The sequence below is a fragment of the Rhagoletis zephyria genome, unplaced genomic scaffold (genome assembly GCF_001687245.7).
Source record: "Rhagoletis zephyria isolate East Lansing unplaced genomic scaffold, Rhagoletis_zephyria_1.1 Rzeph_scaffold_03208, whole genome shotgun sequence".
Classification (NCBI taxonomy): Eukaryota; Metazoa; Arthropoda; class Insecta; order Diptera; family Tephritidae; genus Rhagoletis; species Rhagoletis zephyria.
The window spans coordinates 1-66,941 of record NW_016160291.1 but is presented as its reverse complement, the minus strand read 5'-3'; the positions used below and the strand labels follow the sequence as shown (position 1 = coordinate 66,941).

Genomic DNA, 66,941 nt, shown 5'->3' with positions numbered 1-66,941 from the left:
AGCCTTCGGCATAGCCGAAGACAGCGCTGCTCTTACTTGTTTTTATTTACTTACTACACACACACAAGCACACCAATTGTTAATATTTCACCACACATATGTATAACAATAATACTTCACCTTAGCCATATATGTCATAACATTGCTGAATATATCGCAAAAAACTTACATACCTATATATTTTATTTATCAAAATGTTAACACTGATTGCCGTCTTATAGTTCATTTCCACCAAGCCTTGAGTGCAGTTTATGCCCATTGAAACAGGGATATTACAACCTTAAGGGGATAATTGCTCATGTTAAGTACTAGCAAACAAAAGTAAAAAGGCAAAAAGTAAGAAATAAACCCTGCCGATCAACCGCTGTGAAAATTCTTGCAACTTACCTGACCTCTTAACTGCAGTTGAGCTTTTGGTGGAGGAAGGCTATTAAATACTCTATATAAAATAATATCTGTCGTATACAATAAGCAATAATGATAGTTTATGATTTTTTTTTACCTTAACGCCTTTATATTTTATCCCATTACTAACCATAGTAAGGGAAAGCAAAAAAAAAAACACTGACCTAAATTTTTCTTGAAAAATTTTAGTACACATGTATGTACATGTATATCTGTACCCAGTCGACAAAATCAGAAAATAAGAGGCCTTCTGGAAGTCCTTAATTCGGATCGTTTGAGGCGATAGGCCTTCTGTGCTCAATTCTTTACCCAGAGTTTCCAAACCTTCTGGTTCAGCTTCCGTTAGAAGGGAAAAATTTACATAAAATAATAATGAAACAGTTTGAATTTAACTTTGCAGTAGACTCACACCGATTCATCTACCGCCTTTTTTTCTTTATTTGGTTTTGGTTGCCTTGGAAAGCGCTACTGGAAGATCTTCTAATAAAACTTCCAAGGAGAAGAGCTTGTTGAAAAATCCCTTCGTCAAGGTCTTTATTTTGCCGACTGGGTATTTACGCAGCCTTGACGAATGTGTGGAAAAAAACAGCAGCAAGTGGCGTAATTAGCTCATTTGATGACAATTAGCTGCCACATTTTTTCTTATTTAGAAACCACTTTTTTATTTTTATTTTTTTCCTACTTTTTCTTTAGCAACCTTGCGGGCATTTATTGTATTTGTTCATAATTTATAATTATGCCGCGGACTAAGTACAAATACTCGAACAAGATTAATTGGGAAAAACATTTTTTTTTCACTTTTTCACTTTTTTCACTTAATCCTACTAAGAAATTTAAAAATAACAGCTGAAATAATGTAAAAGTGAACTAGGGATTAACAACAAGTGAACGCCTACGACAGCTGACAAAAGAAAACTTGAACTTTTCCATTGCACAAACAAAAGAAACGATAAAGTAAATACATATATACATATGTAGGAAAAAGTAGTGGGACAAAACTTTGCTTTAAAATTAAAAATAAAATTTATATTAGTTGGAAACTAACATAAATTCAGTTGGATTTCAAATCAAGCAGACGGAGCGGAAATTTGTGCTGATTTTTTAGTTTGAAAACACATCCAGGCTGTCGTGAGCGCTGCGTATATGTATACTAGGCACAATATTTATGCACAAATAGCTGTATAAGTAAATATATATATGTACATATGCAGAGCTATATCGGTAGTCATACGTATTTATATCAATGTGCATATATTTTCAATAACATTTGCTAGCGTTGTGCTTTCTTTTTTTGCAATAAGTGCGTTAAATTGAAATAAATCAACCACGAATGCAATGGAGCGCACTGGGAAAGAGAGGCACACACCAGCGTATACACGACAGACGCTACGTGGAGTGTGTAACTGTGTTGATTTATATTTCACATATTTTTCAGCGCTTTGTTGTTGTCGTGGGAGAACTTGTCGCGCAGCGGCTAACTTGCTAAACCGTTATAATCACGGCTGCCGCCTCTGCTGGAATATAAACGCAGCATTTTGGTCTTCCACATAAATTGGCGAATACATAACCATACATAGTAGGGTGATCCTTAAAATATGAAATCCTAAATTTTGCATGTGATACACCAAATTTCTGTCTGAGTTTTACGAAAATTTTAAAAGTTGAGGAAGCTCTCTTATGGATCGCGGCCAAGTTTTGAAAAGTATAACTCTGATGAAGTTTCTTTCAAAATTTTATTTTTGGTGCACAAATGCATCTAGATGCTCTAGGAACATTTCTGCGGCAAAAAGAAAATTTTGATACAAATTTCGCTTACATCTTGTTGGGCGGTTAGGACCCGATATCATTTAAACTGTTCATACGAGTACCAGTTCATAGTCATCGTCAAATGGATTCATTATTCAGCATTTACAACATTTAGCTCCAAATAGTATCAGTTGATTAACTTTTTAACTAACTAACATAAAACTAAATAACACCGATTTTGAAAAAATACCAAAAATCTTATGCATAGGTAGGGAAGAATTAGTATGGAATTTCTGAGCTCAAAATGCACTTTTTAATTTTTTTCTCTGGTAACAAAAATTGAGCCAATTTTAATATCTCAAACCTTTCGTGAATATCCATGGTGGAATAATAACAAGGTGTTGTCAGTAGCGACGTGTTTGTTGTGATTTTGACAAGATCGGCATGCTTATTTTCAGTGCTGCCGATCTTAATTTTTATACTACTATTCGTTGGAAAATAGTATCTAATATACTCCATTTTAGTAATTCGTTTTATCGCGATTTTTAAAGAACTTGGTGTTTTCAGAACAATATTAATATTTAAAATTGCTGGATTTGTATAATTTTTGTCCTAAAAAAGTAAAAAAATAAAAGATATCGTGGTTATCAATGGAAAAAAAACGTACACAAAAATCGTATGAAAAGGCGATTTTTTATATTAAATAACTTTTGCTGCATTGTCATAATATTGAGCCAAACGAACTACTGATACACTAGAATAGAGTGGCTGCATGGTTAAATTAGGAATTCGCTTATATTACCGATATTTATGTGTTTTAATCTAATTAAAAAATCATTTACAGTCTTATAGGAATTTGCCTTATTTGACGGCTTTTACTTTTTTAAAGTTACAATATATGTCCAAGCTGTGTGGAGCTGCCGATACAAACATATATTCAGGCTTATAAGCCTGTAATTGTACATTTTTCTACATTTAATTTGAAATAGTATGCACCAACGGATTAAAAGTAGTAAATAATTAGTACCTTTTCTGGTACTTTAAAATGCGTGACCGGAATAGACCTGCCGAAAAAGTGAGGTTAAGTTACTGACAACACCTTGTTATTATTACACCATGGTGAATATCTTTATTTTCTGCATAGAACAAAATAAGGGAGTGTCCCATTTCTAATTAAAGTACTGATATGTCTTTTTGGGGACCATCCTAGTCCATAGATACATAAATGCTGCTGAAATTGACAAACTGACACATGGCAGGGTATAAATCAAAATTTAGTATTCGTTCACAAATGTTCTACACACACACAAATATACGTGGCCAAATCGAATGGACGTGAGGCGAGTAAATTTAATGGTACAAATAAATTTATATTTAAAAATTTGTATTTTCAATGTGTCTAAATATACACGCTCACTTATATGTGTGCATTCATAAATACCCTGTGGGAAAATTCGGTATTAGAGTATTTAGAACCATGATTAGTGCGCGTTGATTCTTTTTTGCATGCTCGAAACTGACAAATTTAACAGTGTGATGCCATACGAAGTGTGCCCCCCGAATCATCCCTTTTTCGATAGTTCCGAATCAGTTCTAAAATCGACATGCGAAAAAAGCAACATGATTTCTTCAGTCTTTTTGATTTTTCCATGTGTGCGATTTTAAATTATTTTCAAAGTAAAGTGTTTTCAACTTGAAATCAAATTTGTTTGAATGAATTTTTCGTATTTCGTATTTCTTTATTAAGTCAATGACACAATACGTCAATGTACGTTCTTACTGACTAGCCATTAATAAATTAAATAAAAATAAAAATTTAAATTCAGAGGTGCTTACTATTATTGGCTAGCTTCCAGATGGCCCCTAAATTTTTGTTTTGTACTTCCAAACTATGAAAAAGCATCTGTGAAGTGCAGACTGAAAACGCATTTGAACAAAAAACCCCAAAAATAAGTATATATTTAAAGTAAACAAGCACTCCCCCCACTTAAATAATGAAATAAATAAAAAATGGGTTGGTGGGACTATCGGACTGATTTGTTTTTGGCCATGAAGATCTAGTAGGAAACTAAATATTTGGTTCACTAGTTCGGAGTTTTCCTGCAGGGTACTCACAATCATACATACATATGTAATATATTAGCATGTGCCTACTACTTGCATACAACTTGGTTCACTTAAATAGCCACTGGGATTTTCTTTTTTTCGAGTTTACATATTGTGCAACAACATCAAGACGCACCCGAAAAATTGTAGGAGAGGCTCGGCCAAATGCTTAACAACCGTATAGGCGCCAAAATATTGATTATTTTGAAAATTTCGTGAGTTTAAAGTTATTCATAAACTTTTTTCTAGAGCCACTAGCATTACTTTTTGACTTTAATTTCAATGCGTCCTACTTAAAATCAAAAGCTGACGTCGCAATGGCACTTCTTCACATCCATGTATCTGCTTTGGTTGAGTTTCATTTCACTTTTTTTTTTTTAATCCTGGGTAAGTGTGCCTACTTGGCTTGATTCAGTGTATGATAAAGTTAACTGTCTTTCAAAGCTATACAAATTGTTAACTGCAGCAAAGCATAAGATCAGCTATGTACCTACTCAACTGACGATTAGTGTTTATATATGTGTATTTATGCACGCCACTACATAGAATGCGCTAAAATTAAATTTGCGAATATTTCATTTTGGGTTTTTCGCTATTTTGTTTACATTTTATTTTATGATATACTATAAATTAATAACAGTTATCAATATTTCCGAAGCTGGCGTGTTAATATGAATAAAAATTATATTCAATATATGTTCATATATACATAGTTAAATACACATGACACTAAGGCATGTTAGAGGCTTCAGCTTTACATTGGACATTTTTAAGCCTAATTTATAGCAACGACAAGTGATAATATTTTTACCAAAAAATGGTGAGGAGAAAAACCGTATTTAGAAAGTGAAAAGTTTGGTTTAAATTTTGTACGAGGCGGATTGCAGGGATGTACTTGATAGTAACTAAATTTCTGAAGATAATAATAAAGAGATTAAAAGGGTTTAGGTTAGTTTACACCGAAGTGGAAAGAATTCTACGTTAGCAAAACTTTGGCCGTCTCTTTGAAGATTACCTTAACTTGCGGTCTATTGGCAGACAACTAGTGAGAGTTGAAAGAACCCCCGCGCAAGACTAGGCAACCGCTTCGGGAATCTGTAAATCTTTTGGAATATCGCTAATTACAATTTTCTGCCATAAGTGTACTACACTTGAACGCGTTTTTGCTTGTGTCTAAGACTTTTATTGCTGCCTGACTTTCCAACATTAAATTTATTCTGGCCACATCAGTTGGTCTATAAAAGCATTTGCAGATTTCAAAATTTCGGCCTCGAATATGGTTGAATATTTGCTCAATTTACACTCTTTACTGTAAGCCCCTTTGGGAAACTATAAACTTAAATTCATTGGATGAACTTTCTACCACAAATTCCACCTGATATTTATGTAAGCAAATTTGATTTAATATATCCTTATACAAACTTCTCGTTCATAAAAAATACATAATTCTTCCATTAATATTAAATTTTCATTCACTAGTCTTCAATGCCCCCTTCGATTTGCTGTAGTGAAGAGAGTTGCATGTATGCGTCAAAAAACTTTTGGAAATTAAATTACCAAATGACGCGCAGCATGGCGTAAATATTTATAAATTTACTAAAGCAATAAACTCATAAAATATAAGCCATCTGCCTCCGGTGATGAACAACAAATCTATAAAAATCTAAAGCTACACAAAACAAACGATTTTGTTCACGCTGTAGGCGAAAACTGCGAAAATACTTTGACTTGGAAAATTGTGTATGGAGTAGATACATCTATTCATTTTATAAAGAAAAAGTATAGCATCAAATGGAAAGAACTTATACTATATTCATAAAAATATAAAATATATATAAACAGCTTTATAAAGTAAAATGTCAATACAAATTTTCGATTTCTAAAGCAATTAGTTTTAAAATGAGATCATCGCAGCTACTTGGGGACTTTGTTATATCGGTCTTCTATATCCTTTATCATAATCAACTTAAACTTTCCCTTTGCAAAAAAAATAAAAATAAAAAAAAATACTGTGCAAAATGTTTACAAAATTTGTAAGTTTATATTACATATATATATGAAGAAATTTGAGTTAAATATAATTTTTAAGATGCCAACTCTCTTCAAACCCCTCAAAAGTAGTCTAAATATTCAAAATAATATTTCATATAGCTTTTGTATAACTTAATTAAATTCGACTTTTTGAAGAGGTGGCAACCCTTTATAAAGAAAAAATATTCTCAAACTACAAGTTTTTTAAACTTTGTCAAAAAAGAAAATTAAAAAAAAAATTGCTTACGTTATTTTGGCGGTTAGGGCTTGATATCGTCGTTTAAAGAACCAACCCGTATATTGTCGTTCTGCAAAATAGCGTAACTGACATTTTTTTGCCAAAAATTTGATTTGCTCACCGAAGCTCTTGGCTCAAGCTTTATCCCTTCGTCCTTAAAATATACTAGCCAGAAATGCGATTGCTTTATAAAAGAGAGAAAATTTTTTTAAATATGAGTGTGTTTACTCTCTACAAAATAATTTATGCAACCTCACTTATGCGGTTTTGCGTTAGCCATAACTTAGCCCTTAGCCCCTACTCCATTTTACATTCTTTAAAATATAATATCTCTCTTAGAATGTGCAATTCATTTCGTGCGTTTTACATCAAAACCACATATGTTTGCTTTCGTGTGGGGTAACATTGCAATCTCGCCACTCAGCTTAACCACACAACCATGCGCTAATAAACTTCGCAAAAAATTAAAAAAAAAGTGGAAAATGTAGCGCTGGATAAGCTAATATTTACAATTTTTTTGTGTCCTACTCACTAAATTTACATACGTATGAACGTATGTATGTGTGTTCACGCATAGCAGATTTTTTAAGCTGAGTCACTTGTTTGCATATCTTTCGAGTTTGGCAAAAGTTATTTGAATAAAAAATATGTGTATTTTCAAAAAAAAAGTGTAATGAAATAAATTTAAACGATAAAGAGCATAAAGAGGAACGAAAACATTTTTTACCTCACTCGCCGCCAGTTTGTAAATTTTCGAAAACCAAATGATAAAGTGATGGTAAGAACAACAAAGGAATAGACAACACTGAGCAAAATCATTGCTGTCTCCAAATGCAGTAACAATACCCCAGTAACAATGACGTCCCGAGTAATGCCTTGAAAACAGCAATCCAGGAAAATGCCATATTATTCGTCTAAGTAACGCAAAAGGGGTTAGAGCAAGGCGCATTAGCATATTTGTGGAAAGCTCAAAGAGTTGTGCTTTTAACGAAGGCGGGCAGGGTAATCCACCTGAATTACCTGGATATAACTGGCTAACATGCCTCCATGAAACCTTGAGAATGATCCTAGAGTGTGGGTACACTGATTTGATTTCTTCACTCCAGAAAAGTGATGCTAGGTTATCGCAAGAGCAGTTTCTTCAATAGTGGTAGTGAAAAACGGACTTAAAGTGGCGAAGGCTGTAATGCTGGAAAGTTGATAATAAAGAGGTATTACCTCAATGTTGAAAATGCCTTCTATACTTCGGAATGGAAAATATCCTCAACTCACTTATGAGATGGTCAGTTTAGTCATATATGTATATCTCTTGAATACTTTCGCAGCTACCTCAGCGAATGAACGCTGACAAAAAGGAAGCAGTTCTTAAAACCAGAAGGTCCAGAAGAAGCAAAATTCACATTAGAAAGTCATGAATGCTCGTCAATGAAATATTAAGAGACTAGCGTTGCGGAGGAAGCTTCGATGCTGCATGCGAATAATATAATTTCCGAAATACTAGTAGAGGTGCCGGCAAGAATATTAGAGCAAAATGAGTGTAACACAGGCGCGGTGGTCGACATCTGCTACGGAGAGAAAGTCGCCACCCTTTTCTGGCAGTGTATATCGCAGCTACACTGTCACGATTTCTCCACAAATATTCACCGCAGTCTGTGACCTTAGGGAAGACTCATTTACAGTATTTCTTAAGCATGGAATTTCCTGAGCGCAGTCGGTCCATGGTTGCCAACGCGCTCACTTGAAGAAATAAGCAGCTATGATAAGATGGTCATGAGAAGTAGCATTCTTTGATCAAGGTCAAAATCTGGGGTTTAGGGCAGCTAGGAATACCTTTTTTTCGGGCGACGAACGTTGAGTATTAGATGCTAACCATCAACCGACGAAACATTTACTAGCGGGAGGGGAGAGGTACAGCACGCGAATTAAAATACCTCTTCCCGCTAGTAAAAAAAAAACTCTTCGCCTCTAATAGACCAACCTTGCGACTTTTTTTTTTTAAACAACACAAAAAAGAGCATCAAGGACCGGCGAATTTTTCAAATACTGAATTTTCGCAACATTTCCACAAAATGCTGATAAAGTTAACATTGAAAAATTACACCTTGAATAAATGTGCAAAACATTTTTTTTTTTTAGCAAACAGATTTCCACGCATAAATTTGCAACCTACAAAAAAAAAATGTTGCTCACTGCAAATTCAAATTCAGTTACAAAATTATTTTGCATATCAGCAACAATTTCAAATGCGCAAACAACAAATTGAAGCTAAATTCTTGCAACAAAATACTTTCCAGTTATTTTTTGGTAATTTTTCTTATGGCTTTGTAGAAATTTTATAGTCTTGTAAAATAAGAAATATTACCGTAATATTCATGTGTGAAGATACGAGAAAATAAAAATGCATAACCACACATATGTATATGTATGTACATGCTCAAAAATACATATGTATGTATGTATACACTGATACTGATATGCAAATGATTTGAGATGCACTTTCAAGTGTTTGCGGGAGTTAAAGTGAAAAATTATTGCCGGCGAGATTTCATTTGCAAATTTGTTTGCTCCAACTGAATGCGAAAGAAATTTCAGATTAAGGTATTATTTACATTTGCGCCGAGAAGTGAGTTTGTACCATTTCAGTGTAGTAAAGCTCTCTTCCTAAGGGTATCTTGTGATAAAACTGTAATGCCGCTGGCGCTGTGTAAAATAGCTTAGATTGTAACAAAAAAGGTCTCATCTGGAGCTAAGGTGGCGGGCAAGTGAATTTCTAGCATTAGCTCTCTAATTTATTACAGCCAATTTTATTAGTTTGATAGCTACATACATAGTTATAAATGCGCATTTTCACGATACTAAGACTTCAAGTGACTGATAGTAACACAAAATCAAATATGTAAATATGTAGATTTGTATGCTTAGATATTCATTTGTTTCGTTTGTGTTTTTTATATAGCACCTACTTCAAATACAATCAACACTGTATTCTATTTGCGTTACCAACTAAAAACTCATAGAAAATGAGAAAGAAAATAAAAATTTGAAACAATTAAGGGACAGCGGCCAACCGCGGTTCATAAGAGACAGATATTCAGGACACTTTCCAGCCTTAATAATTGACTAAAGTTGTGGTCGCAAAGCTAAGGATGATCAATCACAGAATGCTTGAAAGTTGCTAAAAAAAGGTAGTCAAGGATTTCCTCTAGCGTTGTCTGTATTGCATCCTAGACGTGCTTTAGTTCTAATTTGTTCTTATGCGATGGAATGAGGCAGTGTACCGTAAACATCTGAAGTAACCACTAATCTGCAATCCATCCCAGGAATGCTTGCTAGTCCTGGTGGATAACCCGCTTGTTATTCTACCAAAAATTTTATTTATTTTATTTATGTGCATACATATATGTGTATGTTTTAAGTTTACTTTCTGTGCTTATAAAAAAAATTAGTAGTTTTTCATCTGCCATCTAAAATATCTTTGGAGTTAATTAACGGGTTTACATTCTGCATTTGTTAAGAGCCTAAACAAGAAGTTTAATTCATTCAAGGCTATTCGAGAAGCATCTTTAAATAATTTACACTCATGGCAATAAGTATTGGCGCAGAGAAACTTTCACAACAATTCTTATTATAATCTTTTTATGCTATTTTTTCATATGGTTCATACTACAACGAAAAACATAAAAATATGATTTCTAAACTTTTTGCAAAACTGAGGAAAATTTTCATGCAAATTTTCAGCTTTTAAATCAAGTTTTTTAGAATATTTCGATTTTACTATAAATTAAACACAAGTTTGAAGTTGCTGAAAACCGCATTGAAAATATTTAGGAAATTTTTTATATCGAATATAATGTGAAAAAAATGCCCAAAAATAAACGTTAAGTCTTGCCTACTTGACAACTGCATACTCAAAAAAGTTCTAAAAAATCTGATTAAAAAATTTATAATTTGCAGAAAAATCTATTGAATTTTCCTGACATTGGTACAAACTTTAGAAATTCATATTCTTAGATTTTTTGTTGTAGTAGGAATGGTGCGTGAAGAATTAGCGAAAAATATTAAAATTAATATTATTGCATTATATTGTGAAAATTCTCTACGCCAAAACTTTTTGCCATGAGTGTATAAGCTTGTGGATTGAGTTAAATCCTTTTCTTCCAGACTACTAGTTTGAAGCACTTTTTACGCTTTTTTCTAGGTTAAAATCCACATAAGTTTACAGTGTTCTATGATTCCTTAGTATTTTGTGGATAATTTAGAAGAAAATATTTTTTTCCACTGTTTAGCCACTTCGGCTCTGCTCGTTATTGAAGTGACCCATAACTGCCCAACACGAATAGAATTTAAATCCTCCCAGCTCCTGTTTAGTAAAAGCAGATATACTAAAATTAGTGACGCTTAAGTTTTTATTCGGCATTTGGCCGAGTTTCTCCTCTAATGTATGATGCACGTCTTGAAATTGGGAAACGACCCACAAGTTTATGTCGCCTACGAACGCCAGCCGGCTTTTATAAGAAACTTTTCCATGGTGGAAGTACATACAATATTTTCTTTGCCATTTTGAGCAAAATTAGTTTATATTAACCGAAATTGCGCACATTCGAATATTTGATTTACCTTTCCACTTAAATTCCTTCATCTTGACTTTTTATTTTTACAATATTTATTTGCATTTTCTGTGTAAACATATCCCGCTCGTGCCACTTAGCAAAACCACAAGGGCAAATTACAAAGCCATTATCTATTCAGGCGCCTTTTTAACTAAGCGTTAATCCTTTTGTCTATCGCCTCGTTGAACAACCTTCGGTCAACAATCCTTTCTCTCTACGTCTGTTTATTTATTTGCTATCAACTGACATTTTAAGTTGCGTTTCAAGTAAAAACAAAAGCTTTTGTATCTCAACATCAAACGGCAGGGAAAAGTAAACAAATAAGTATTTAAATGGCATTTTATTTTGTTGGCAGGCCATGAAGCCGTCCGAAATTGAAGCCAATGCGAAACCCAAAGCCTCCAAATCGTGCAGGCAACCAACCTGTCATGTCATGTCCATTTGCGCTGATAAAGGATAATAAAAAAAAAGGATACAAGCTCAACGAGCATAACCACAGTCGAGAGTGGCAACACGAAGCAGTTGAAATGATGGCAACACAGTTGTCAGCCAATAATAATAATGGGCAATGATGTTGTCGATAACAAAAAAAAAAAAAAACAACAACCACAAACTAAGGTGTAAATGAGTATTGCAAATGTAGATGTATACGCACAAATACCCGTATGTTATACGTGCGTGTATGCGTATGTATGTATATTTAAGCCTACGAATAGTCACGGCAATAGACTAAAAGATCTCATAGGGAAATAAAATTAAACCGTTTTTCGTTCGATTCTTTCGGCAAAGCGTATGTATCTAGCATTGTTTTTTTGTGCTTTTCAGTTTTCTAGACTTTGCGTGGATGACATGAAAATAATCGCAATGATCCGATAAAGGAAAGCCCAAATAAGCGCAGAAGGCCTAAAAGTAAAAAAAGCACAAAGTGTGCTGTCAATATGTTTAACGATAAACAGGCTGAAGTAGGTTCGGTGAATTTGAACAAAAAATAACAGCTGTGATACCTTCGCTCTCACGAGAAGTCATTTGACACTTTTTAAGTGGGAGCTAAAGTAATAAAATTTAATAAAAGCAATAAAAAATATGAAAAGCATGCAAACCGAATTGTATCAAATTTAATCAAGCTAACCGGCAAAGCAATACTTCTTCAAAGCTCCTTGCAATAACAATGCGGAAGCACAATAAAATATCTAAGAGATCACATTCACCCAGACCCTATTGAAATTTACCTATGTACCTATGTACATACATATGTAAGTTAGACAGGTAAGTCCACACGACATCGATTTGCATGCATGCAAATAAATAAGAGTCTAGTCAAAACAGAGCAGGCAGACAATACATTTTGAAGAAAATTTGTTTTTTGTTTTTTTTTTTTTGTTTGTGCAGGTGGGACATCATATACATATGTATGATTAGGTGTAGGTACGGGCATTGGTTACAGTATTGTATTGCTGGCGTAGTTGACCACTTCAATTTTGAATAAAATTTTAAAATTTGATTTTATGGTTACGAATGCCAACTCAACAAAACTTTAAGAGAACATTGCATAACTTACGAATCACATTTTAATATCTGTAATCTTTTCAAGCAATATACATATATATGTACGTAAGAAAATTGTATGCATGTACACCCAAAGAGTATTGCAAATAGATATGTACGTATGTATTGATGTCAGTTTTATTAATGTAAATAAGAAGCGAGAGTATAAAATATATATACCTAAATAGTTTTATCAAATGTTTAGTGCACAGACTAAGTAAAATCAAATCGGACTGGAGTTTTTCGAGAACGCTATGAAGCGAAACGGAGTTCGTATTATTAAAAAAAAAAACTTCACCACTAACGCAAACTAGCACCACTAGCAAATATAAGACATAAGATTAATAACTCTGCAAAATATCTGTTCAACGAGCCTACTTAAGCTAAGAAATGAACCACCCTACCACTACATATCTAAGTAGGTGCAAAGAACGGTCCTACTATGGATCAGTACGATACTGTACACTACACCCAAGACGCCAATGGACGTGCTGCTAAACGTATAGCTCACAGACGTGATGGGTATGCAGACAACAACCGACGCACTATGGGCAAACACCATCTTTTTTTTTCAAAATCGTAGATCTTCGATAAGAAAAGAGATAATGGAATGAAAATTTAACGTGAAGAGAAGTTACAGCAACAATAAGTTAACCCTTAAAAAGACCGTTCAAATTGTCACTTTTTTTGAAATTTTGGATTTTGGCTCCCATTCCACTAGAAAACAGTATATTTTTTCCGAAAGATTTCTTTTCGTTTTATTTTAGGATTCGATTCTTGGATAATTGGATGCTGTAACCGAGTCGCCAGATTAGAAAAAAGCTTCCTTTAAACTCTAATAACTCGTAAACTGTCAGGTTGTACAAAAAAATGCATATAACAAAAATGGTTACAATGGTCGAGATCTTTACGAAAGTGCAACATTTCACCCTTTAGTCTCAGATATGATACGCTTTTTAACCCTTTCAATGCAGAGGCAAAATGATTCACAGTATGCTTTTGAACGTGCCCTTTCTTGTGTTGACGTAAATAGTAATCGTAAAAAATTTTTCCATAATAAGATAGTAATGAAAAAATTAGACATTAAGGTCGTTAAAGGGTTAATACTTTTACCTCTCTTCTAAGAATCGATCTATTTCCACCGCGTACTTTATTTCTTTACCAGTTTCTCATATAAATGACTCTGTTGAAGAGGTCTAATATTTTATTATCACAGCTACTTTGCCTTGCATATGGTTTTGGGATATTATTTTATACATACACTAGCCAATTCCCGCTTGCTTCGCGGCGCACAATAAGAAATTTTGCTGAGTCAATGCAAAAATAGGGTTTAAAGGCAAAAACGGTGTGTAAAGGAAAAGGTTGAAACGACTAAAGAGCAGAATCCTCCTCACACATGGGCCAAGAATAGTAGCGCTAACATAGCTAATATGAAATTCTAAAACTTCACTGAAATTGTCAAATCGTATTTATTCAAGTGCCGAGCAAATAAAACGTCAAACACTTGCCGCATATTTTGTCAATATTTGGGTTTCTTTGATTGATCTATTTTTATTACCATTCATCAAAAATGCCACTTGTGAGAAAGTGTTCTGCTGTCCATGTCTTTGTCAAAAATATGTAAATTCACATTTCTCGTAGCACCGCATTTCTTGTTATAAATATACGATCTGCGAATATTTTATGTACATACATATGTATGTATGCAACACTGTACATAAGCATTGCGAGTACATATGCATATATATTGTACGTTTGTATGTATGTATGCTCCATTAACAAATCAATAACATCAAAACCAAAACTTCTAAGTGTTATAAAAACTTTGGATTCCCAGGTGAATAAAGTCAGCTGCAGAAAGTACATACAATGGATGACAGCTGTCGGAATTAATATATCAAAAAGGAAAACAAGCAAATAAGGTGCGTTTAGAAAAAACAAGCCTAACGTTAAAACACTATGTATACATTTATATACTTATGTATCAAAATATGTTCGATACAAATAAAATATTTAAAGAATAAAGACGAGCATATGCAGGGTGTCCCAGAAGTAACCTGCCAAACTTTAGGCGAAGGTAGGTGGGGGGGAACCCCCTGATAAATAAAAAAATTCAGGTAAAAGCGTCACCGTTTTTGAAATATTTAATTTTTTTTTTAATTAAAAAAAAAAAATCGTGCCTTTTCATGTACTTTCTTTAACTGCATCTACAACCCAGGCTATACTTAGTAAATTTTTTGTGTAAAATACCTTCAGATTGTTGCTTCTCTATTCTCAAATGCAATGCAGTTAAAATATATTAAGGAACCATCATAAAATTAGGACTATTTTGGGATTTTAATCTTTTTGATATTTTCTTCTCCAACTTTGACTATCTCTGGTGAAAAAAAAATGTACGGAGCTATAACTTTACATTACATAAAAAAAATTGTTCATTTAATAAAGATTTCAGAAAGGTGCCACTCTTACTGTTTAGAACAGAAAAAAAGTTATAGTCGCCAAGGACTGAGACACGCTAGAATGAATTTAATATATTTAAATTTAAGTTGTTACCGACCAATGACATGCTAAATAGTACAAAGGTACAATATTACCTGCTCCTGACATTATTTTATGGTACTTACCGGAATAAGCTCGCGATTTAAAATGTTGCTGTTTTTCATGGTCAACCTAGTTAACTGCAATCAAAGACAACAACTTCGCTGCTAACTATTTAGGCGAGATCAAGTGGTTGTTGTTTTTGGTTGGCTTTGTGTTAAGGTTCTATTAAATATCTAATATTTAACTTAAGATTATTGGTTTTTTTCATTCATTCAACAATTTTATTGAGCACACATTTTTCATTACAAACGACCTCAAATCCAATAACATTGTTGAATACCCTTGTGTCTTTACTTTTAAAATATTTACCTAAAACTGCTTGAATTTATTGTGGGCACTTTAATTTTAAGGTAAAGGAAATTTACGAGCACCAAAAGAGCTACTAGCTATTAGATATTTACCTTCTGCAATCCTTAGCGTGCGTACACTTCGGAAGCCGCGCTAAGCCGAGCCAAGAGTAGTGCTCATACAGCAAGCTTTTTCAGAAGCGTTTTAAAGCGGAATACAAAGCAGTTTTTGCTTCAGAATTTTCTGTTTGACCTTTCAGCTCATGCCGCCAGAAATAATTAAAATAAAAAATCATCTAACTTTGAAGTAATCTAGGTAAGTCTATTGGCATCGTTTTAGCCAATTCCGTACAGAAAATTTCGCTCCACCTCATGCAGTATGACCAGCTGAAATTTCTCTTCGCTCGGCGACGCGCCACTTTCTATGTGTACATACGTACCCTTGGTGATCTTAAACAGCCTCGGGTTCCAAACGTTTTAAATCAGGGCTTCGGAGCGGAGCAAAAGGGCAAGAAGCTAAGAGCCAATGGATTTTGCTCCTTAGCTCCTTAAACAAAATTGAATTATATTTTTTCCACTAAAAACAACCGTGTTAAATAAACTATAATTCTGTTTGGCAATACTGTTCATTGCTCAATGGCCGGCAGTCAGAGATATTGCCACGTCAACTTGAACGGCGATGGAAATAAAATTACTTTCCAGCCAACAGAACAACGTAAATTTTGTTTAAAACATTCCTAAATTTTTACGTATGCAGATCGCAGTGCATTGGACATTTTGGACAGACAGAGTTTATAGCAAGAATAAATGCAAATAAAAATATTTCAAATATGTATAGCAAAATTCACAAGAAGTCTAGTCAGCAAAGAATTTGCAAACAATAAAGTTGCAAACAAAGGCTAAGGGGATAAAAAATATTAATAAAAAGGGAAAACATTACACAAAAACATTTCATTTCCATGTGGTAGAGAGAGAAATATAAATATATTTTTTATAAAGGATTTGTCTGATTTTTAAACGAATGTAAAAGAAATGCTTATGATATTGGATTTTTTTGCATTTATCAATCGATTAATTTATTGAAATGCTGAAATGTGCTATTATAAACTTTTTTAATTAAGCCAACTGTTTGTCGCTCATTTAATGTAAGAAACTTTCAGTCGTTTCATAGTCTTCTGCCTTTTTCTTGTAATTTTTGATCTTCAATAAACACTTTTGCATGCGCCTGAAATAAGCCAAGTTTAAAGCGTAAAACATATTCTATTTCGCAACATGACACTTGATTTTCTTTTCTCTGCAATTTTTCGGCAAACTCACAGCCACTTCTCTATTTCAATGTGATGAACGTTTTTTTTTTTATCACTTTGCCACTTCCATTGTCCTTACTAGCTTAGCTTTTGAACGCCTGCCCATCGCCTGCTTATTTCGCAAATGCGTCATCGTTACTTTCTGCTTCTTTTCCATTGTAATTTTACTTTTTTCTCTTGTCTTTATTTGGCTTTAATTTTCATTTTTCTGATCTTCCGCCATCGCACCAAAATTTGTGTGATACTTGTGAAGAGTGTATTTTGTTGCTGCTGCTTCATTGCTCACATATGTACATACATATGTATGAGGACTTGCGATTTTTGTGATTCAAACATAACAAAAAGCATCAATGTAAGTCACTCATACGCCACGTTGTACCGTCACCCATGCGTACAGGTTTGCCGCACTTGTTCTAATAATGCCATGCCACGCACAGGTGAAACTTCAGCGTCTCCTTTTACAAAAGGGAAATAAACAGAAAAAGCGAGCTTTTTGCTGAGCCTTTATATAGGCGCGTGTGTATGTGTGTGTGTGTGTTTTTTTTTTACTTTTTATTTATGCAAATTAAAAATTAACCATTCGTTTGTTGAAAAGTGTTTGTTATTGGGACGCTTTGCTGCGTTGAGTGCTTTTCGGATTTCAGCTTTTCAACAGTCAGCATTTGCGAATGTCGCTCGATATCATTTATGGGAAGGTTGGTTAGTGTGCGTGTCGATATTCATGCATATGTTTTATGTTTTCACTGACGGAAATGGCAAATTTAAGCATATTGTTTGTGCTACGTTTTTGGCTCACACTGTTTTATTGCCACATGCGAATGTTTGCATATGATTGTTGCACAATGTAATTCTTACAGACGCGTACAGGATATGCTTAAATATTTACAAATTCTTCTCTTTCAACTTCTCGTATTTTCATTCAATTTTCACATTTCGATATCGAACATATTTACGTTCATTTACAATGTATTTCGTTAGGTGTTATTAAAACTAGTATTTCATAGAATACATCTCGGTAAGATTGAAAAAAAACTTTACCGAATAATAGAGTAAGTCATGTGTATAAATATAAATCACACATAAATAGAAATAACTCTTTAATTTGGAAATATTCTTCTTTTTTTTTTGTTGTTCTTATTGTCCTTCTTCGGTTTTGCCGCTAAGCGATTTCGGTCGAGTCTAGCTACATACTCTAGTCATTTCTATTCTGTGCTAACTAAATTCGATTGAAAATTCTAAGCGAGTCCACATCTCTATTCACCGGCTCCTCACCTCAAAGGTCTTCCAAAGGTATCGAACTCTTGGGAACCGCTCATGAATTTGTCAACGTCGTTCATTGCGGCACAGTATAATTTCCCTTGCAGTTTAATTGTGTGCTTCCCGAAGATATTCTTTTTTAAGAAAATCAGACCAAAAAACTAGCTAGTGCCTTACCTTACAAGTATGTAACTCAGACCGTACCTTCCATTTATGTTCCAGAAACTGCAAATATTTGTATTTTTCTACATTTTGCAACATAGTCATTAAAAGAAACTCCTGTCGTAGCCAAACGATCGGCTCTCGCATTACCAACTATGTCTCTATGACCAGGAACCCAAACAAGAAATCGAGTATTGCTCCACACTTGGTTTCAGAAAATTTTCTTAGTAAAATTTGTGCCTGGTTATCAGAATAAATCCTGATAATGCTATTCTTTAGTTGATATCCCAGAATCGATGGGAAACGGGCGTGTATATTTAAGTCAAAATAAAGGTTTGCTGTTCGCGAGATCACCAGTTTCTTTCGACTTTTTGTAGCCCAGAGCTCCACATTTGGTAATCATTGTGTCAGTTAGTTAGCGATCTATTTTATTATAAAATCTATACTGCACGCAGTATCCTCGCTGCGTTGATTTAAGAGGAGGAACAACAAAATTGCCAACAAGTTAGATCAAAACGATTCACCTTTGATGATTGGATTAGAGAGGTTGTCGCGCACTGGCACTACGCGGCCAAAAATAGAAAAAAAAAGGATTGGAAAATGCTGAAAAGTAACCCAAGTAATAAAGGATTAAAAAAATCCTGTTTGCAGTCAAGGGATGAGCGAAAATGACTAATTAGTCAGTGCAGTCTTAAGTCAAATATGTGATTGATTGGCTGCAGTTAAAAATTATTAGTCAATGAATGTGACTGCAATGATTCAAAGTCACGATGACTGCATTCTTTGACACCTCAGAGCATTAGTTACGCCAGCACAATTCGTAAAAAAGGTAAAATCCAGCAGGCATTACAACCCGTACACGCATGTCAAATAATTTTGCCTGCTCAAGGACAGCAGGTACGGTAAGTATGTTAAAATATTTATGCACACATGCCACAATCTCAGCTGATAACTTTATTTTCATTTCCATTTACGACAACTAAAACATTCACCTATTCCATGCAAAGTGACAGGCACAAACAAAAAGGACCAACCAAATGAGGACATGCCACATTTTTGCCGCACACACACTTCCAGGCCATTCAAAAACTGATTTGTGTCGACTGCGAGAATACAAGTAGGCCTTTTTACTTATTCCACCAACATTTCCTGGCATTCAGATGTGCATTCATTTGCGAGCGCTATTTTTGTTAGCGCGCTGACAATAGTTGCTAAGTTTTGCATAAGAGTCTACGGCAGCAGCTCGGAGTAGTCGGAGTAGTGCCACCGTCGCTCATTTGGCGCACGCGCGGCCGCATTTTGACACTTTACATTGCCACAATTACATTGACAGGCATTTACGCGTTGTCGACGGTGTTGAACATAAATGCGCACATACACCACTTCCACTCACATACATATATTCATGAAAACACGCACACACTTAACATCTACTTATGTAATATTCAGGTAAGCGCGCGTGCTGACGCTATTTGTGCGCTTGCCGCCGCATAAAATATGCAAATTAAGCGCAACTTATACGGCAGGCACGGCAGGAGTGCCATTGCAGCGCAGTGCTGAAAACACCAACACAAAAATATTCAACAGTAAATGTTACAACAGCAATAACAAATGACAATAAGAATGAGTTACAATATTGCCAACGTGCTGTGAATGCTGCTCTTGTCTCAGCTGCTGCCAGAATCTTTGTTGCCGCCACCGCCACCGCCACCCTCTTGCCCAGGCTTTTGGTGTTGGTGTTGGTGCTGTTGTTGCACAATTTATCATTACTGCAGGTATTCAACGCGGTTGCTGATATGTAGCACATTTTATGCTTGTTGTTTCTGCTGTTTTTGTTGCCGCGAGCACTTAACATTACTGCTATTATTTCCACAACATTTTTTGTTGTACTCTGCGTCGTCCCTCTGTTTCTGCGGCTGCGGCTGCTGCTGTCATCGTCGTATTTTACGGGTAATTTGAATGCTTAAGATATCCGTGTCAGAATTTTTCGTACATTAACTTTTATTGCCACTGCAGGGCGTTGGCGCTGGCAAAGGGATGCTGCGTTGGGGTTTTTGTTTCTTGTCTTCTGCTGTTCGCAATTTCAGTTCTGTTGACACACTGTCGCTTGACGTTTTCGCAATATTTTTAGTGAATGTATTCCTGGTGGTTGCTGATAGTATCACTTCTTGATCAGCACTTAAACCATAGCGAATATTTCATTGTAATTAAAGCGCTGGTGTCGACGCTTTGAAAGTGTTTTTCGTTATGAATAGAAATCACACAGAATTCCTTCTTCATCAAGCTCTACTACATTCTTATTATTATTACGTCGGGTATCCGGAAGTAGTCACTCCATCCCATTTAAGAAATTGTACATATTGGATGGTGGCATGTTCCTACATTTGGATGGGGAAGATAATCGTTTCCCAAGGTTTATCAGTCTAAGTGGGCAAAAGGGTTGTCCGTCCTTAAAATCAAATGAACGATTTTTTTCACTCTCACCCCTTAATCGATAACACCACAGCCAGAGATATCACATATAAATTTTGGTCCCAATCGAAGACGGTTAAGGCATGTCGCACAGGGGGCAAAGTTCAGATTCCTCTGTAGAGATTCAGAAAACTAAAGCTAATTTTTTTTTAATCTAATACCCGAAATCAATACTAACATAGTCGAAAATATCACAAATAAATTTTGTTACCGATTTTAGTCGACTAAGGCGTGTCGCAAAGGAATCAAAGGCCAAATGCCTCTAGGAAGACTCACAAAATTAAAAAGAATTTTTTTTAATACTGAAATTGATACCGCCAAAGTCGAAGATATCACATATAAATTTTGATCCCGACTGCAGTCGGCTAAGACGGCTTCATAGGGTAATCTGAAGTTTGACCCCCGTTCGACATGCCTTAACCGACTCCAATCGGGGCCAAAATTTATGTGATATCTTCTACTCAATATATTAGCATTGACTTAGGGGTTTAGGCTTAGGAAATATGATGTAAAAATTTGCTTCCTACATTTAAGGACCACCCTAGTGGTTAATCACACAGAATATCTCTGTGGTTTCCTCTGCCAGCCCACAAAACCTACGATTTGTCCGTACCTTAACTTGCAGTTTCCTCTTAGGTAGCCTGCAAGAATTCTGAGCACCCTTTGATTGTCTCATTCCCGTTGATATCCGCCAGTGCCCATCATTCTGAGATTATTCCCAACACCTAAGCAGCTCCATAGTGTATCTTTTAGGTGTGCCTCAGAAAGGCTCGGAACTATGCCTGCGCATTTGGGCTGCACGTTTTGCGAGACAGTCGGCCCTTTCGTTGCCTTTGAACCTTTCTTGTGAAAGGACCCAACAGAGCGTCAATCTATTATAAGCGCCTAGGCAGTTCCAAAGAGATTTACAACTGTCATCAAGCCTTGAAGCGTTCTAAATGAGTCTTAGGTCTTCGATACTGAGAGTCTACGCGACATAATATTTATTCTGGTCATATATGTTAAATAAAATAAAGCCAATTTTGCATCGCAGTACCAGTGGTTGAGTAGGCACTAAGTATAAGTGCGTATTTTCGATGTAGATGTACATACATAAGTACATAAGTAAAAAATGTCTGGCCAACTGCAAAAATATTCTAATTGAATGCACATCTAAACAACCGAAAAAAACTCGATAGGTTTGATAACTTGGAAGAAATACTCCTCTTCGTCTGCTTTCTATTGGTCAAGGTATTAAAAGTACTTCCAAAATAGTTTCTAATGAGGTTTTTTTGAAAAAAAAATACTTGCTTGAAAAGCCTATATATTTATAAGAGCTCCTCGATTGAAAGACTTGATTAGGGTTGTAAATTATATTGGCATGGCAACCTGAAAAAAAAATATATCTAGTGACCTCTACTACTAAATACTACGAACAAATATTGATCATTTCTCTTTTCCCTGATTTATTGCAAGAAAGATAAGAAAATGCTGAACTTAATTTTAATATCAAATATTAAAGTTTGCTTAATTATTCTCACACTTTTGCCTTCCTCTTGAACTGATTAACACATCAGTGCACTGAATATTCGAAAGCAAGCTTGGCAATTCAATAATAAAATATTGACATAGAATACATTGCATAAAGAAATGCTATACTCATAAATGCGCAAACGAACACCGTTACACTCACCGAGTGTGCCAATGATATTGAATTCTTGCTGCTGCAAAAAATAAACACATACATATATACATTTTGCATACATGTTCCTCTCAGGTTGCAAATATGTAGGTATAGTAAGTAAGAAAACCGTTAGCATAACAATGCTAAAGAAAATATACATACATATGTACGCAGATTTGTGTGCATATGAAATGAAAGAAAATCTCTGTTGTGACGTTAAATACTCAAGGCATACAAACTGTAAGTTGCGTGTGAAATAAAAACAAGCAGTCAGCAGCACAGAGTCACACAGTTTTCAATGTGCAATTTTCCATAAATTTGTAATTTACTGGCAAATTATTTTCATAAGGCATTTTAATTTTAATTTATTCCCTCTCATTTTAGTGTCAGACTTTAATGTATGCACAAATACATACTACATATGTATGTATTTTACTATGTAACGTCGTTAAAGCCGTTGCTATATTGGAATTGATTGAGAGGAAGCAATGAAATCGATACGTTGATGCCTGCAAACAGCAAGTGAACATCGGCGGCAATTACCCAATCACGCAGCAACGAGGAAAAGAGGAAAGGACAACGGAGGCATGTGCGTAAAACAAAAACATTTCTTCAAAGTGAGGAAGCAGTTCAAAACATGTAGCAACATATGTGTAAATCCAACAATTTTCAACTCATATACATACATACATATATATTTACTTCGCCCGATGAGACTATAAGAATTTATTACACATACATGTACGCATGGACATATTTATATATGCACATTCTCGTACATACTCACATATAAACACTCATGAACTTGTTCATGAACACATAGTATACATACATATATATGTATATGCGACGTTCCACGTCAACCAGATCGGTACGATTAGGGTCTTAAAGTGATAACCTTGTGAAAAATTCAATATGGCGTCCGCAACTATGGGGTCTGAACTAATTCTAAATTAGATTTTACAACTTTTGTGTCTCTGGAAAACCCCACAACACTAAGCCAGAAAAAGTGACAGCGGTTTTTTATGTTTTTGGGATTTCTGATTCCTAATCTGGGGTCTGATTTAAAAAATAAAAATGACAGATCCATATTGCAGCTACCATTTATCACGAAAAAGTTAAAATCGAAATTATGAGCGTATGAGTTAAATATTCAGACGAAATGAGAATGTTACTCATACGCCATGTACATACATACGTTCGATTTTCGTGAGAAATAGTAAATGCATTTTGTGTTCAGCGACTTTAAGAACCTCCGGCTGTAAGGTTTTGAGGGAATCTAATCAATGTGAAATTTTTTTTTGGTTGCATATTTTGACCGCCATTTTGAATTTTACCAATCTGATTTCAGAGTCGTAATAAATTGCCTCGAAAAGCCTCGAGGAAAGCGGTTCAAGTGAATCGGATCGATTTCAATTTTTTTTACCGCCATACTGGATCCGCCGTTTCGAATTTTTAAAATCAGACCGAGATACCAGAAACCGCTATAACTTTTTCCGTCTTATAGTTGGGTTCTCCAGAGGCACAAAAGACGCCATATTAAGTTTTTCAAAAGCCCATACTGCCTTCAATTAGGGACATCTAAATGATCATTTTAAGACCTTAAACTTTGGGACAGATTCCCATCAAATTTCGGTAATCGTACTGATCCGGTTGATGTGGAACGTTCTATATATATTTATATATAATGTATGTACATATTAAAGTATGTTTACATGCATGGCTTCTCAAGTGGGTTGTGCATATATTTTTGCACGTGGATGTTATATGATATTATGTGAAACCAAGCAATTAGTTTAAAATATCGAAACTCCATAATTTTTGTAAATTTTTTATAAATGCTGTTGATCGGGATGGAGCGATTTAAATGAAACTGAGGAATGCGGCATAGCTAGATTTAATTACCCAGCTAGTCATCCGCAAGTTCCTATTAGACTTAGAGTGAGAGCCATACTTACTGGGTGGGTATTTTTTTTTTTGTCTGAACTGGGCACAGAACAACCGCGTGCAGAAAACGCACTTAGACTAAATGCCGACCATCGTACAATTATAACTTTCGTTTGCAATTATCCTTTTGGAACATGTTAAAGATGTCTTTTAAAATTATTATCAGTCGAGATTTTTAATTTAGAATGCATTTTGAAGAATCTTAGTTTAATTTAAATCCTATGAATATATATATAACGATATTAAAGGATACACATTTTCAAGGCTATTTTTCAAAATTTTTATTTAATGTCTCCACATTTATTCCTTAATCAAGCCGAGAAGACATGTCAAACACTAAAACACACACACAAAAGAATTTGTTCCAAAAGTTTAATTTAATAATAATTATTTAGTGTTCACTAATTATAAAATGTTCTACAATTGCACATTTTCTGGACATACATAAATTATTTGACTAGAAAACATATCGTTTTGCAGCCCCTTGTAATACACCCTAATAAAGCCACTGTACTTTTTCCATTTCGAAGCACTGAGATAAATCCTGCCGTCTCAGGAAAAATTTTAAGATGCAGATTTACTAGAAATGTCTTCAAATTTTGGAAGCATTTTCAATTTTTCGCATTTCCAAAATTTTAATGGACTAAAACTTAAACTAAAAGTCGGCACGGCTTATCGTTATCTTATAGCGATCAAACTTCGGACATATATTATTTCGGCTAAAAGCACAAATATAGAGGATCAAAATTTTAAAACAAATTTTTTCCATATAATAATATATATCGTCGATGTTTTAGCAAAACTGCCTAAATTGCCATTGTGGCAAAAATGAGATTTGGTAACCCTGAACTCCAAGCATCGAGATTTTGTGCATGGAAATCGTTAAATCATTATTAAAACAACAAATTTTTTAAAATAATAGCTAGAGAAAATACCGCCTATCAAGGCAATACCTTCAAAGCATAAACCGTTTTTTCGCTCTGCTGTAAAATTTGAGTGCCGTAAGATAGTTGGCTGGGCGATGGGCGATTTTGCAGTAGCATTCATATTCAGCCTCTCACGCGGAAGCAAAAAAGAGGGCAGACAGACAGACCACCAACCTCTGTGGCAACCAGCGAAGCAATCAACCAGTTTTCCGCAATGTCGCATAGCCACTGCCGAATAATATTGCTACCAGTGTAAATTTCGGCATATATGTACATATATAGTACACATATGTATGTACGTTGATTGCTTCGCTGGTTGCCACAGAGGTTGGTGGTCTGATGACTGTCTGTCTGTCTGCCCTCTTTTGCTTTCGCGTGAGAGGCTAAATGGGAATGCCACTGCAGTGGTCTTGCTGTATCTTAACTTCAATTATGTACTGTATATGTTTCATACGTATATACGTGCTTGCATGCGTCGACATGTACGTATGTGAAAGCACGCCTGATTGTGGCGGTTGTTTGGCTGAACGCGCGCGAACTTTTGTGTCGTAAAGACTGAAATTGATTTTCTCGCGAATCATTAACTTGGTTAAGAGTTCATAGCGTACAACCGACTTTACCGCACACATACACACATATGTATGTGTAATATGTATAGGCGCACACATGCTAAATCTTAAGCACATATTTATGCTGTACTATGTGCGTTGGTGGCACTTCTTACATAATAAATACATTNTTTAAATAAAGTTCACTCCATAATTTCCTACGCCCGTCCACAAACGCCACATAATTTTACGAAATGTTCGTGCTGGCGCTGGTGAGCTACTGCTGCTACGCAATTTACAGCGAACTAAAAACATAATTTCCTGTTTCACTGCACATTCTTTGAATTATTTCGCAATTACTTTTGCTGCAGGCACCAGCTTTCACTTTAGCAAGAGAATGTACCTCCCTTGAAGATACTTTGACATTTTCACTTTCTGTATTTTGCATTACTTTCACTGAGTAGCCTCATTTAGTTTTAATAACTTTTCTAGGTTTCCTGTTTTTTGTAAATTCGCCATTTTGGCATGAGTCACGAAGTGCCAGAAAATTCTTAAGCTTTTTCAAGGTATTTATAAGAAACTCACATAATTACACGTTTGGAAATGTTATGCTAGCAACGCGGGTAATGAAAGTGATTGCCACGGGTAACTGCAAGTCCTTCGGCTTAATTACTTTGAGCGCCTCGTTAAAGACTAGTTTCGAAGTATGTCTATATTTTTGTCAGCAAATGAGGAAGAGAATACACCCGCTTTAGAAGTTTTCGCAAGACTTGCTTGGTTACAACTAATTCAAGCAGAATCTGAAACCTGACTGAGAAGGTTTCAGTTACCAACTGGTTTGAAAAATTACTTTAACACCGAGCTCAAAAAACCTTATCTCTTGTCTGTTAGCAAACCACATATCTTCCTCAAAATTATTCAATCCAGTTCGCTTACGCATATAAACCAAAGATTAAAACCAGAGAGATGATCCTACGGCTCATTGAAACAAGAACTTGTTGCTAAAAGAGATTCTTGTTGCACTTCGGCACAGGCGTTGTTATTGGTGGTGCCCAAGTTAAAGGAGTCCTCAACTACTTTGAAATTACTCGCATGTTGTTGTTGTTTGTAGCGGCTACACTACTCCGTTAAGCCCAACTGCTTCTATACGGTCCATCCATAGCCCAGCGGCAGTCTGTCTACCTTCGTCCAGGTGGTAAAAAATATTGCCGAGGACGTGTAAGGAGAGGGGTTACGGTTCCTTGCAGTAAAGAAGCGAGAAAAATTCCATTCCAGTCGCTATTATAGAGCAGTCGTCAGCATAAGAGACAATCGAGACTCCCTCTGGTGATTGAGGATTCAAAGCTTCCTGTAATGGTTTAACAATAGCAGGAAAAATTCTCCTTGGCTTGCTTGTTTTGTCTCTAGAAATTACTGACGAGTGGCAACCACTCATATAATTCACCCACTACCATTTGAGCACCTGTGGGAGATATGAAGCTTCAATGTCTTCTAGTAGCATAAATGCCAATAGCGACGTGGGTGCTTGTCAAAAATGAGCTGACAGCTTTTTTTTGTTGAATGAAGGAACATCGTTTTTTGTTCGCCCTTCATCAGATCCACGTGATTTATTCTTTACAGACGACGCGACTATTAAGCCTAATTATGTCAATATCATGTCTATACGCCAGTAATAATACGATCTTCTAACTAGAAGTAAGAAATAGTGTCGCAACAGTTTAAATCTGCAGCTTTTACAATATTCTCCGATAACAAATCAAAAAAAAAAACATATTTTCCAAATAGGTGTCACAATGACCTTTTCGTAGCGGTGCTAATGTGGTAAAACATTCTACAAAATTATACCTCGTGAAATTCCACTATATGCACCCAAAAATTTTCTGCAATTATTATGCAAGCAAAAAAATTCAAATTAGTATGGCCTTAGAAATAAATTAACCTGCGAATGAAAAAAGATTGCGAGGTTTTACCTAATGGGTCTAGATCTTTCATACTAAGTTGGTATGATTCCGCCCCCCCCAACAATGACCTCGAAATTGTTGCACAGTGTAATCAAGTGCCAAAGCTAAAGTATGAGGGGCATGTGTTGTTAGCCCACCACTGTTCCTCGGCAGTTAGTGAGTTGCCAGTTTTCCGTTCTTGTTATTACGAGAATTCGACCCGATCGTACAACTTTCGTGAGCTCGCGTATCTACTGGTAGAATTTTTGTGCTCTTTCCTCCATCGGCCTGCATTTAGAGCTACTCGCCTCCCTTACATATTTCGTATTCTCTATTTTCCTTTGGTACCATATCCCTTCTCTTTATTTACCTCCTTTTTACAGCGTAACTGTATAGGCAGTGTCTTTCGCCTTGTATTGGTGCGGATTTTTTTTTTACCTGATCTCATCACATAAAAAATCAACGCGAAATTCAACAGAATTTTCTACTAAATGTAAGGAAAAGCAGCAGCAAAAATATAAAAATTTTAACTTAATATTATTTACTTTAAGAAAATTTTCCGCCAGAAAATAAATAGGTCAACACTGCTCCCAGCGGAGCCGTTACAACCACTTCACATGCACACATACAGCCCCAAGCACTTTTATTTCTTGGGTCAAATGCATTTAATTTTTTCGATAGAGAAAAACCATTTTTGTCTCCACGCGTGGCCATGGTGCACTTGCATTCTACAGCAGTCAATGTCACACCGTGGCTCGCGCACAGAGGCGAGTGAGTACTCGCGGTAGCAACAACAATAAAAACACCCACCGAAAATAATTTTCCACACCTTAGGTGCACATTACAACGGAACAATAACGTTGCTGCAAGGTAAAAGAAAAGCGAGAAGCGAATATCAGTGAATACAAAATGCGACACGGGACACAGAGCGCACAAGGCAGAGTGCAACGTGCAAGGTTGCAGCAAGAAAGTACAGGTGGCGGACTGCGACATGACACTGAGGAAGGAAATATGTTCGAAAAAAGAAATGAGAATTGAATTAAAAAGCAAACCGAAATGGGAGGGAAAGTAATTCAAGAGTAGTTTGCGTAAACTTGTTGCGAGAAGCGACGCAGAGCTGCAAAGTATCGCGACAGTAACTAAGCGAGTGTGTAACGACTGTTGCAACTGGCAATTGCGGCAACTGGTAGCGCAAGAATTTGTTTCGGGAAAGTTAAGAAATTTAAAATAGAGTGCAAAATGCTTTTCATTATATTTTTTATAGTGGCATTTGTGTATATAATTTTCAGTTTTTTCTTTTCTTTGTTTCAGCGCTTGCTAGCTTTGCTTATTGCTCTACAGCAGCTGAAGGCAACCACAGTTGCACATTTATATCTGCAATACTCTCACTATATAGAGGCAAGCGCCAAACAGCTGATACAGGAAGCAAGTGGTTTAATAAATGGGAATTTGCAAAAAATAATCAAATTTTTGTAACCGCCACACGCCTAGCAGCCAACAGCTGTAGTCCCAAAAGCAGGTGCAGTGCGCTAAAACTTCCGCAAAAATACCGAAAATTGCAATATGCATCATTTTAGTCCGCACAAAAATGAAATACTATAACGGCAATATTGTGGTGTGCAACAACAACCTTTTGCCAGTCTGCTGCACAAGACCTTGCGCTTGCCACTTCTTTTGACTTCCGAAGGCAATTGGCTGCCACTTGCTTCTGCCATTGTTGCTACAATGTAGTCTTACAGCGCAACAGTTGTACATTTGGCAGTAGAATACTATTTACAACCAGCAACAGAAAGAAGAATAGTGAAAAGAAAAATGAGCGAAAAAATGCTGGCTTGCAAGTATATAATTTTTGCGTTGCTTAAATGGGAAATTGCAATATTATTGTAAGGTGGACCAAAACACAATATTTACAGGTATTGTGTATACATACACAGTATATCTTTAGATGTAACTAAATTGTTCTAAGCTAAAGAAAATTTTGCAACTAAGAGCTTTGTATGTAATCGCCTAAATCACCTCCACCACATTCTACACTATAAACTGAATTTAATCGCATAGGGCCTGGGTTCAAGTCCTGGTCAAGGCAACATCGCAAAAAATAAAGAAAAAAATTGTTTTCTTAAGAGCGGTCGCCCCCAGGCAGGCAATGGCAAACCTTCGAGAGTATTTCTGCTATGAAAAACAGCTTCTCATAAAAATACAAATACACAAATCGGAGGGGAAGCTCGGCCAAACACTAACATATGTGTAAGCGCCAATCTAACATAAATTTTGTCTCCGTTCGTTCGGCGTTTCTAAGAACCATTTTTCTGTAGACGAGGGGAGTTTCCATGGTTTCAAAAGTGTTGGAAAATTACGTCCAAAATCGTAGTTTGAAAATTTGCGTATTTCTGTATAGTTGTTTTTGCAACCTATTCAATTTGAGTCGTTTTAGCATTTTGTTTTACTTCGTATTTGAAATTAAACTTTGTAGTAAATATAAATGTGATGATGAAGAAATAAATAATAAAAACGATTAAGAAAAAAGGTGAAGACAACGTTAAAGATAAATACGAAAATGTAAACAATGGCCAATACATAATAATTTGGGTACCTGTAAGGGAAAGATATTGTATTGAAACTATTAAAAAGGAATCGAAATGAATTCAGTCATAAATACTTAGTTATCGAAAGTTATCAAGATATCGAAATTTATGGAGCTATCCATGCTTATTAAGTTTTCGCAACGTGTAGAATTATTCAAATTGATCAATTTTTATTGAGTTAACGAAATTTATAGACACAGAAACTTAGTTGTGGAAATTTACGTATGGTTATCGGGCTACTTACAAAAATTAATGGGACCATCGAAATTCGTCAAGTTAGCGAAATTTATCATGTTATCAATATTTATATAATTATTGTCATTAATAGAGTCGTCAATATTTATTATCGAGTTATCGATATTTATTGATTTACTGAAATTTGTCGACTTATCGAATCGAAGCTTTTGGATTTTTCAAAATATTTAGTATATTGAAATTTTATCAAATTTGTCGAGCCCTCGGAATGCCCAAAAATTATCGAAATTAGTAGAGTTATCGAGTTTTGTTAAGTTATCGGATTTTAGTGTATAGTATATCGAAGTTTTATCGAAATTTATCGAGCCCTCGAAATGCACAAAAATTATCGAAATTAGTAGAGTTATTGAATTTTATTGAGTTATCGGATTTTAGTGTTTTTTAAATTCATTGACTTATCGATATGCATCAAATTATCGAAATATGTCGACAAACTGGAATGTATCGGATCAATTCCAAGTCCTGCCAGAGTCCTTCAAATGCCTTCAAAGAAATAAAGAAATTGTATTCACGTTTTAGTTCCAAAGCAAGAGATTTTCCGATAAGTTATTTTGTACCTAGTAAGCTAAACCACGTGCTAAGTCCGATGGCCTTAAAAAACTAGAAAAACGGTCGAATTTCGATAGTAACTGACACTCCTAGTTATTATTCAACGTTTGACAGTGATTTATGGAAAGTTTGAATTGCCCAATCGGTTAACGGGTGTGCCAGAGCGGCCAGGCAAATTTTTTTCAAGCATTTCGATAACACTGATCAACAAAATTGAACTCTTAATATGCGACATGTACTTCTTTTGGCATTTCTTACTTTTTGTTATTTCTTTAGCAGTTATAATTTTTGAAGTCTTCATAGTAAAATTGTGAAGCCATTGCATATAAATCAAACTAAAATTTTATGTAGCTCAGAATAGCAAAAGCCTTTAACTAGAGCAAGACACCGGTAAGCAGACCCCTTTCGCTGCCACTAAAAAATGTTGCTATCCATGTATAGGAATTAATATACCATTTGTGCAAATAAAGAATTACAGAGCAACAAAATAATGAATGAATGGATTGCTTCTGACCTGCATGTGATGGTCAGTGAAGGAATGACGAGTGCGAGACGCTCGCACATCATTACAAGCTGGTCGCCAACCCTACAGGTAAATCCTTTTATTTAATAATTTTAATTAATTTGTAACATAAAGTTCCAGTATTTCACTGTTGGTAAAATTTAGGTGAATTGGGCTACAAATTTAAATGTAATTTCTTCATCTACACTTAGGCGCTACATCTGGAAAACATTATACTATTCCTCAACTGTACTATTTATAGATTCTTTAGCCTTTTTGAGAACCAAGATTTTTCCATCAGGGATGCAGTGAAAAAAAAACTAAACTAAAGTGTAGAGACATGTATGCTCAAAGGCTTGAAAACGTCGTTGTGTGTGTGTAGTTTTCAGCCAACAAAACTACCACAGCCGCACGTGACGAATTAAACCAAAGAAAACTCATTTTGAGTATCGTCGCTGAAGTAGACGTGCGCTGAAGAACGTTATTATGTCCAGCTGTGGAAATATAACAGAACAAATAACGAGCAATGACGAAAACACAGATGCTCGTTGCACGTATCCTGTCGACTTTGAGAACAGAGTAAATACATACATACATACATGCATACGGGCCTCACAGTGTACTCCTGTCGTTGATAGTATGTAAGAGTAGTTGTAGTTGTGCGGTTTTTTTTGTCGGCCAGGCTGAGTGCCGCAAATTGCTGACATTTATTATGTTGCATTGATTTCAAATTGTTGCATTTTTATGGCTGAAGTAGCAATCAATTTCGGTTGCTGATGGAAGTGCAAGTGATTAGAGGAAAAAATAAAATAAAAATAAAACCAACCGCAGAGAAGGTAGGAGTAGTAAAATTGATTGAATAAGAAAAAACGTAAACAGTTTACCATTAGACATAAGTAAGAGCAAAAACACGAAAACGCAACTAAATATAACTATATATATATTCATATATGAATTCATATAAGCATGTACATATAGTAGGGTGGATCTTAACCAGGGACCGTAGCGGTTATGCTTTTTTCAAAAAAGTCAAGAAATAATCGTTATTTTCTCACCGATATGTTTGCAGTCAAAAATAAAAGTTACAAATTGACTTTAATTTTTTGGGTCAAATATAAAAGTTAAAATATGACTTTTATTTTTTCCGTTCGAAAAGCATTTATGGAAATAGACACCTACAAGGAGAAGCGCATTGATATTGATACGGACCTTATGGATTACTGGGAGCGTAAAAAATGTATATATCCCCCCAGTAAGAGATCTGGCATGTATTATATGTACATCAAGTGACAGTGACACAAGTCAGTGTAGAACGCGCGCTCTCAGCACTAAGCTTATTCTTAGCGTTTTGCGATACAATTTGTCGGAGCAGAACTTGGCAGCTATGTTAATATATTAATTATAAAATGGAATTCCAAATCAATCCTGTAAAAAGGTGAATAATTTAAAGCTTAAATTAAAGAAACTCCATATATTTACAGAAGATAGAAAACTGCAGTTGAAAGGATTTACTAAAACATATTTTATTGTGAATATGTAAACTGCTATTTTGACCGAAAAAATAAGTCAGATTTAACTGTTATAATTGGCCGAAAAATAAAAGTCAAATTTTAATTTTTACTTTTGACTGAAAAAATATCAGTCAAAAAATAAGGCTTAATTTCCGACTTTTTGGTAAAAAGTAAAAAAACATAAATCATATTTAAATCATTAGGATACCTTGGATAACCAGCTATATATAAATGTTAAAAAGACCAATTCTTTCCGACGGACTTTTTGAATTGAAATTTTGCAAATAACTATTATTTTCGATCCCTGTCCTTAACATATACGAAAATCTCAAACTTTAAAAGAAATGTTGAGGGTCGCTACAAGGGTGTGAAAATATTGATTTTTTTTAATCGCAAGAACTTGACAAAAAATTTACTTTGACAAAAAAATGTATCAGCTTTCAAGTCAAAAATTTTTTCAAACCATGATAGCCAGCCCTAAAAATTTAGTTAAAATTTGGAAACTTTCGTGGATGTTTTAATTTTGTACGTAGAATAATGGAAAGCGGTATCCCATACAAAATGTATATGTTGGTATTTTAATGAGCACCCTAATATGTAGGTATTTACTGTATTTATTTGCGAAGAAGAAATCTATTCGTCTACACTCCTCCGTTGATTTATGTCTTGCGGTTTATGTTCGCCCAAAATTCCTCAGTTTGTCAATATTTGTGGCCACGAGCGTATTTGTTTGCTCGAAGAGCCAAAGACAAATGACCATTGCATAAATGTAATTTCCAAACAATAAATAAACTGCTGAGTTAGCAGCAACCTCTGGCAAATGTCAGAGATAAATCAGTCAAATATCGGCAATGAAAAGGAAGCCACATTGAAGGATAGTTTTTCTTGGTTAGAGCAAAAGACCTCACCGCATTAAGTAAATGCGATTACGTTGAATTTGCAAGTGGTAGGAATGCTTAGTGAGTAATTAGTTATTTCTTCAAAATTCTTTTTTTACAATAACGGGTTGATATAATATACATAGCGAATAAGATGTCCAAAGAAAAATTAACTGAGACTGTATATTCAAATAAAGAGCTTAAAATTAAAAATATTTTTGATAAGAATAGTTTTGTTTGCTCTCCGGTTATATTTTTCTATCAACTAAATTTGTTTACGTAAAAAATCATTGACATCGGTAAAGTATTTTAATGGTACAAATATATATAATTTTCTCAAGCGATTACAGATACCTACGAGTACCGGTATGAATGCTAAACATACACTTATATATATACACGCCTTGTCAAAATTATAAGTATAATAAAATTACAGTTTGAAAAACTAAAACCTCCCTATTATAATTGCCATCCATACTGTCATCAGCTATGTAACTTGAGAATAAAAATCGCTGCAACCTTTAGGCGCATCAATATTACATAGTTACATCCCGAGCTAATAAAAGGAAGGTACAAAAAATATAGTTTATTCTTTAGAAAAACCTTACAAATCTAACTTTCACACTTTGTGCAATATTTAAAGTATTGTAGTTTTCGTAAAAATGTCAAGCTATTTAATCAGATTTCCTCGAAAGCTTTTGAGTAGGTTATTTGGTAGCCCATTAAATTTTAGTAGAATAAGATTCACGTCTGCAGTAGCTAGGATTTACCGTTGATTTTTGACAAACGTTTTTATTTGAGGATTTGCTTACTTTCTTCTATTGAAAAAAATTAAAAGTGTGCAGTATACATTGTATTGAAGAAAATGCCAGAACACCGTCAGCAAAACAAAATGCCAAAAATCAACGGTAAGGCTTAACTACTTCCGGCTTAGCCCTTAGGTTAGGCTAGATTAGAGTGGGCTGCCTCAGCTAAAGCGCAGAGGCACACATAAGTTAAAAAATCCCGCTGTAATGCCATTACCTTAGTATTGAGAATGCGTGCCGAGTTTTTGTCAATTAAGCAGTCTAAAAAGTAAATACTTATTGAAGAAATGGTTGCGCCTTTTGGCTAGTTCGGAACAGAGGCGGAGATAATATTCGATGATCTCCACCTCTTTATCGTCTCTGCAACTGCGGTAAAAGTCGATGGTTGGAGAGCTCAGCCTCTCATCAGGCAATGCCCGGCACAGAGGGACGTTAAACGATTTTTTTTATAGCCGAAAATTTAATGAATGGACTTTGACGAATCTTGGTTTTAGCAGGATGGCCCTAAATTTCCCACAGCCTACGCCACAATTGATCTTTTGCCGCCCAACTGAGAGAACGCTTTTACGTTACTATGTTTTCACAATGGATAAATATATTAACAAATGAGCTGATAAATATTTTGAAACACTGCATTTTTTAATGAAAATAATCAATGGAGAAAAAATTTTACCACAAAGGGCCTTATGAGTAAAAACTAAGCAATTGCTGTTTCTTAAAATTTCAGACCTTTTTGTCGATTTATTCAAACAAATTTTAATAAAAGGTCTGAGATTTCAAGAAAAAACAATTGCTTATTGTTTTATTCACAAGACTCAAAGTATCTCGACCAAACCTATTTCAATTGTTGATGCTACTGTAAAATTTCAACGAAAATCGGTTTTTGTGATTGATTGGATTTGAGAGAACTACAATAGAACATAAATTTGCGACTTATAATAGCTTAGATATTTTAAATCAATTTTTCATGTAAAAATTTGCACATGTGTAACTTGATAGCCTAGTTGCTGTGGACGCATACACTCAGTTTTAGTTCAGATTATTAAATTCCAAGCTATTCATTTAAGAAGCCATTTTTAGAAGAGCAAATGCATAACAAATTATCTCCTTAAAATTCCCGTTTTGGTTGTTGGTCCTTAAACATAAATAAATTTTTAGGAAACTTTATGAAACTAATTTCAGGATAATAACTCCACCACTAACATTTACACACTTACAGCAGCTTGTAGGCATCTGCAGTCACCAATAGTTCACCCCTTGTTTTATGTACCTTTCTTTTAGATATATACATGCATTTGCATGGAAGTTTATTTTTCCACAATACTCGCATAACATTTGCGGTAAAGTATTTTCAAATAAAATTTGTCTACATTTTTAATAAACTTGAGCACATTTTCAAGTGCCACTCTGTTGCACAAGCCGACCACAATATAAGAAAATACAACGTACATACATACATATATTAGTATATGTTTGTGTTATATGTAAAGCAGCAAAATAACAAATAGTAAAACAAAATGTAAAAAATATTTATTGCTTTAAATATTCAAATAGCAAGAGGATGACTTTCATGTGTATATGTATTTGTATGTGTGTGTGCCTAAAGAATACGGCACTCTAATGCACTCAGTGGGTACTCATGAATACTAAAGAGTACATGTGAAGAGCACTATACACATTTATTCAAGCCAATATTCTAGATTTTTTTTTTTTTATTATTTATTTTTTAAGCGAAGATATTCAAAAAGTAAATATTTTTACCTCAAAACGATATCGTCGTTTTTTATCAAAACACTTCAGTGCTAGCCCCAAACGGAGCCCTAAGTCAATCTACTTCAATTTTATTCTTTTAAAGCGTATTGTCGATTGGTGCGCCACCGTTTTTGAAATCAAGCCAAATTCACCTGGTCTTTCCATGGCTTTACTTTTTCAGTGTACGTCATGTTCAAGCCAGTAGAGCCGCTTTATTATAATATACTGCACTATATCCCATCATTCTATCGTATTTGATGTTCGTCGCTACCAACGCATAAACGGCCTTGAATCATCGAAAGTTGTCAATATCCACTTCTAAATAAGCAGTTACCTCAGAAAGATATTCAAATAAAGAAACTAGCCGCATGATTTTTCATCGAACAATGGTCAATTAAGCGCCGAACAACATTAAAAGTTTCCGCTCAGTTTGATTATTCGATCTCTTTCGATTCTCTCCTGGTCTGAAGGGCTTCACAGTTCTTCACATCATTGCTTTTGCGCAGCGTTCTCTGAGCTGGCCCAAAGGGATAAAGTCAAATTTCATCGCTATTTCGAAAAATCCTTTCAAGAATACCGTCCAACCTCTTCGCATGGTGAATGAAGTTATTTGATATATCACTGTGAACGAGTGACTAAGGGCGCTATTTTTCAGTAGGTTTGCTTGACGCTGGCCCCACACTTCACTTCCCAACCATGTATACCTTCACTAGATGTAATTGGAGAAGTATTTTCGTAGACCCAGTGTGGGATTGCAGCAGTCTGTATCTTCAGGAAAAAAAACATAAAGTTGCTGAGAAGTGACGCATCTTTTCCTAAAGGGCCTATTTACAACAGTGCGTAACAGCTGTTGCTTTCCTAATCTTCGCCTCAATATTGAGGAATCGTTACCCTCCTAATAAATAAGACTGATTCCGATTCAAGAGGATTTTCAGAAACCGTAAACTAAAAATCCTTCGATTCACTACTTTTATGGGAACTCTTTTAATATTTGATCGACTTTATTGCGTTCGGTTGAATTTTTAATTTCATTCAGCAATGCATAAGTCAATTTATGCTCGCACAGAGTTTTCTAAAGCTTTCGGCCTTGAAATTATAGACTGCGATTTGCGATTCTAGTTATAACCCAGATTGGTTATTTGTGGGTTTGGCAATTTACAGACAATTCCTACCAAAGAGAAAGGCCGTAGAGTGGTAAAGAAACTCGAAACAAGAGGGTGTTGGCGATGATGTGGTTATGAACGGCTACGTGAATTATGCCCGTAGTGCTGGATATGACGAACAACAGTAACGATGACACTGGTGGCGGTCGATGGCAAAAAGTAGCTAGTAAACATTTGTTTGAAACAGCTGAAAATGTGTACTTTGACGAGAAATATTTCCACCAATTCGAGAAGCGTACTTTGTTGAAGTACAAAATGTAAAATCTTAATATAGAAGACTTGCTGCACTTGCAACAAAAAAAAAAATTCTTTGAAAACTTTCTCATTGGCTTTCCAGCTGATGCGGTGAGTGCAATACCTATGTAGAAAAAAAGTCGTTCGAAGGAGTAAATGAAAAGCGTGCTAAGAAAATCGGACGGACAAGTGGCACATCATAAGCCGCTGTTACTTCTCAGTTTGCCGAGTATATTGAGGGAATGCAATGAAATAAAATTAGAGCGAAAAATCTTTTCAAAAATGGAAGTGTATGCAAACTTACGTTGAAGTGCTTATTTAAGCTCCCCAACCTCACTCAAGAACGAACAGCAACAAAATTTAACAAGGAGTGTGGCAAGCGAAGGAGGTCAGCACAATGGCGAAAATTAGTACAGAGTATCTTAGGATGATTGGAGTGCAGGCAGACCGAATGGAGGGATGGTGGATGACAGAGTTCGGGGCAAAGTTAGACAGCAGCAATTAAGTGGTTACCGCGTAATTGGTGCTCCAAGTTGCAAATACCGGTCAAGTGTGGCAGTCAGGCTGCTGCCTGCAAGCAAACAGACAAGGCAACATAAAGCATTTAGCCATTTAAGGCTCGATGTTGAATAGCTGCAAACTGCAGTTGCCAATTTCAGCTGTAGCTATGAAATTAAATAAATGAATGTTGCATGATTTTCACTTTTTATCTAGTTCGAAAGTTCGTAGGCACGAGCGTATACAAACATACATATTCCATACGAGAAAAGCGTAAGCCTTTATATTATATTTTATATCTTTATCAGCCGAAAAAGTTCAAGTCATTCTGCTACATTTTGCTAATTTAATAAATGAATGCTCACAAAATTATGGAATATTTGATGGTCTCACATGCCAGATTTCAAATCCCCGCCTCCCACTGGCCGCACCGCACCTACCGACATACTTATATACCTACAATCATGCAAACTTTTTTACTCACTCAAAGTTACTTGGGTCACCATCCCTCGGGCGACCAAAGCAATCGAAATATGAAAATGCACAAAACGCCGCAAGCGTTATGCGAACAAAGTTTTTTAATGCAAAAATTTTCGAAAATTCATAAAATTTTTCAGCTCACAAAAAATGTGGCAGAAAATTTGATAGCGACTCCAGAGCGCAGGTTGGCAAAATGGTCGAAATGGTCCGAGAGCACAGCGCATAAAAAACTTCAAACCGCTTGTGACACGTAAAAGCGTGTCGTAACAGAATGAAAACAAAAGAAGAAGATGAAAAAAAACGCACACGAATAAAGGGCATTAATTAAGTCGGATGTCAGTGAAAAAACTGAGAAGTGGATAAAATGTTTGAGAGAAAAAAAGGAGGAATAGTGAAATTTGCAAACGATTAATGAAGGCAAAAACGACATTTCCGCGAACGCCACTAAGCGGGCAAATTTAACGTCCAGCTAGAAGCGAGCGCAAATATGAAGATATCGAATTAAGCTATGTGTCAGTTGGTAAGTTAGCAGCGCCCCAAGCGCCCATCAAACGCTGCCAAAGATAAGAACTTTTTTTGCACAAAAAGGGAAATATTTGAATTGCTGAATAGAAAGGGAATCAAGTTGCAACATTTTGCACGCACACACCCGCGCACAGCATGCAGGTAATGAAGCTGCACACGTTTATGTAATTAGCAGCGTTTATCTGATGGAATGCTTGTGTTTGAATAGCGAGGGGGATGGCAAGAAACGGTACGAACGAGGAAGGACATTTGAACACGCTGAGATTTTTATCAACATACCTTTTTGCAAGGAAATTTGTAGAGTAGTGCAATTACATAACTATATTGGTGACTTCTTATTTTTCTATTAACAAAAGAAAATTTTGTGCACCAGGTCTCCCGGGGAGACAGCTTCACGGGAGTTTCATACGAGCCTCTTCATATACATTGCGCTATACCAACGTCAGTATAAAACCAAAAAAAAAATATTTTTTACATATACGAGGGGTGGCTTTAGAAGACTGCGGCCTAAAGTTGTTTATTACAACGTTTTTTTCAATTTACAATGTTGTTTGTCCAGACACCATTTATAGCTATAAAAACTTTGCTTTGCAAAGATCCTATAAAAAAAAGTCTAGATATCAACCTCGCCGCTAGGTATCATATCAAAACTCTAGAGGTAGATGTCGCCTCGCCGCAAGTAGCTATATATTGCGTCTCAAAATATGCTCTACATACGCAACAGCGCAAACGGACGACAGGCCATTTCTTTAAATGAAATTAACTGGTTCTCGTATGTATGTACATTAGGGTGCCCATCGAAAATGCTTTTTTTCGAAATTTCAAGACTCTACTCCCTAATTTTATTCGTTTTTAAGAGAAATATTATTGCCTATTTTTATAGATTTTTTAAAGGTAATTTAGAGGTCGCGACCTGTCGATTTAGGTCTGAAAATTGGATTTTGTAGATTTATGAGTTTTTGAATGACAATTTTTGATTCCATTTCAAAGATATCACATATCAAACGGCTTTTGCAGAAAATCTAATCCTTCTGTCATTAATTGAGTCATAATTCTGCAGAGCTACGAGTCTGAATGCAGTCACACGCATAGATGCAAAGACAATTCGATTTCGTATGAATAAGTGTAAACGGTCAAATGTTCGCATTTTTTCTTCAATGCAAGAAATAATACTTTTGAATACTTGCGGGAGTTCAAAAACAGAAATGCTCTGCTATAAAATTCTGGAGTTTCAATTTCCTTTGCACCTTTTACGGCTCACCTGGGTCTCTGTACATTACAGCAGTTTACACTATTCGCTCTTTAAACTATTCGGTCACAGAGCTGTTAGATTAACTGTATTCAAGCGCTTTGTTTTGCTGCTATTTCTGAATTCTCTGGGAGAGCGGAAGTATTCCAGTTGGTACTGCTTCTCATAAGCGATATACAAAGTAGCTCTTTAAACTTTGTTTGCTGCAAAGTATGTGAAAATCACACATGTCACAAACTTCTCTTTCATTCTTCAATGTAAGTATTCAACTTTTTTTCGAAAACTAATGGCCTTATTCATAAAAAATAAAGTAGCTTTAAAAAAGTTTTATAAACTGAAAAATTTATGAAAACGTCATTTTATACAGCTCTTTAAACCTACTTTATTTTTTATGAATAAGGCCATATCACCATTAGACACGAATAAAGGCGCGAGCTCAAAAGCTGACCGCGAAAAAAGGCGCATAAAAAAAACTTCAGCGAAGGAAGACTCTTAAAATATTTGACGGCGAAGAAGGACGTGTAAACTTATTTTCGCAGTCAACTATGTTTGCGGGTGGAATAGTACGTACATTCCGTTAATAGTTTTTGGGGAATAGTGCTGAAGTGGCAGTCCTTCGCCAAGTATAAATCTATTATTACGCGTCTTTCTTCGCCGTCAACTAGGTTAGGCGTCTTTCTTCGCCGAAGTTTTTCTTAAGCGCCTTTTTTCGTCAAATTTTTGTATGCGTCGTTTTTCGCCGTCGAAACCTTAGCGCGCCTTTAGTCGTGTCTAGTGACGATATGTATTTATTTTATAGAGCGCTAGTCAGGAAAAACACTCATACATGAGAGAAACGCACTTCTCCAATTCGGAAAAATTTCACTATGCTTAAATTAAAGCTGCGTAAACGCGCACATGCATTCATAAATTCACCGCGAAGAAGCCCATACTAGAACACCTTTGCTACACAAAAAAAAAAAAATAGAATGGTGAACTAAACGCTAGAGGCTTGCAAACATTTTCTCTATACCGAACTCGAGTGCACATTCGCACAAACAACGATTGGCAAACTCATCAGTGCAAAAAAACAAGATGTTTAGTTTCACCTTCGCGTTTTCCGTCCCCCTTCACATCGATCTCGCACGCACATCAAACACTGCTGAGTAAACTTGTAGCAATCTTCTGTACGAGCAAATATGTACGCTTGTGCGAGTCTGTGTGCGCATTTCCAACGAACTATTTTCTTTACTTTCTTTCGAAGCATTTCCGCACGCCATGGCGTGTGCGTAACCCACTCAAATGCTACACACACGTACATACACATCTGCCACGCACTCAATTTGCATTTGTATGCGCGCTTTGTTTGGCTTTAATTTGCCGCTGCCAGCCTGCTACATTTGTATTCTTTTCTTTTCTTTTCTTTTTTTATTCGGTACGCAATTTCGCAAACTTATTCGTCTCAAAGTGAAGGCGTACGTGTGGCATATAAAATGATTTCTTTCCACTGTTACCACTGCAGTATTATCGTATTGTTAATTGTTATTTTCGCCCCCGCTATCTGTCGCATCGTTCGCTCATTCCGTCCAGCTTCTGGAATTTCAGCAGCAGTATTCTACGTTACTTTCACTTCTTCAAGTATACTTAGTTTACATATACATACATATGTATTATATGTAAGTATGTAAGTATGGGTGCCCATGTGTGTAGCAGTGCGCACCAACTTGAGTTTCATTTCAATTCCTTTTTTGCTTTCATTACAGTCGCTGTATACTTTTGTTATGTTTTTATGCTTATTTACTGCTTCTCGCATGTTACAATTCTCATTCGGTGTCTTCTTGAGTATCTTTTTCCGGTTAAATGTTGCGTATACGCAGCGTTACACATAATGCAAAGGCTGTTTGACAAGTTTTTATGTACGAATTTAAATTCTTCCTGCAAATTTCACAACATTTTCGGTTTTGGCAACGCTTTTAATTGTCTGGTAGACACAAGCCTGTTTAAATGTTGTCCAGTCATTAAATGTTAACTAAAATGCTTCCTCAACAAAAACTATTCACAGCTGCGTAAATATAAGTAATGCAATCCTGATTTCTTCTTAGTTCTCTTAAATTAAAGCTTAACAGGCACAGTGGTAAACTTCTCGTCCAAATATGACCGCTAGGAATCTTTTGTTCTTTCAAAATTTAAAGTAAAAAATATATACGTGGGCCAATCCATGTCAAATCGAATCGAACATTTTCATCATGTAACGCCAATAAGAAAAATTAAAAATAATTTCTGCGAATGTTATGCAAAATTTCAAACTTTTAAATTTCCGGAATTTTGCAAATTTTTTGAATATCTAACTGTTATAGTTCTCGTCTTGTTTTAAAGACGATTATATGCAAACAATTCAAAAATATATAAACATTTACAAAACCTACGAAATTAAAAAAAAAATCGTAGAACAAAACCTTATAAAAATGTTCACTTTATTTTTACACATTACCTCCAACTGATCTTAAAATAACCTGCAATTTTCAATGAGGTGGTTTTTAAAGATATTAATTTTTGAACTTAGACTTTTTTTTTGCAAACTGTAAATAAAGTTTTGTTACACAGTTTTTTTTAATTTAAACAAAACTTTTTCTGTAAGTAAGTAAAAACCGCAGTAAAACGATTTTGGTATTTTCGTTCAAGATTTTGAAATTTTGTTTTCGATTCGAATTTTTAAATACATTTTTGGAATAGCTCTAAATATCACCTTTAAAACGAGAGAAAACTTTTATAACTATACTAGTTTTTGAAATATTCAAAAAATAAACCTCCTGAATCTCTGAATCAAAACTTTATGCAAATCAAAATGGAAGATTTCAACCATTGGTCAATTTGACATGGATTTACCTATGTATTATTTGAATTAAAGTATTTGATCATCGTTTGATAGAATTAAGTATAACAAGTAAAAACGTCTTCAAGTTCGAGCGAAGCCGAACATTAAATACCCGGCGCACGTATTAATTACAGTTTTTTCATATTTCCGAAAACTACCGTTAGAGCTGATTTTACCCCTAATGCAAGCATCTTCGATAGTATGTTCAGGTAGACTTATCCGCTTTTATGTGGCAAGTACAATAGTCGTACCGAGTTTGGGACAAATTTATTAAACAGTTACCGAGATACCTATATCGTGGTCATAAGTGGGCGGTACCACGCCCATTTTCCAAAAATTTGTTATAAACGCATTTTTTGCCAAAGAATTATTGCAAACATCACTTTTGAACAAATGCTTTTGTATTTTTCTAAATTACCGTTATATGGGATGTCGGCGTGGTTATTGTGCGATTTTAAAATTTGTTTAGCCATTTGGTATGCTTTGCTAGAACCAAAAATTGTTCAATATTAAGGAGAAGCGGGGTTACGCCTATTTTTAAATAATTTTTAATATTCTTAGTTTTCGCCTAAAGATCATTGTAAATAGCAATTTTGAGTAAGTTGAGTAAAAAGGTCAGCTTCCACTAAGCCTTATACTTAGATGAAACGCCTTGCTTTACAAAGGAATAACATTTTTTAGTTCACTACCACTAGGAAGTTAAATGTCAGAGATAGTTAAAAAAAAGTTTTTGTTTAATATACAATGCATTGTATATGTATATGTCATATGTATATAATATGTATGTATATGTATGTAGGTTCATGCAAATTTGAATTAAAAGCAATTAAAAATAATTCATCAAGCCCTATATATGGGCGTAATGGTGCCTTAGGGATACCAGACTCGTGATTAGTAACTGCACACTACTTATAGACCAACCCGGACTCAGAAATGTTTTCCCTCCATTCCCCTTGTGGAGCAGTGTTAATTCTTGTTAAAAGCTAAATTTTGGCAAAAGCCCTGCAGAGCTTGCAGATTTCCACAAATCCTTACGAATAAAGCGATATATATGTAATTCCACCCCTTCAGCCTATTAGTTAAGAAATAGTTGGCTTCTTTATAGGCAACTTTGTCCAACTTTACTTTCTTCCAGCTGCAATACTCAGCAAAATCCGACTGTTGCCTTTAAATAGGTGAGGTTCCTTCTCTAGCTCACAGGGATTTTTGTTGAAAAGAACTACAATCTTATAAAATCGATTTCATAGATATGTATATATGTATCTGTGTAGTATCGTAAATTAAGTAAATGCGCACAAATTTGGTTTCCTTTTACCGTAGGCACTAAAAGCTCTAGCCAAACGCTAATATTACACACCAATTAGTGAGTGAAAAGGGTAGAAATCAAGCACAAGCATCACTTAAAACAAAAATAAAATCTATGTATGTACTTACATGTGTACGTAAAATATACACACTTATAAAAATATTTACGGGCGTAAGTTCTCCTTTTCAACGGATGAAATCAAATTCAAGAGCAAATGAGATGCAATGAAGCAAGAATAAAAAAATAAAAATCAAATAAAAAATAATTAAAAATTCTCACTGTCAATGCTCTGACACTAGGAACTACACAAATGCCAAGGTGAATTGCGCATTCGCACGTGAAGCTCCTCATTTCCAGCACTTAACATCGCACAATTAGAAGTGTGTAATTTACACGCGCCGCGCAATAACAACGTTTCTACAAAATTATGCATACATACATATACATATGTATGTATGTACATGGCGCATGCAAATGTGTTGCTGATTCAGATCAACTGAAATACCTAAGCGTTAATTACATACAAGTGCAACTCAAACTATACGCTTGACTCTGTATGTGCATATACACATGTACATATGCATGTACATAGAAGAAGAAGATGTCACAGCTCCTCTAAATACATATTAACATGATATGTGAATAAATACAAACAAGGTGACAAGGACACCGAACAAATCCTTGTGCTTTGTTGGCATAACCGGTGAGCGACAAGACGAGGCGAGCGTGTTGCTGGCGCTAGAGTTCGGCTGTTTGTTTTTTTTTTTGGGTGAGCATGTCAATGTCAGCTGTATTGCAGCTTTTACCTGACACCTTTGTGAGCGGGATAATAGCGTCGCCGCCGATTGGTGCGTGTGAAATGAGCTAGAAGTGTACGGTAGAACAGCTAGCAGCTGCAGCTATTTGAGAGGCGACGTTGCCATTGAAGGTCACACACGCGCAAAAGCTAGCTGATAACTAAACCAAACGAGTAAGTACATACACAGGCATACGTAGAAGAGACCTCTGTGATACACAAGTGATGAGCATGTAGCAGTGACGTTTGCATTTGTGCGATGGTGTGCGACAATTCACACGCGCAGCCATTTTATGCTCAAGGCAATGACGGCATTTTAGTAGTTAAAGCGGAACGATATGACAGTTTTAATTACATTTTTATTGAAGCGAAAGAAAGAGATACATATGTATGCACAAACGTATGTACATATGTTCATTAGGGTGGTTAAAAAATTCTTGTGAAAAAGTAAATTCGGTTTTTTAATGCTTTCAAGGATTGTTCTCTACCGAAAGAAATTATAAAAACCATTTTTCATGGAAATGGTATAGAATGCATGAAAGTCTAAATTTTTCGATTTCAAAATCTGTTTCTCTTTAGGCGACTTCCGACAATAATATTATTACAATAATACCTCATTATTTGTTTTACCGCATTTTAGTACTAGCGATTTCTTATGGGTTCACCCATTGCACTTTTTGTGGGGTTTTAGGGGTCCTTCAAAAAATATTTAATGTTAAAAACTGATGAAGTAGGCAATTGGGTATTATTATTGAAAGTCTGCTGAAGCGAAACAAAGTTCACAAAATATTGATTTTCAAGAATTCGATAACATTTCTACGAAAAATATTTTTTCCAAAATTTATTTTTATTTTTTTGAGCGACCTCTAAATATTCTTTGATTTCCAAAAAAACAACAGGGGTATAACTTTTATCGGTGAGAGCATTAAAATTCCCATTTCACTTTTTTTTTTAATAACCCTAACGTACATGCATATATTGAAATACAAACACAACTTGACAACTTGGGTTAAAGCTAATAGTGAGTTGAAGAGGAGCGCTTTGCTCGTCACGCACGTTTTTAAATTTGAATAGAATGCAGCCAAAAAAACACTAGCTTTACTCAATGGCAAGTGTTTCGTTAACCTCATATGCACACATACATACATACATATACGCATACCACACAACTTTCATCACAATTAAGACACAGCTGCGGTGTATGACTTTTTTGAGGTTTAAGCGAAAATTCCGCTTTCGAAATTCGCGCTGCCTTCTAACCACAAACCAAAAGAGGTTAATTATGAAAAGCGGGAAACCATTCGGGTAGGTACTTAAGCCTCTTTACTGCTTCAATTGAAAGTTTTTGAGGTGTACGCCGCAACTTGAGTTTTTGAGAATCACTTAATTTCCCCTTTTAATTCCGAAATATCCCTCAGCAAAAATGCTTGCGTAATTTATTATTTGTTATAGGCGTTGCTAACTGCTGGGGAGAATTCGAAAATTTTGTCGCACATTAGCGCACGTAAGTAGGTATGTATGTGCAATTCGAAGGAGTAATTTCGCTCTTGGCAGTGTGGCTTAACAGCTTTATTTACGCTTTTTCATTTTCCATTTGCGACGCTGTGTTTCCGCAGCAGCTGACTTTAGGTGTGCACAGTGAAACAATTCTGTATTTTTGTGTTATTATTTTGGCGTAATAATGATGTCATTGTTTCAATTAGCTACTTATGACACAATAGAAATTAAAAATGTATAAAATGATACTGTAGATGAAAGCTATAGTGGTCATTGGTTATAACCACCATTTTAACCACCAGCTTGAAACGATAGGGATGTTCACCATAAAGCTTTTATTTAAATTGCTCTGTATGTATGTATGTCCAACATCCCTATGACCTAGAGACTTGAANTTTGTTTCAATTAGCTACTTATGACACAATAGAAATTACAAATGCATAAAATGATACTGTAGATGAAAGCTATAGTGGTCATTGGTTATAGGTACACATGTACGCATTTTAACCACCAGCTTGAAACGATAGGGATGTTCACCATAAAGCTTTTATTTAACTTGCTCTGTATGTATGTATGTCCAACATCCCTATGACCTAGAGACTTGAAACTTCACACTTGGCTTATTTAATCCGATAGGTGTCGCAGGAGTCGAGATATTTGAAAATCTCGTATTTTTTGTCCGATTTGTTCTCCAATTGCTTCTCTCCTGTGCGAATTTGCGCCAGTTGATTATCCCGAGCGCAGACAGATCCTTCGGCACTCCACTAAAAATATTGCCGATAGGTGGCGCATATGTCGATATATTTGGTAAAGCTTGCTTTAAAAATATTTGTTTTTACAATTAACTTATTCTGAGCTCACCCTATTTAAATTAAGACCTAACTTTATAGGATCAATATCTAAATTCTTGATATTTTCATACAATATTTTTTAGGCTAGTCTGAAGAAGTGATGATATTGTGACACTGAAACTTAGAATTATGCCCCAACTTTTCAGATTCCCAGGTCGGAAGTCTCGTCGATCAGAATGCTAGATCCTTACGAACGTCAGAAACTAATTTTTGTGAAAATTCAACAAAAGTAAGCACTAAAGTTAAAAAATCTTAATTACGAGGAACAAAGTTTATCTTTGAGATTGTTCTGATTGTTGTTCTTTTAATATCTAACAACATTAGTTGAAGTACCAAATAAAAATAATTTCATGTTTTTAAGATTTTTCAAAGCAACATTAAGCACTCTGCACATTAAGCGCCTAATAACAGTAGTGTATTTATTTCGCCATGCTAAAGTATAAAGCTTTTACGCCGAACACTTGTGAAATGAAGCTCTGTACATTACGAATCATAATCATGCTTTCGCCTAATCATAAAAGCTTCATGAAACGAAACGCTGAGCATTGTAAGGCTCTTGCCATTCTGAAATCGGCCTTTGTTTACTTTTTTGTGTTGGAAGAAAAAATTTTTTGGCATTTCAATAAGAAATATTTGAAAATGAATAATTTCGTGTCAGCATGCAATCATTTCGACATGAAGAAACGATTACTCTACTATGACTAGGCGCTTAATGTACGAAGGGCCTTATTTGACAATCACACTTCGTAGGTTTTCAGGTTTAACATTATAACTGGTGTTACAGCTGCCGAACGTAATATCCTATTAAAAAAATCATACGACAAAGAATAGCCCTAAATCTGAAATCTCGTCCGGTGTCAAACAGCACGCAGATGGCCTTCCCGATTCTGAAAGAACTGATGGTGTTAAGTTTACACAGCCGTATTCAATTCGCGGGCATAGCAAATCAAGGTGTCACGGCATAAAGGCAACTTCTTTCATATTGACGAAAGCGGTTTTAAAATACACAAAAATAGATGGTGTGTGTCGGGCCTCCTCTCCCAGATATTTTCCAATATTTAGCATATGGGGAATACCTGGTCCATGGTGAATTTACTATTTCTGAAGTCACACTAATAAATCTTGATTAGTTCGTTGACAGTGGGCTTCAGTATCTCATAAAATACGCTCGATAAGACTTTAATATCTCAGGCCCTATAACGAAACACCCTTTAAAAATTTGTCAGTTAAATCTTTGATATTCACTCTATCACATATATTTTTTGCAGATTTTTAAAAACCTGCAAACATGTTTTTTTAGCAACTTTCTAAATTGTGCATTAATCTACGTATGGAAAAGTGGACTTACAAAAAAATTAAAAATCTTTTATAAATCTCTGACTCTTTGTCAATAAAAAAGCACTTATTGATTTTTTTGATGCAACCAATATTTATCGAGTTATGCTGTGATAAACAATGNGCATTAATCTACGTATGGAAAAGTGGACTTACAAAAAAATTAAAAATCTTTTATAAATCTCTGACTCTTTGTCAATAAAAAAGCACTTATTGATTTTTTTGATGCAACCAATATTTATCGAGTTATGCTGTGATAAACAATGGCTTACGGCGAGACACCTAATATTTTTGTTGTTATATAACTTTGAAAAAAAAATTGTTGTTTTTTTTTGCGTTTACAAACACTTTAGGACCTCCTCTGCAATATATCCGNTGCTTACGGCGAGACACCTAATATTTTTGTTGTTATATAACTTTGAAAAAAAAATGGTTGTTTTTTTTGCGTTTACAAACACTTTAGGACCTCCTCTGCAATATATCCGAAAATCGAGCAAAAGTAGTTTTTCACCAATTGAAATAGTGTGGAATGCCTCATAGACTAATTACGAAGACTTCCTCTTGAAAAATGCTCGCGTACATCCCTAAAGGTATAAGTTCATTCTACCAAATTGCGTAGTCCGTCGGCTCCAGCAGTTGCTATATATTTCTCTTTGAGATTTTCGATCTTCGTTCCCACTGTAAAAAATGTCTAAAATTAAGATTCTAATTTACTAGTTAATCTTCTCCGTATGTACCACAGTCATAAGCAATTATGTTAAAAATAAGTATGGCAATTCACACATGTCTGCATTTACAAATACATACATACATACTTAAAGTATATAATGATGTGCATAAATCGTAAATACATGAGATTAGGTCGCAACGAACAACGGTTTTAATTACTTAAAAGAAGAACGCCTATGCCGCAGTCTGAAACTTTGTTCCATGAAAACAAGAGCTCAGAGATTTAAGTGTTATATGATATGTTCGAGTATGTATGTATGTGTGTGCATATGTATCAATGCCCACAGTTTTCACTGTTGCCTAGCACCATTTTCTGAGCACTCATCTTTTTAGAAATCCAAGAAGCAGTAATTGACGTAGATTTCTCTACTAGGCAATCATCCATCAGCCACATCATCACACTTATGTATGTCCTTGTCATACGCACTCTTTTCACCGCTCTCACACACACACACACACACACACACACAAGAAGCAATCATACAAGAGTTACATAGGTGTACATATCTCGCATTGAAATTAATTAATTTTCATGCCATTTTAACTGCTTCTTTTACTCGTCTTCAATTATTTTGTTGCAGCCACACACACACACACACACANCCATTCGCACTCTTTTCACCGCTCACACACACACACACACACACACACACACAAGAAGCAATCATACAAGAGTTACATAGGTGTACATATCTCGCATTGAAATTAATTAATTTTCATGCCATTTTAACTGCTTCTTTTACTCGTCTTCAATTATTNGTGTACATATCTAGCGTTGAAATTAATTAATTTTCATGCCATTTTAACTGCTTCTTTTACTCGTCTTCAATTATTTTGTTGCAGCCACACACACACGCACACACACACACCCACACCCAATCTATGAGTATCACTCTGACGCTCATTCGTGTATTCACGCATTCACGCATATCATATTGCATAGGCATTCTTTTATTAATTCATTTTATTCAATTTTGTTGCGTGCATTTGTAATTAAGATGAAAATATTTTGTCTTGCCAAGACGATGACGACGACGGAAGCTGGCAGTTAGCTATGAGTGGCGCAGTGTAGGGTAGCGCGGCAGTGAACACTTCGATATTTCACGTCCAAGGCGAACACTTCACGCAGCGTACAGTCATTTAGAAGAGAGGTATGTGTTGAAGACAAAACCAAAAAAAAAACAACTCTACAAGCACTTGAACAGCTACTGCCTCTTGCCCCTCCACACTGTCATCGCCAGCTATGTAGGCTATGCAAACATTGCAACGGATACTAAGAAAAGGGTGGGAGTTTTTGGCTATGAAAATGATTTAATGGTTCGGCACCGTATTCGAGCCGCCCGGTTATCGATTTCGCCAGCACAGACAAAATTTTATATATATATATATATTTTTTTTTTTTAAGCTAGACATGGTACACATTTCACTACAAGTAAACTAGTTTGTTGTTAGATAAAAACTCTGCAGGGCTATTGGATAATTGTTAGTGTGTATAAAGTACTGATGGGCACTGCATTGCCCGCGGGCAAAGCTCTTTTAAGCTTTCTATACATTTTGTATANATGTGTATAAAGCACTGATGGGCACTACATTGCCCGCGGTCAAAGCTCTTTTAAGCTTTCTATACATTTTGTATAGGTGGATGCAGAGTAAAAGCTCTCTCTGCCCATCGCTGGTATAAAGTATTCCTGCAAAAAAATTGTGCGACTAATCTCTAAAAAGAGTACATATTCCGAGATTACTCTCAATTGAATACAATTTGGCATTAATTAGTCGCAACTTGTCTCATACGGGCATTACTGGAGATCAATAAGTCTCGACTTATCTGTAACGGGTACTATTACCGATTTAATGATATACCTACGCACTTAATCAATGAAATTTCAGGCGCGGCATTAGCACAGCGAGAGAGTATTGGCTTATCAAAACTGAAACCATGGTTCGAATCACAGCTGCCAGGGGAGCCTATCTACAAACAAAGCATTTGACTAATATGACAAAGAGGGAACTATAAAAATATGAAAAGTGCCAATTGTTTTGTTTGGTACAATGAAATTATGAGGAACTAAATCTATAAGAAACCCATACTCATATTTATAATATTTTGTTAGAAGCTGAAGTGTAGTCAAGGACAAAGCTTTGAGTTTGTATGGGTTAGTGAGGAACGAATTGTAGTGCGGTTAGATGATTACCTTTGCATCTTTTTTCATTTATCGATCTCAGTTAGGTAGACCCTTGCGTATGGATTGTAGGATTTCACCTATGCCTTTCTTTGTTTCAGAAAAATAGTGGGTGGACAACGAAATAAACCACGCCCACGAACAGGGTGAAGGCTGGGCCTGTATGTACAACTGACGTAAACTCGCAAAGGATACAAGCAATTGGCGAAGTTTTTTGAGTTTGAGGATATTTATCAATTTGTATGGGTTTGATGTTGATATTGCTGTGGATCCAGGACTTATCAGCCAACGGTGGCCACAAAGAACTACCTCTGAAGACTATCGGCTTATATTTAGTTTAGTTTATTGACAGCTTTTATAACGCGGAGGGCTTGTACTTACTATGGTAATTTTATGAACTAACTCCGGCTTTGAAGGCACTCACGTCTTTTAGCCGCTCTCTTCGCTTTTGTTCTCCAGGGGTTTACTGATTATTGCCGTCATTACGATCGAACACATGTTAACTGTACATTTCTCTACAGAAGCCGCGCTGCACCACCTCCTTTTCAGTTATTTCTGTGAAGAAAAAAGGAGATTATTGTCTGGCCAATAGAAAAAAATAACCTGATTAAGCTGAATCGTTAGTCAGCTGCCAAGTTTCTCAACTTTCGCTTGTGACTGTGACTTCTTGGCATCAAGCGTTCGTTGCTCGTAATAATTACTGCTTAGTCATTTATACAAAGGGGCATTCAAATGACAAGTTCATTTGTAATTAACTTCAACTTTTTATAATTCTGTCAGGAGATATCCAGGATGGTTTGTGATTATTTCGATGATGGCATCAGGTAATCGACCTGCCGCTCTCCATTGTCAAAGGTATTTTCGTAAATGCTGAGCTACCCTGTTGGGTCAAGCCTAACGTGCTGTATTTTTAAGGAAGGGGTTCAAAAGAGCCAACATTGGTAGAACCTAAAATCAAAATGTTTTTTTGTCATAAATGCCAGGCGAAATTCCTGGTTTTCCAGCCAGCGAATGAGACAAATGGCCCTTAGGCTGAATTTAAAGCGCCTCCGTTATACAACAAATAAGCAGGCATAGCCAGTTGCGAGGAAACTCAAGCTACTTGCATCCATGAGCTAAGTATATGCACTATAAGAGAAAATTGTGCAATCCATTTAAATCGCATGTCCCACGGCCGCAGGCAAATCAAAACCATCCAACGTATATTCGGTTAAAGCAGCGAATTAAATTCGTACGCGTAATAGTTGTTGTTGGTTGTAGCAATTTGTTAGATTAATCAGCAATCGCGATGAGGTCAATACAGGTTAAACAAGCAGCCAGCAAGGCAAAGCCAATGTCCAGAGCACGTATAGACTAAACTGAACAAAAGTCGAATGTAGTCAAGTACTTATAGCAGGCAAGCCATAAATTTATAAACTAAATTCAAGTAGACAGAACAGTGAGGGCAGAGCAGCGACACCCATGAAGCTTAAGAACATCTTTAGGAATTGCTAAGCAGGAGAAAATAGAAAAAAAGTAAAAGCACTTAAGGCAAATTACCAGAAAAAAATCTGTTAGAAAAGATTCTTGAGTAAGCGAGAGCAGGGCACCCCTAGCTGCAGGAGAAATTCTCGGCAGCATTGCGAAAAGAAATATTGCCAGTTGACGTGCCTAAATGAAAATTAATCCAGAAAATTAAAAATAACACTGAAACGCATTGCTAGACATGGAAGCGCAATTTACATTTCACATGAAATACCACTCAGGAGAAGAAGAAGAAGAAGAAGACAATAAAAAGAAGCGCAGCTACGCATAGAAATTGCTGCTCTCTCTACGATTAAAATATCGTTGGCATTAAAGTTGCAGAAAATTGTTGGCTTAAGCGAAAGCGAAATGAGAAGAACATGGAGGCAGGCGTGCTAAGTGCTTGTCTGCCGCACTGCCCGTCTGCCTGTTTGCTGTCTGTGAGCTTGCAGGATTTTCCGAGGTGAATGCGAATCTGCGACTCCTAGCGGCTGCCGTTCAAACACCTGACCAAATATTGGTGTAATGAAATTTTTATTTGCTTTCAACAGCTGCAATGGGTACGCGATAGTGGCCCAAACGCCAATGGTGAAGGGGCATTAAGGTTGTCGTGGAAGACAACGGTAAAATCCGTTGCCTTAAGGCCGGGAGATTACGCTTTTATCGTCAATCATTATTATCACATTTATGCTTTGCTACGATCAGCAGACGGGATATGCGTGGGCAGCCATAATTACACTGTGCAGTGAGGTTTGGTAATACCATGCTCTTCTCATTAAACTTTGATTTTGAGAAATTGTGCAAATTTTTATTTTAATAAGAAGCTTTAAAATAACAAACATTTAACAATATTTGTCTATTACGAATTCGAAAGATTCACGAAACTTGAAACAGTGGCGGATTTTACAACAGGATTTTTGAGAGTTGAGTTGAGTTGAGTTGAGTTGAGTTGAGTTGAGTTGAGTTGAGTTGAGTTGAGTTGAGTTGAGTTGAGTTGAGTTTGAATTATTTGAAATACATAGGGTCGCAAAGTCTGCATTTAGTGGTGCAAAATATGAATCTGTTTACAATAATTTAGGTATTATTTTTGTACAATATGAACAATTACTTCCATTAAGAAGATTTAGTAGTTATAAAATAAAAAAAGTGTGCTACTTTCTTAGGACAAGTGAAAGCTTCTTTCACCACGAATAATGGTTTTATCTTCTCTGTAAGGCCGTATAGTAACTTTTGCCTCCAATCGCAGCTGTTTTATCAGCCTGCATTAAAAACCTCTACATTATTGTGTTTTAATCAAACCTAGGAATAAAAGCTCTTACATCATTTCCGTTTTGTACTTCCTGTTGCCTGCTGCTGGTTTACAATTAAATTCCAAGCCCATTAGGATTATTCCGATATCATTGTTTTATGGCCCACAAAAAAAGAATATTTATTTGCTTCCTATGGTTGAAGAAACAATGAAAACTGAAAATAATAAAAATGGACGCAACAGGAAGCAGAAAGATAAGCAATTTAAAGTCTAAAACTGCACAGTAAATTGTATCGTATGTGAAAGGATAAAATCGCACGTCCACACACACACACATACACACATACACATCTCGTCAGGAGCGTAGTACAAAGCACGCAAACGTACGCAATTAAAATGCTCAACTTCTACATTGACTAACGCGAAGGCAACAAAAAAGGTAGTAACAAGAAAGAAAAAAAACTTCCAAAAACAAAGAACTGTGAATAGTGAATACAAAGAATAGTGCACGGAATGTGGAGGGTAAAACTGAACGGCGACTGCGAAGAAGTCCAAATGCTTCACAGCGCCCCTGTGCCAAAGCGACGCATGCGAGGATAAAACGTGTAAAGATGTACGAAAGCAATATGTGAATGGACCAGAGCAGCACATCGACGAGATATATGACTATGCAAAATGATAACGAACAGTGAATAGCGGATTGAAAAACAAAGTGAGGGGGGGAGGGGAGGGGCTTGGCAATGAATCGGCAAATGGCAGGTGCCAGAGCAGAAGCAAAGCCAGAAAGCAATAATAAATGGCAATGCGACGCCGTAGGGGTTGACGAGCAAAAGGGGTAGGCATACCCCAGCATGCGAAAGCGCACAATTACAAGCAAGACACTGAAGGTGATATGCACACACACACACACACACACACATACACAAATATTCATACACACAAAAGCCATATAAATTAATATGTGGCTCAATGCATCGGATTGCAGCGACTTTGGAAATGGAAAAATCACAATCATTCTATTTTTATGGATTTCCGTTACGGGAGATGCTTGCCGGCAGCAGCAACTGAAAAAACAATAGCAAAAAAAAAACTACAACAACAATTATAGCAACCATAGTATTGTAGAATTATAATAACTAGTCAGCTAAGCAACAAGCGCGCAATAGGCAACACAACAAAAACAAACAACGACGGTTTCTGCAAGGCAGCTAGAATTTCAAAAAAAAAAAAAAACAATAAAAACAAAAACCAAAAAAGTAGCAACAATGACAATGCGATTGGCTCACACGGGTGTAGAGAAAAAGTGACAAAAGGATAAAGGCGCTCACAGACGTACATACAAATGCATGCGGGTATGTGTAAGTGAATGCTTTTCGAAATTCGAAGTAATATGCAACATTTTTATTTATTTTATCCTGCGCTGTTTTTGCATTGCAGGTATTTTGCAATGTAGAGGGATTCATTGGAAAACAACAACAATGCACAAACAGTACTAAAATTTTTACAAAGCAACGAAAATCAGCACACAGTGTGGCCAGCAAAAGCAACGGAGGAAGTGCTCGTGGCGGATATGTGACAGCGGAATGTTGCAACTCGTTTCGTTAAGGGAAGAGGAAAAAGTTGGCGAATGTATGGGAAGTGACAAAGAAATCCATTACACATTTTTTAACCCACTTACATGGCACTTTTAAGGTTGTTGCACATTGTTAGCTAACCTTGCCGCAAGCGCGAGCAAAAGCAACAGGCAACATGGATAGATATGTGTGTATGTATGTATGTATGTTTGCGCACTGGTCGCTTGGATTGCGGTGGCGAATACTTGGCTTTCAGAAACGTTTTTTTTTTATTTTGCTTTATCTGCTAGTGTAGCTGTTGCTTTCAATTTTCTCAATTTCATACCTCCTTCCAATTTCCTTGCTCCTTTGTACAGCTCTGCAGTTGCAAATTCACTCCGAAATTTGCGCAAAAGCAAATATTTCACTGGCCTTTGTAGTGCTTTGTGCAAATAGCAGCGTTTTCTTAAAAGATAATTCAAAAACAAAAAGTGCACATTTGCATTGTTTAAACTGGATAATAAACGCAGACAAAATTGATGAACCTCGATTACATAAATATATGGATAAGCATCTGAAATATCCGGGCTCTTTACAAGGAACGTGCTTCTACAAATTCCTGGTTGTGCTTGTCAAATAAAATACTGACACCGCTATCAGCTGCCGAATTTCGCATTAAAGTGAAACCCAACAACATCAGCCTAACTTTTTCCCCATTCCAGAAGATCAAATCTACGAGCGCCTACAAGCAGCACATGAGCGTTGCCCTGACGATGTTATTATTGTGTTTGGCGAATTTAACGCCAGAAACGAAGAGCGTGCTTCAGGCAGAGAGACGAAAGTTCGAGGTCGAGGATCTGCAGTAGAAGAAGAAGGCACGCTAATTCCTTCTTTATTTTGCTTACAGTGAACTACAGCTGCGGCGGGACATATGATTTACTCAGTCACATTTAGGCCGCATAAGCACCCAATTCCTTGGCCTGTGTCCTGTGTAGAAATCAGCAAGTATAGTGACTCCGGCACACAGATCAACGCAACGCTAAGTCTAAGGACTAAGGTTGTAACCCGTTTTTTACAAGGCAGTAATTAAGCCCCCTGGTTAGCGGCTGTTGTCCTCGGCCGATCTGTAGGCCAGACTATTCTACAACCACCACTGATAGCAAGAACCGCAGCCAAGCAAATACTTGCCGAATATGGGGCTGCATAAAATATGAATGGGGAAGATGGAGGTAGAAATTCGATGCCTGTCTTGATGTCGACGCATACATATGTATGTATACATATACAAAATAAATAATTAAAATGGTCAGACAACTTTTATATTCCACCCGGTAGTATAGTAATTTTCACAGACGACTCAAAAATGAACGGTGAAGTGAGAGAAGGTTATTCACCCGCAAGCCTGCCCTGAGCAGTTCCTTCTGACTACCGGACACTGTAGTGTCTTGGGGGCTATAAACGAACTTCGTACTGATTTAGTGTTGTTAGAACGTTAAAATGACGCCGACAATCGTCCTTCGTAGAGGAAAACTTTCAAACTTCCAAACCAGGTGTCGTCTAAATAATAAACATTTTACAAATAACCCACTAGATATCACGAAAAATACTTGCTAATCAATTTTTATATTTTTGAACATAACGTTTTATACTAGCTGACCCGGCGAACTTTGTTCCGGCCAAAATTTATATCTTTATTCAAACATTTGGTACAACATTTTCACCACAATTCACGTTCACGTTTGTTTTTGTGGTCGTCAGAAAGCATATCCTCCATTGCCGTCTCGAATAACCTAACGAAAGCGTTATGGGCGTGAAGAAGTTCTTGCGACAACAATAATCCGGCTCGATAGTGATATAGTATAGAAAAGGTGGTGGCAATTTCAAAATAGGAGAACATCATTGGTCCACAGACTTATTTCAGACTAAATACCATAAATATCTTACAACTGAATTTGTAGGCATTCATCAATCAATTGTCTGTATTTTGTTTAGTAGCCGTAAAGCAACTTCCGCTATGGTTATTGTGGTAGATTTAATTGCGGTAAGTTGATTTTGATCCCTGGTGTCTCCGAGTGCCTACACTTGCCGATTTTTAGCAATATCTCGACTCCAGAGCCACCTGTCGGGTCTTTTTTTAATAGTTTTGCCCCTACCGTTACGAATATACATCTCGATTATGAAGCAAATCGGACCATAAATTCAATTTTTAGTAAAAATTAGACTCCAAGCCACCTGGCGAGTAGTTTTATTCGCAGAAATATTTCCCTTCACGTCACCAATACACATTTTGAATACAAGCCAAATTAGATCATAAATACGATTTTAATAATAACTCGACTCCAGCACCACCTGGCGTTTTATGTTGTGAACCTAAGCTATACAGGGCCTTTAGGACATAAATTTTACTAAAGTAATTTCGGTCGTTTACGAGAAGTTCACTCCCAAACACATGTACCGAAGAATTATATATGTATTTACAGATAGGTTTCAGTGTGTTTGGAATGCGCCATAGCCCCCACTTTTCTCCAAGAGTATGGGGTTGATTTCAAAATCTTCATGCCAAGTTCCAGGACTCTACCACAAATGCTTCCAGAAATATGCGGTGCCTACAACCAAAAAAGCCTATTTCAAAAAAATCGCTACAGCCGTTCGCGAGATCACCTCTTATAAAAAGATGCCACCTCTCTTAATATAATTGGTATAGAAGTATACATATAAATATTCGTACAAATACTATCTTTGTTTTGTAGATAAATTTTAACCATCCCTTCATTTATTATTTGTTTATTTTCCGATTCATTAGCTATTAAGCTAATGAAAGAAAAAACTCAAAAACCGCATTAATTTGTATTAAAATTTCATGCCATGCATTCTACGAAATTAATTCGAGCAATGCCACTCACGCGTGGAATCACACTTCATGCCACTTCTCTCTGAAGTGTAGTGCCTCGTGCACTATGTCAACTCCAGTCGATTTGCGGCCCATTGACATACATAGATATAACTCATTTCGATTTCAACACTGTGCAACTTTTTTTTCACGTGTTCATCAATAATTATCGGTTGGATTTGCATTGAAAAACTTTTGCTTTTTTCTGGTTTGTTAATTTGCGGTTTCCCTTTCAAAATACATGCTCACAAATAAGGGCATTGTTTTTGCTTGCTCTACTCAATTTAACATTAAATTACAAACTAAGCCACATCCACATAGGCACATAAACACACCGGCAGCAACGAGTAGGCGTCAAAAGATGATGGCCACTGAGATAAGTGAGTGCTGCTAAATATTTTAATTGAATTCCATTTTCAATTCAACAACATTAAAATTGCAATTTTCCCCTTTGACCTTTCCGGTTTGGGTGTGTCGTGTGCCTATGCCTCATTTGGACGACTTGACAGTTGAACAAATGCGACCGCAAAAACGGCAGCAATAATTTGTGACGATTGTGAAAAAACAACGAATTCAAAAGACTCCACAATTAAAATATTCACAATTTTTATGTTGTGACTTGTTAGCCGTAGTTTTATTTTTAACGGCGCTTTTGCGTTTACTTTATTACCGTTTGGGTGTGTGTTTGGCGAATGAAATTAATGCGCTTGAATATTTAATTAGAGTTTACATATTATTAATTTAATTTAATATGCAAAATTAAGTTGTAAAAAAGTCTGTTTACAAGCCTCATCGAATTACTTTCTTTGTTTGAATTGCTGATTTTGCACATTGCGTGTATTTGTGTGTGTGTGTGTGTGTGTGTTTTAATCGGCATATGGCAACAACGAAAACTACAGGATTTGCTGTGCGCCATTATTAGCGCTCTCATTTCCGTTAGCGCATTATTTATTTATTCAAAGGATTTGTAACAATATACTGCAATGCTATTTTAATTTGTTTTACCAGCGGCGAACACATGTACACGCCTACACTTACATACTTACATACACACATGCATATGTGTACTTACATATAAGTAGAAATGTACAATGTGCTTTTAGTTTGTTGTAAGTTATATTTTATTCGCATTTAAATAACGCTTTTCCACGCCTGCTTCACCTCTCCACCTCTCCACTAAGCCTTAACCCTTGCAATGGAGCTAACTATATTTTTTTATTCGTTGATATGTGTGCACTGCGCTGACTGTGTTCACTAAATATGTATACCATGGTAATAAATAAACTCGAAAAATGTTTTCTCAGCTACGGCAGCATCTTTCTGTTAGACTGTAAGTTTATGCTTTCCTCCCGCACAACTGTATTTTCCCTCTTGAGCGAGAATTGCATGTTTTGTACAGCCAAAGAAACAAACGAAATGAAAATTATTGCACACAATTGTTGTTGTGCTTAATTTATTGCTAAGCAGGCACATGCAGTCACCACTCAACTTGCACATAGCTGCATTTTTTTGGTTCAAAAGGTTTTGTTTCTCTTTTTTTATTTGCAAAGAAGAAGTGTACATAAAGAGCATAAGTGGAATCTGTCCATTTGGCTTAAAGTTTAGTAAATTTTGTTCACTTAAAAATTTATTATTCTTAAGAAACGCCAACCGAAGGTGAACTTTTCGACCGAACCGACCTTTCGACAATAGCCGGCATTATTGGCGTAGCCGAAGCCGCTCCTCACCTTATGTTGGAGAGCTCTTTCGAAAACTTTGAGAAGGTACTTGGGTTAATGATTTGTTTTAATTTTATAGAAACTTTTACGTTGGTGGCATGAAGTTTTGGCCCAGTAGAATTTTCCGTAGAATAATTTTGTAGAATATATCAATCCCCCTAACGACCTTCCTGAACTAAGGGTCAATACGACCCTTTTAGGCGAGAGCTTAAGGGTTAAAATGTTCTACGGAAATATTTCCCATGAAATTTTAATATATATGTCGTAACCTTTAATTTCGCTCAGACTTTTATTTTAACCATTTTTTCCATCTTTTTGAAAAATACTTAGGCCTGGACATGAAAACTTTAGTATTTCATAAAATAAAAAATACGAGCTACTTTTGCAAATCCATCGAGTGTTTTACCACAGAAAATGTTGACAAAATCCAAGCAGGTTTCGGCTGTCGCACAGTGTTATTAATTCACCCGAACAAGAAGTGGCTTTTCCTTTTCCAAAACCTATCCCAATACTTCCTGAGTAATCCAGGGGCATAATATTTACACATCCTAAAGACTTATCAAGTCAGAGCAATTTCTATTCTCTAAGCAATCTTAGTTAAGGAAGCACAGAATGTCCAGCAGTTAAAATTGTGTATGCCCATCTAAATGGTCTGATATTTATGTACAACGAAAAATCTAGTCTGAATTCCTACAAATATTGCAGTAGTAGTGCAAATGTAAACTTGTATTTCATTGATAAATATTAAATTAAAAACATAGCTTTTCCATAGCCTTCTAAAAGGGAAAATTAAATTTAAACAAATTGTTTTAAAATTCTTCATTTAATTTTTCATAGTTTACCATAAAAAGAAGGCATGAGTCTTGGCAGTCGAACTGTAACAATTTCAGTTTTTCGCAAGCTTTGCAAACTAGAAAAATAAGAGGTTTATTCTCGAAGTCTGGCACATTGCACGGATTGTACGAAATGCAAAAATACTCTACTCTAGCCATTGCAAAGTGGTAGCATGCATAGGTACATAGCAAGCAACGAAATTCTGTATCAAATGCAATAACAAGAAAAAGAAAAAAAATGAAGTGAGCAAGATGAGAGGAAATGCAATCCGTGCTATGCAAGATTTCGAGAATACCCCTTATATAGAACTTAGCCTATACATATATCCGTATATATGTATATATGTATATTTTTTCCTAAATATCGTATACAAACTATTTTACTCATACGACACGCACACCCTGCCAACATTCGCATGGTTTGCCAACTGTTGGCCAAAGGCAGTCAGAAATCCTTTTTGTAACAAATAGCAAACACTACTCGCTTATTAGACATACAAATAAGAGTAAGTGCACAGAGCACATATACACATTTACTCACACAAGAACACACATGTATGTATGTATATGAGTACATCTGACTGCCATCGCAAAGGCGTAAGAATATAAAGCAAATAAAATAAATGAAGCTGATATGGGAGGTGGGGAATGCCCTGCGGCTGAGGAAGCTGAAAATTAAAGAATTGTGAGAAATAAAATACACAATTCTTTGCTGCTGTCAAAGAAGGAATGAGAACACACACCATTCATGAAAACTGCGACAACAACAATGCAGCACAGCGCAACACAAAGTGACTAGAATTTGCCACAGGAAGCGAGAAAACAGGAAGTGAGCCGCCACTGCCTCAATTGCCACAAACCCAAATGCTGTTGGCTTAGCCGAGAGTGTCTGTTGCCATTGCGCCAAAAGACACTCTTCTAAGTGTCTCACTTTGTATGAAAGTGATTTTTTTTGTGTATTTAGATGGCGTATGTGTGAGTGAGTATGTATGTGCATGCGGCTGGCCAGCGGCTTCTTGTCCATTTGTTTTGGCTGTACCCCCTTTTGGTGTCTTTCCGCCTGATGTGTGTGTGTGTGTGTGTGTGTGTATGTTTGTAATCCATTTTGTTCCATTATCACGAAATACAATATTTTGTGGAGACATGCACACGAAGATGCAACAAGAACAATAACAACAAATAAGCAAAGGCAAAAGGTGGCAGTTGAAGCAAGCTTTACCATTGTCCGGAAAGAAAACACCGAGGCCCACAAACATTGGCCGAAAATACTCTGTGCGCTCTAAAACGTTTTAATTTTTTTATTTGGCTGTTTCCCCATTCACGCTTGCCACATTTAGACATTAGACATTTTTATTGCTTTATTCGTTAGTTTTGGCCAAATGTGAGTGTGTGCTGGAACAAAAGCCATTGTCGACTTGGAAAAACTGAACCCAAAATGGCAAGCAGAGGTTGCCACTTGGCTGTAAACTTCAGTGTGCAAGCGAAAAGCCGGAAAAGGCAGAGCAAAAGATGTCCGTATGCATGTGTGTTACACATAAATACACTCATTGTTGGGTGTGTGTGTATGTGTGTGTGTGTATGTATGCATAAATAAGAATCAAGTAAAAACTGCCAGGCGATTTCCACAGCAAGGCCGCAGCAGAGCAGCTTTTTGGACAGGAAAAGGCTATTAAAGTGGCGACAGGCAGAGAGTGCATTATTTATGTGCGAAAAAATTCAATTCACAGCAACGCAAATAGCCCGCAAGACACAACTGTTATTTGCTTTATTTACTTAAAAAAAAAAAAAATGTTATTTTCCTTTGCTTTCGTTTCAAATGCAGTGGCCAGAGGAAAAATAAATAGGATATTTGTATTAGTGGCTGATGGAGAAAAGGAAATGAATTTTTAAACGAAAATGTCAAACGTATTTAAAAGTAATTTAAAGTGAAGTGAGAAAAACGCATGCCGAAGAAAAAACAACAAGGTTTGCACTTGCTTGCGGGCACGCCGCTCACAGCCGACAAATAACTTAGTGACTGCGAAGAACGAAGATTTATAGAAATTGAATGACTATTAAATAGACAACTGATTGAATTGTAATAAATCAGCCAGGGCAAATAAAGGGACAAGTGTCAAAAAATCGGGTGTTTTGCATTATTTATGAAGCTCTAGGAAAGAAACAAATGCTGGAACACCTTCCAAATCGATTACTACCTCCTCAAATAACATCCCTCTTGTGGTTACTTATAGTCATTTATTGAACAATAACAAACATGCTGGGAAATTGTGCAAAAAAACTTTGCCAAAATCTGCTTTTTTCTGTCCAACCATTTACTATAAGTGACCTCAGGATCAAGGTGCAGGGATGTTATTTGAGGAGGTAGTAATCGATTTGGAAGGTGTTCCAACGATTGTAGCCTTAATTTAAGCCTAAGTGAAAGGTTCTATAAATTGTGATTAGCTATTATAGATCAAATCGGGCATCCGGAATTTTAGTGAGAAAGTGTTGACTTTAAAATTTTATCTGGTCCTCATAAAAATAAATTTTCAAGGCAGAAATAGTATTCCAATTCAGATAAATTTACTAAGTAGAATTTCCTATATGGACATTGTGAAGGCCACTCGCCAAATCGCTCTCCATATACCTGAGATTAAGGTAATACTAATCATGTAAATTCTCGCTATTTTTTATCCTATTAAGACCCTTGCCCAAATTTAGCTACTTGTGCAGGTTGTGCCCTCTTGTAAACTTATGTATAGAAGTATGTACGATTACGCAGATACATATTTCCAAGTATTTCTTAGAAAGGCAAAGTTTCCAGGGTTCCAATCGGCATCTCTTAAAATTTTCTTAAATAATTATATAAGAACAGCAATTGACTCTTTCCAAAGCCTCAAAGCGAAATTTCCGCTAGGCATTAAAAACAAAATGTGCCATGTGGAAATGAACTGCATATTTTGTATACGCAATAAGATGATAATTTTTTAATGACCAACTTTGTCATAACGATTTTTACCATTTAATACCTATTAGAAATCCAGCTTTAGGCATAGTTTCATAAGATTTCACAAATTAATCGAGCCCTCTCGATCTCTATTCACTGATGCCTTCTTACCCATTTCTTTTATGTGCTGAGTTCTGAATAGGATAGGTCTATTTCTATAGAAGCCTCCGCTAAAATTATACAGTAGATCGTTGACACAAGCAACCGAGATTAAGCGAGAGTGTAACCGTGTTTCTCTCAGCTCTCTATCCTCGAACCGTCTGAACAACAATGCCTTTATGTGGAATAAAGGTTGTTTTTGATCCTGTGGCCGAGAGTAAGGCTAACCGTTAAAGTTAGTTAAAGACAACTCAAAATTACACGTTTGTCAGAAAATGCGAACAACAGAAATGCGAGAAATATCACATTTAGGAAATCTCCAATAAGCAAAATATGGCGTTTGAATCAGAAATTCCCCTGGAATATGGAACCAAAATCTAGATCGACTATTTATATATGACCTTTCCACAAAATTAGAGTATTAAATAAGTCTGATCAAAGTTAGCTCAGCCACTGTAAACAAAAAATATTTATTTGATTTGATGTGAAAGCTGCATCTTCCCTTTTTATTTTGGAGGCAGCCATATACATTTTGTCTTTTCATTCTTGATTTTTCGAAACTTTTTGCAACACTTCCTGTTTTGGTTTACGTGAGTTTCGAGATGTTTGCAAATTTTTTTAGCATTTCTTTCGGAATTTCGAGGCTTCTAGAAAATTCTTAGGAGCGTTCCGAATTCTTCGTAATATATTTCTAACAACTTTTCCGGAAATTTTCGTGATATTTTGGAATCTGAACGATTTTAATATTTTTGGGGGAACATTTGGATTTATTTTGAGCTTTTTGGGATTCTTTCTTTTTTGTATTTCGGAAACACTTAGGCCCAAATTACACTTCGATCCCAATTTGAAATTAATATTAATTGTCATTTTTTACTTTCATATTGAGTTATTTATTAAATAATTTACGTCGATGCTAGCACTGGTTCCTTCAAGGATATCTGTGTCAATTTGTTTCATTATCGATAATTTGGTCAATTTGGATGTATTTAGGCATATCATTAACAAATAATATTTTTATATAGCTATAGATTAACACCGTTGTAGGTACATATATCTTTCAGCTGTTATCGATAAAACTGCCAACATTGTAATCGCTAAATGTTATACCGGCAACGCTTTAACTCCGACTCAAATCAGTGTTCAGCAATCTATTCGCATACAAAACGGCACTGCTTGTATGAATAAAACTACTAAAGCCAATTCTCCACTGGGCATTTAAATTTAAAAAAATACTATATAAGAAATGTTATATGGAACGAACTTAATCGCTGTGCGCTTGACTAATCGATTACAATTTTTATAAGTATACCCATACTCGCAAGATCCCGAATAAGGACATTTTACCGCTCTCATACACAATTAAAGTAGAAGGCAAGCTGTAGTTTGAGTGTTTCAGGTAGATAAGTAAATATATTAAATTGTTAGCCCGGCATGTTGAGTCAAACTTCAAAACGTTCTACATTGTATACACGTACTTAGCTACCAGCAGTTAATTTGAGCTGACAGCGGTAATTACTTGGATGGGATTATGCAAATAGGAAAACAAAACCGAAGCAAAACATCTTCAAGTGTAGCAACAAAAAATGCCAACATTAATTAACAAGCGGGAAATAGCAAAGTGTAATAATAATCAGTTCATGAATTGTGCCAGCAACAACAACAACGCCAGCTGGCATCGTAGCTTTTACTCTCAACTTGATTAGCGAACGCCCATCATCTGGGCGTCTTCACCGACAAAAACATCTTGGCAGCCACATGGCTCAAGTGTGCTTGCAACATGCTTA

At 35.8% G+C, this 66,941-nt stretch overlaps 2 long non-coding RNA genes across 2 annotated transcripts; both read left to right on the top strand.

The window, feature by feature from the left end:
• The first annotated feature begins 16,797 nt into the window (after positions 1-16,797).
• LOC108368597 (uncharacterized) lies at positions 16,798-40,123 on the top strand. Its single transcript, XR_001848400.1, has 3 exons — positions 16,798-16,808; positions 29,283-29,294; positions 40,043-40,123. It is a non-coding gene; the product is annotated as an uncharacterized LOC108368597 (long non-coding RNA).
• Positions 40,124-41,337: 1,214 nt separating this feature from the next.
• Positions 41,338-59,612, top strand: LOC108368596 (uncharacterized). Its single transcript, XR_001848399.1, has 3 exons — positions 41,338-41,421; positions 44,153-44,156; positions 59,602-59,612. It is a non-coding gene; the product is annotated as an uncharacterized LOC108368596 (long non-coding RNA).
• Positions 59,613-66,941: the final 7,329 nt, after the last annotated feature.